The following is a 72,089-nucleotide window of genomic DNA, read 5'->3' as shown; positions in this document are numbered from 1 at the left end:
TTTTCCAGTCCAGAATTCCAGCTGCCTGAATTCTCCCTCTTCAAACAATCCTTGCAAAATAAGAGAGAAAAGGCATAAATATGGTACCACAAGTAATATAACAGGCCAAAAAGCAATAAATATCAACATGAAAGCATGATGCAAAATGGACGTATCAACTCCCCCAAGCTTAGACCTCGCTTGTCCTCAAGCGAAAACCAAGTTCCAGAAACATATCCACATGTTGAGGGATGAAGGTGTCGATAAAACATAATACGGACATGAGGGCATCATGATCACACATATAACATCAATATATCATAAATATTCTTATGGGAAAGTAACAATTCCTTCACAAAGCAAAGCATGAAGCAAAAACCTTACCAAGAAGGAACCAACAATAGTCCATAGTCATTGAAGCAATTGCAATTTATCACAACATCAGAAAGAGTCAAATAAGAGCTTGTAAGGCAAACTCACATACTCAATCATCTCTTTCGTTTTCCACAATTGTTACAACTCACGTGGTACTCATGGTGTCAAAGTTTCAGCTGGACACAGAGGAAGATAGGGGCTTATAGTTTTGCCTCCCAACGGTTTACCTCAAAGATAAAGTCAACAACAATAAAGCATGAGTACTCAACTCCAAGTTGATATATGAATATAGATCTTTCCCAAGCATGTGACGGTAGCCAAGACAAAGGCAAAAAGGGAATTGGTGAAGATCACCATGACTCTTACAAGGGTAAAAAGTAAAGGTACAAGATAGGCCCTTCGCAGAGGGAAGTAGAGGTTGCCATGTGCTTTTGAGGTTTGAATGTGTGTCCTCTTAGTGCGGAGGAACGTCACTTTATATTGCCTCCTGTGATAAAGAACTTTATTATGCAGTGTGTCACTTTTATGTCTTCTCATCACAGGTTCGTACAACGCTTATTTTCCACACACTAATAGATCATACATATTAGAGAGCAATTTTTATTCCTTGCACCGATGACAACTTACTTGAAGGATCTTATTCAATCCATAGGTAGGTATGGTGGACTCTCATGGCAAAACTGGGTTGGAGGTTTATGGATGCACAAGTAGTATCTCTACTTGGTGCAGGAGTTTTGGCTAATATGAGGTGGAAGCAATCGTCACATGCTAAGGGATCTCTAATCATATAACATTGTTTGGAACCAAGCAAACACAATTCATTATGTTGTCTTCCTTGTCCAACATCTACTCCTAGGCATGTAATAGTTTGGTGAGTGCTCACAGTTGTAAAAAGTGTCTAAGATGATATATTTACATGTGAACCTCTCTTTCCTTATTACTTCTTATTAATAGCAACAATGACTGAGGTCTATGTTGATCTATTCTCAACAAGTTTCAATCATCATACTTGTCATAAGTGAAGTTAACACTTTCCATAAGATCATCTCATGATCTTTCATGCTATCGTTCTTTTCATACTTTTTGATCATGGCACAAAGCAAAGCCCTTGACTAAGACACTCTTTATTATATAGCTCGTAAGCTCGAATACAACGGGGGAGAAACAAAAGCAAAAGACTCAAACTAAAAAATAAAGACTTACTCCTCTAAAAGAAGAAAATAAAAACTAAAAAGGAAAGAACTAGAACAAAGGTAAAATCAAAAGATATAAAGGTGATACGATAACACGGCAACTCCCCCAAGCTTGGCAGAAGCCAAGGGGATTGCCCATACCAATGCTTAGTTGTCTTCCTTTGGTGGTGATGGTGGTGTTGTTGGAGCGGTCTGATCCTCCGTCTTCCAAGGCATAGGTGCTCCATCATGGCAGGATGAACGAGTCGCCGGAATCCTCAAATCTGCAGCCAACCTTATTGATTTAAATCTGCACTCATACTCACAGTTTTGATTCTGTAGGTCATAGATCTGGCCCTGAAGTTGGTCAACCCTATCGTAGAGCCTGGAGAGGTGTTTCCCAATATCAATTGCATCCATCTTGTGATTGCTAGTGAACTCCATGATCATCGTGTGGTTGGCGTTGAGTCCACGCTCCACCATCCCTTGGCACTTAAAGACTTGTTGCTCCATTGCTTCAAGCCTCGTCTCCACGCTTCCGGTCTTCTTAGGCCCCTAAACATCACGGATGTGCAACATCCCCTCGCTCATCTTGATAGATTGAGGGTGTTTCAGCACTTCCATGAGGTAGGGATTGATGACCTTCTCGAAGATCTTGTCCTTAGGAGCGTTTGGGGAAGTCATGATGATCTAGATCTGCGGCAGAAACAAGCTCGAAATGAAAACAGAGGAAAACTACGCGATACGGAGATCAAAACCTTCGGGCGACTATATATTGATTTTTTCTAGGCCAGAAGGAGTCCCCCGCAAGAAAACGGAGTCCGGGAGGCACACGAGGTGCCCACAAGCTTGCCCACCGCCACCAGGGGGTGGTGGCAGAGTGGGCCCTTGTGGCTGCCTCGTTCGCTCTCCGGACTGCTTTTTATTTTTCTAATTTTCCAAAAAATCCAAAATTGAGGAAATTTCCTATTGGAAAAGTATCGGAGTCCAATTTCTTGCCGAAACAGATACATCTTCGTTTTCAAGGTCTGAAACAGGCTGATAAACATCCCTTATGTACTCCTCTAGAGTTATGACATTGATGATATTGGTCTCAACATTTATGGGAGTACGAGAGATGTAATGCTCGATTCTTTGCCCATTTACCACTCTAGGAAAATTTCCTTCCGTGTTATTGATTTTGATGGCACCGGAACGATATACTTCCTCGACAACATAGGGACCTTCCCATTTAGAGAGAAGCTTGCCTGCAAACAATCTCAAACGAGAATTGTATAGCAAGACATAATCACCTACATTGAACTCTCGTTTCTGTATTCGTTTGTCGTGCCATCTCTTAACCTTTTCCTTGAACAACCTGGCATTCTCATATGCCTGGGCTCTCCATTCATCTAACGAGCTGATATCAAACAACCGCTTCTCACCGGCAAGTTTGAAATCAAAGTTGAGATCTTTGATTGCCCAATAAGCTTTGTGTTCAAGCTCAAGAGGTAAATGACAGGCCTTACCGTAAACCATTTTATACGGTGACATGCCCATGGGATTCTTATAAGCAGTCCTATAAGCACATAGTGCATCGTCAAGTTTGCTAGACCAGTTCTTTCGAGATCTATTGACGGTCTTTTGTAGGATCAACTTGATCTCCCTATTACTCAACTCCACTTGACCACTAGAATGAGGATGATAAGGAGATGCAACTCTATGGTTGACATCATACTTAGCTAGCATCTTACGGAAAACACCATGAATGAAGTGTGAACCGCCATTAGTCATCAACTATCTAGGGATTCCAAATCTTGGGAATATGACTTCTTTAAGCATCTTAATAGAGGTGTGGTGATCAGCATTTTTAGTGGGGATAGCTTCTACCCACTTAGTAACGTAATCCACAGCAACTAAGATGTGAGTGTACCCATTGGAACTCGGGAAGGGTCCCATATAATCAAAGCCCCAGACATCAAATGGTTCAATGACAAGTGAATAGTTCATAGACATCTCTTGACGCTTACTGATGTTCCCGATCCTTTTGCATTCGTCACAAGACAAGACAAACTTACGGGCATCCTTGAAGAGAGTGGGCCAATAGAAACCTGATTGCAATACCTTATGGGAAGTTCTATCTCCAGCATGGTGTCCTTCGTAGGCTTCGGAATGACACTTCTGCAGGATATGTCCCTATTCATGTTCAGGCACACAACGTCTAATAACACCATCTACTCCTTCCTTATAAAGGTGAGGATCATCCCAAAAGTAGTGTCTCAAATCAAAGAAGAATTTCTTCTTTTGTTGATAGGTGAAACTGGGTGGCATGTATTTGGCTACGATATAGTTTGCATAATCGGCATACCACGGTGCACTAAGTGAAGTGCGGATGACATTTAACTCCTCATCAGGAAAGCTATCATCAATAGGTAGTGGGTCATCAAGGACATTCTCTAGCCTAGACAAGTTATCTGCTACAGGGTTATCAGCACCCTTTCGATCAACGACGTGCAAATCAAATTCCTGTAGCAGGAGAACCCATCTGATCAGCCTAGGCTTAGCGTACTTCTTCTCCATGAGGTACTTAATAGCAGCATGATCAGAGTGAATAGTGACTTTGGAGTCAACTATGTAACATCTGAAATTTTCACATGCAAACACGACTGCTAAAAATTCCTTCTCCATAGTGGCATATTTTCTTTAAGCACTGTCTAGAGTTTTACTAGCGTAGTGAATGACATTCAACTTCTTGTCAACTCTTTGTCCCAGAACAGCACCAATAGCGTAATCACTAGCGTCACACATGATTTCAAAGGGCAAGTTCCAGTCAGGTGGTTGAACAATAGGTGCGGTTATCAAAGCCTTCGTAAGTATTTCGAAGGCTTCCTCACAATCCTCATCAAAAACAAAAGGAACATCCTTCTGCAAGAGGTTGGTAAGAGGCCTAGAAATCTTAGAGAAGTCTTTAATGAACCTTCTATAGAAACCAACATGACCTAGGAAACTTCGTATACCTCTGATATCTGTAGGGCAAGGCATTTTCTCAATTGCATCAACCTTAGCCTTATCAACTTTAATGCCTCTTTCAGAGATTCTGTGTCCTAAGATGATACCTTCATTAACCATAAAGTGGCACTTCTCCCAATTCAAGACGTGGTTGGTTTCTTCGCATCTTTGTAAGACTCGATCAAGGTTGCTGAGGCAATCATCAAAGGAAGACCCGTAAATGGAGAAGTCATCCATGAAAACCTCGACAATCGTTTCACAAAAGTCAAAGAATATAGCCATCATACATCTTTGGAAGGTGGCAAGTGCATTACATAAGCCAAAAGGCATACGTCTATAGGCAAAGGTACCGAAAGGGCAGGTGAAAGTGGTTTTCTCTTGATCCGATTGGGCAATAGGTATTTGCGAGAAACCTGAATAACCGTCTAGAAAGCAAAAGTGTGTGTGTTTTGATAGCCTTTCTAGCATTTGGTCGATGAACGGCAAAGGATAATGATCTTTCCGGGTTGCCATGTTCAGTTTCCAGAAGTCTATCACCATTCTATAGCCGGTAATAATCCTTTGTGGGATTAGTTCATCCTGATCATTAGAAACGACGGTGATACCTCCCTTCTTAGGTACGCAATGTACTAGGCTTACCCAATCACTATGAGCAACAGGATAAATGATTCATGCTTCCAGAAGCTTTAATATTTCTTTTCTAATGACTTCTTTCATCTTAGGATTTAATCTCCTTTGATGATCAGCAACTGGTTTAAAGTCAGGATCGGTTTTAATCTTGTGCTGACATAGAGTAGGACTAATACCCTTAAGATCATCAAGAGTATATCCAATAGCAGCGCGGTGCTTCCTCAGAGTTTTTAGTAACTTCTTCTCTTCGCGCTCTAAGTGGAGAGTACTAATAATGATAGGGTATATCTCCTTCTCATCAAGATAGGCATACTTAATAGTATGAGGCAACTGTTTAAGCTCGAACACAGGATCACCCTTTGGTGGGGGAGGATCCCCAAGCAGTTCAACGGGCAGATTATTCTTGAGAATAGGATATTGTTCTAAGACAATTTTATCTATCTCATCTCTCTCCTCCATATGCATATCATTTTCATGCTCAAGCAGATATTGCTCTAAAGGATCCATAGGAGGTACGACAATAGAGGCAAGAGCAATGATTTCATCCCTACCAGACGACTCTCTTTCATGGGTTTGTCTTCCAAACTTGGAGAAGTTAAATTCATGAGACAAACCCTCGAAACTTACTGTGACAGTCTGCTTAATGCAAACAATGTGAGCATTGACAGTGTTGAGAAAGGGTCTACAAAATATGATGGGACAAAAGCTATCTTGTGCAGTACCAAGGACGAGGAAATCAGTAGGATACTTCGTCTTACCACACAGAACTTCTACGTCTCTCACAATTCCCAGAGGGCAGATAGTGTCTCTATTAGCTAGCGTAATAGTGACATCAATGGGTTCTAACTCAGCAGGTGCAATCTCATCTTTGATTTCATCATAGAGAGAACAGGGTATTGCACTAACACTAGCTCCCATATCACATAAACCATGGTAATAGTGATGTCCTATCTTAACAGAAACAACGGGCAGGCCAACTACAGGTCCGTGTTTGTCTTTCACGTGAGGTTTAGCAATTCTAGCGGAGTCCTCACAGAATTTAATAACATGCCCGTCTATGTCTTCGGCTAAGAGATCTTTGATAATAGAAACACTAGGTTCAACTCTAATCTCCTCAGGGGGTAGAAGTGGTCTAATGTAACCCCTACGTATCATAGTTGGAGCTTTAGAATAATCTTTCATCCTAGCAGGGTATGGTGGTTTCTTAGCGTAAGCACAAGGACCAATAGGATCACTAAAAGCTATGATTTTCTCCTCAACTAGATTGGTTTTAGCTATGTTGCTTTCTACAGGAGGATGATATTTAAACCACTTCTCTTTGGGAAGATCAACATGAGCAGCAAAAGATTCACAAAGAGGAGCTACTATCTCAGAGTCAAGTCCATACTTAGCGCTAAAATTTCTAGAAGTGTTTGTCTCAACAAAAGATTTAACGCAATCAAACTGGAAATTCATACCTGACTACTTACCTTCCTCCAGCTCCCAATCTTCAGAGTCGCGTTTGATTCTCTCCAATAAATTCCACTTGTGATCAATATCCTTCTTCATAAAAGAACCGGCACAAGAAGTGTCAAGCATGGTACGATCTTCATGAGAAAGCCGAGCATAAAAGTTTTGAGTGATGATTTCTCTCGAGAGCTCGTGATTGGGGCATGAATATAGCATTGATTTAAGCCTCCCCCAAGCTTGAGCTATGCTTTCCCTATCACGAGGCCAAAAGTTATAGATAAAGTTCCGATCACGATGTATTAAATGCATAGGATAGAACTTTTGATAAAATTCCAATTTCAACCGATTGTAGCCCCATGATCCAGCATCATCACATAGCCTATACCATGTCAACGCCTTATCCTTCAAAGATAAAGGAAATACTTTCTTCTTTACCTCATCCTCGGGCAAACCTGCAAGCTTAAATAAACCACAAACTTCATCTACATAGATTAGATGAAAGTCTCGATGTGAAGATCCATCTCCTGTAAAAGGATTAGCCAGCAGCTTCTCAAGCATACCCAAAGGAATTTCATAAAAGATATTTTCAGTAGGTACCTCAGGTTCAGGAGTAACTCCTCGTGCTTCCGTTCGTGGTGAAGATACCCCGAACAAAACCCTCAAAGAAAGAGTTGTTGGGGAACGTCGCATGGGAAACAAAAATTTTCCTACGCGCACGAAGACCTATCATGGTGATGTCCATCTACGAGAGGGGATGAGTGATCTACGTACCCTTGTAGACCGTACAGCATAAGTGTTAGAGAACGCGGTTGATGTAGTGGAACGTCCTCACGTCCCTCGATCCGCCCCGCGAACAATCCCGCAATCAGTCCCACGATCTAGTACCGAACGGACGGCACCTCCGCGTTCAGCACACGTATAGCTCGACGATGATCTCGGCCTTCTTGATCCAGCAAGAGAGACGGAGAGGTAGAATAGTTCTCCGGCAGCGTGATGGCGCTCCGGAGGTTGGTGATGACCTTGTCTCAGCAGGGCTCCGCCCGAGCTCCGCGGAAACGCGATCTAGAGGAAAAACCGTGGAGGTATGTGGTCGGGCTGCCGTGGAAAAGTCGTCTCAAATCAGCCCTAAAACCTCCGTATATATAGGTGGGAGGGAGGGGCCTTGCCTTGGGGTCCAAGGACCCTCAAGGGGGTCGGCCGAGCCAAGGGGGAGGACTCTCCCCCCCCCCCCCAAACCGAGTTGGACTAGGTTTGGTGGGAGGGAGTCCTCCTCCCTTCCCACCTCCTCCTTTTTTTCTTTTCCTCTTCATTTTTCTTCTCTTGGCGCATAGACCACTTGTGGGCTGTCCCACCAGCCCACTAAGGGCTGGTGTGTCTCCCCCAAGGCCTATGGGCTTCCCCGGGGTGGGTTGCCCCCCCGGTGAACTCCCGGAACCCATTCGTCATTCCCGGTACATTCCCGGTAACTCCGAAATCCTTCCGGTAATCAAATGAGGTCATCCTATATATCAATCTTCGTTTCCGGACCATTCCAGAAACCCTCGTGACGTCCGTGATCTCATCCGGGACTCCGAACAACATTCGGTAACCAACCATATAACTCAAATACGCATAAAACAACGTCGAACCTTAAGTGTGCAGACCCTGCGGGTTCGAGAACTATGTAGACATGACCCGAGAGACTCCTCGGTCAATATCCAATAGCGGGACCTGGATGCCCATATTGGATCCTACATATTCTACGAAGATTTCATCGTTTGAACCTCAGTGCCAAGGATTCGTATAATCCCGTATGTCATTCCCTTTGTCCTTCGGTATGTTACTTGCCCGAGATTCGATCGTCAGTATCCGCATACCTATTTCAATCTCGTTTACCGGCAAGTCTCTTTACTCGTTCCGTAATACAAGATCCCGCAACTTACACTAAGTTACATTGCATGCAAGGCTTCTGTGTGATGTTGTATTACCGAGTGGGCCCCGAGATACCTCTCCGTCACACGGAGTGACAAATCCCAGTCTTGATCCATACTAACTCAACTAACACCTTCGGAGATACCTGTAGAGCACCTTTATAGTCACCCAGTTACGTTGCGACGTTTGATACACACAAAGCATTCCTCCGGTGCCAGTGAGTTATATGATCTCATGGTCATAGGAATAAATACTTGACACGCAGAAAACAGTAGCAACAAAATGACACGATCAACATGCTACGTCTATTAGTTTGGGTCTAGTCCATCACGTGATTCTCCCAATGACGTGATCCAGTTATCAAGCAACAACACCTTGTTCATAATCAGAAGACACTGACTATCATTGACCAACTGGCTAGCCAACTAGAGGCATGCTAGGGATGGTGTTTTGTCTATGTATCCACACATGTAAATGAGTCTTGATTCAATACAATTATAGCATGGATAATAAACTATTATCTTGATACAGGAATTATAATAATAACAATATTTATTATTGCCTCTAGGGAATAATTCCAACAGTCTCCCACTTGCACTAGAGTCAATAATCCAGCCCTCACATCACCATGTGAATTACATTGTAATAAATCTAACACCCATACAATTCTGGTGTCGATCATGTTTTGGCCGTGGAAGAGGTTTAGTCAGCGGGTCTGCTACATTCAGATCCGTGTGCATTTTTCATATATTTACGTCCTCTTCCTCGACGTAGTCGCGGATGAGGTTGAAGCGTCGTTTGATGTGTCTGGTCTTCTTGTGAAACCGTGGTTCCTTTGCTAAGGCAATGGCACCAGTGTTGTCACAGAACAAGGTTATTGGATTCAGTGCGCTTGGCACCACTCCAAGATCCGTCATGAACTGCTTCATCCAGACACCCTCCTTAGCCGCCTCCGAGGTAGCCATGTACTCCGCTTCACATGTAGAATCTGCTACGACGCTTTGCTTGGAACTGCACCAGCTTACTGCACCCCCATTAAGAATAAATACGTATCCGGTTTGCGACTTAGAGTCGTCCGGATCTGTGTCAAAGCTTGCATCGACGTAACCTTTTACGGCGAGCTCTTCGTCACCTCCATACACGAGAAACATCTCCTTAGTCCTTTTCAGGTACTTCAGGATATTCTTGACCGCTGTCCAGTGATCCACTCCTGGATTACTCTGGAACCTACCTCCCATACTTATGGCCAGGCTAACATCCGGTCTAGTGCACAGCATCGCATACATGATAGAACCTATGGCTGAAGCACAGGGGACGGAGCGCATATGCTCTCTATCTTCATCAGTTGCTGGGCACTGAGTCTTACTCAATCTCGTACCTTGTAAAACTGGCAAGAACCCTTTCTTGGACTGTTCCATTTTGAACCTCTTCAAAACTTTATCAAGGTATGTGCTTTGTGAAAGTCCTATCAGGCGTTTTGATCTATCCCTATAGATCTTAATGCCTAGAATGTAAGCAGCTTCTCCTAGGTCCTTCATATAGAAACTTTTATTCAAGTAACCTTTTATGCTCTCCAAAAGCTCTACGTTGTTTCCAATCAGTAATATGTCATCCACATATAATATTAGAAACGCCACAGAGCTCCCACTCACTTTCTTGTAAATACAAGATTCTCCAACCACTTGTATAAACCCAAATGCTTTGATCACCTCATCAAAGCGTTTGTTCCAACTCCGAGATGCTTGCACCAGTCCATAAATGGATCGCTGGAGCTTGCACACCTTGTCAGCATTTTTAGGATCGACAAAACCTTCCTTAAGGAAACCGTTAAGGAACGCCGTTTTGACATCCATCTGCCAGATTTCATAATCGAAAAATGCAGCTATTGCTAACATGATTCTGACGGACTTAAGCATCGCTACGGGTGAGAAAGTCTCATCGTAGTCAACTCCTGGAACTTGTGAAAAACCCTTTGCCACAAGTCGAGCTTTATAAACGGTCAAATTACCGTCAGCGTCCGTCTTCCTTTTAAAGATCCATTTGTTCTGAATAGCCTTGCGGCCCTCAGGTAGTATCTCCAAAGTCCACACTTTGTTCTCATACATGGATCCTATCTCGGATTTCACGGCTTCTAGCCATTTGTTGGAATCTGGGCCCACCATTGCTTCTTCATAATTTGCAGGTTCATTGTTGTCTAACAACATGATTGATAAGACGGGATTACCGTACCACTCTGGAGCAGCACGTGATCTCGTCGATCTGCGTGGTTCAACAGAAACTTCAATTGGAGTTTCATGATCATCATCATTAACTTCCTCCTCAACCGGCGTCGCAATGACAGAGGTTTCCCCTTGCCCTGCGCCACCATCCAGAGGGATGAGAGGTTCGACAACCTCGTTAAGTTCTATCTTCCTCCCACTCAATTCTCTCGAGAGAAACTCCTTCTCGAGAAAAGCTCCGTTTTTAGCAACAAACACTTTGCCCTCGGATTTGAGATAGAAGGTGTACCCAACTTTCTCTTTTGGGTAACCTATGAAGACGCATTTTTCCGCTTTGGGTTCCAGCTTTTCAGGCTGAAGCTTTTTGACATAAGCATCACATCCCCAAACTTTAAGAAACGACAACTTTGGCCTTTTGCCATACCACAGTTCGTATGGTGTCGTCTCAACGGATTTTGATGGTGCCCTATTTAAAGTGAATGCAGCTGTTTCTAATGCATAACCCCAAAATGATAACGGCAAATCAGTAAGAGACATCATAGATCGCACCATCTCTAACAAAGTACGATTACGACGTTCGGACACACCATTACGCTGTGGTGTTCCAGGCGGTGTTAACTGCGAAACAGTTCCACATTGTCTTAAGTGAGCACCAAACTCGAAACTCAGATATTCACCCCCACGATCAGACCGTAGGAACTTGATCTTCTTGTTACGATGATTTTCCACTTCACTCTGAAATTGCTTGAACTTTTCAAATGTTTCAGACTTGTGCTTCATCAAGTAGACATAACCATATCTGCTTAAATCGTCAGTGAAGGTGAGAAAATAACGATATCCGCCGCGTGCCTCTACGCTCATTGGACCACACACATCGGGATGTATGATTTCCAACAAGTCACTTGCACGCTCCATTGTTCCGGAGAACGGAGTCTTAGTCATCTTGCCCATGAGGCATGGTTCGCACGTGTCAAGTGAATCAAAGTCAAGTGACTCCAAAAGTCCATCAGCATGGAGTTTCTTCATGCGCTTTACACCAATATGACCCAAGCGGCAGTGCCACAAAAATATGGCGCTATCATTGTTTACTCTAACTATTTTGGTCTCAATGTTATGTATATGTGTATCGCTATCAAGATTCAATATGAACAATCCTCTCACATTCGGTGCATGACCATAAAAGATGTTACTCATAGAAATAGAACAACCATTATTCTCAGACGTAAAAGAGTAACCGTCTTGCAACAAACAAGATCCAGAGATAATGTTCATGCTCAACGCAGGCACTAAATAACAACGATTTAAGTTCATCACTAATCCCGATGGTAGCTGAAGTGACACTGTGCCGACGGCGATTGCATCAACCTTGGAACCATTTCCTACGCGCTTCGTCACTTCGTCTTTCGCCAGCCTTCGTCTATTCCGCAGTTCCTGCTTCGAGTTGCAAATGTGAGCAACAGAACCGGTATCGAATACCCAGGCACTACTACGAGAGCCGGTTAAGTACACATCAATAACATCTATATCAAATATACCTGATTTTTCTTTGCCCGCCTTCTTATCTGCCAGATACTTGGGGCAATTGCGCTTCCAGTGACCCATACCCTTGCAATAGAAGCACTCTGTTTCAGGCTTAGGTCCAGCCTTGGGTTTCTTCGGCGGATTGGCAACAGGCTTGACGCTCTTCTTCGAATTGCCCTTCTTGCCTTTGCCGTTTCTCTTGAAACTAGTGGTCTTGCTCACCATCAACACTTGATGTTCTTTACGGAGTTCAGACTCTGCGACTTTCAGCATCGCAAACAACTCGCCGGGAGACTTGTTCATCCCTTGCATGTTGTAGTTCAACACAAAGCCTTTATAGCTTGGCGGCAGTGATTGAAGGATTCAGTCAGTGATAGCTTCTTACGGGAGTTTAATCCCCAGCTCAGCTAGACGGTTTGAGTACCCAGACATTTTGAGTACATGTTCACTGACAGACGAGTTTTCCTCCATCTTGCAAGCATAGAATTTATCGGAGGTCTCATACCTCTCGATCCGGGCGTTCTTCTGAAAGATAAACTCCAACTCCTGGAACATCTCAAATGCTCCATGACGCTCAAAGCAACGTTGAAGTCCCGGTTCTAAGCCATACAAGACTGCACATTGAACTATTGAGTAGTCCTCCTTACGTGCTAGCCAAGCGTTCTTAACATCCTGATCAGCCGTAGCGGGTGGTTCATCTCCTAGCGCAGCATTAAGGACATAATCCTTCTTCCCAACTTGTAAGATTAGCTTAAGATTACGAGCCCAGTCTACAAAGTTGCTTCCATCATCTTTCAACTTAGCTTTCTCTAGGAACGTATTAAACTTCAGGATGACTGTCGCGTGAGCCATGATCTACAACACAAATATATTCAAAGTGGACTTAGACTATGTTCAAGATAATTAGAGTTCAACTTAATCGAATTATATGCTAGACTCCCACTCAAAAAGTACATCTCTCTAGTCATTTGAGTGGTTCATGATCCACTTACACTATCCCAAGTCCGATCATCACGTGAGTCGAGTATAGTTTCAGTGGTAAGCATCCCTATGCTAATCATATCAACTATATGATTCATGATCGACCTTTCGGTCTCATGTGTTCCGAGGCCATGTCTGCACATGCTAGGCTCGTCAAGCTTAACCCGAGTGTTCCACGTGCACAACTGTTTTGCACCCGTTGTATGTGAACGTTGAGTCTATCACACCCGATCATCACGTGGTGTCTCGAAACGACGAACTGTAGCAACGGTGCACAGTCGGGGAGAACACAATTTCGTCTTGAAATTTTAGTGAGAGATCACCTCATAATGCTACCGTCGTTCTAAGCAAAATAAGGTGCATAAAAGGATTAACATCACATGCAATTCATAAGTGACATGATATGGCCATCATCACGTGCTTCTTGATCTCCATCACCAAAGCACCGGCACGATCTTCTTGTCACCGGCGCCACACCATGATCATCCATCAACGCGTTGCCATCGGGGTTGTCGTGCTACTTATGCTATTACTACTAAAGCTACATCCTAGCAAAATAGTAAACGCATCTGCAAGCACAAACGTTAGTATAAAGACAACCCTATGGCTCCTGCCGGTTGCCGTACCATCGACGTGCAAGTCGATATTTCTATTACAACATGATCATCTCATACATCCAATATATCACATCACATCGTTGGCCATATCACATCACAATCATACCCTGCAAAAACAAGTTAGACGTCCTCTAATTTTGTTGTTGCATGTTTTACGTGGTGACCAAGGGTATCTAGTAGGATCGCATCTTACTTACGCAAACACCACAACGGAGATATATGAGTTGCTATTTAACCTCATCCAAGGACCTCCTCAGTCAAATCCGATTCAACTAAAGTTGGAGAAACCGACACTTGCCAGTCATCTTTGAGCAAAGGGGGTTACTCGTAACGATGAAACCAGTCTCTCGTAAGCGTACGAGTAATGTCGGTCCAAGCCGCTTCAATCCAACAATACCGCAGAATCAAGAAAAGACTAAGGAGGGCAGCAAAACGCACATCACCGCCCACAAAAACTTTTGTGTTCTACTCGAGAAGACATCTACGCATGAACCTAGCTCATGATGCCACTGTTGGGGAACGTCGCATGGGAAACAAAAAATTTCCTACGCGCACGAAGACCTATCATGGTGATGTCCATCTACGAGAGGGGATGAGTGATCTACGTACCCTTGTAGACCGTACAGCAGAAGCGTTAGAGAACGCGGTTGATGTAGTGGAACGTCCTCACGTCCCTTGATCCGCCCCGCGAACAATCCCGCGATCAGTCCCACGATCTAGTACCGAACGGACGGCACCTCCGCGTTCAGCACACGTACAGCTCGACGATGATCTCGGCCTTCTTGATCCAGCAAGAGAGACGGAGAGGTAGAAGAGTTCTCCGGTAGCGTGACGGCGCTCCGGAGGTTGGTGATGACCTTGTCTCAGCAGGGCTCCGCCCGAGCTCCGCAGAAACGCGATCTAGAGGAAAAACCGTGGAGGTATGTGGTCGGGCTGCCGTGGAAAAGTTGTCTCAAATCAGCCCTAAAACCTTCGTATATATAGGTGGGAGGGAGGGGGCCTTGCCTTGGGGTCCAAGGACCCTCAAGGGGGTCGGTCGAGCCAAGGGGGAGGACTCTCCCCCCCCCCAAACCGAGTTGGACTAGGTTTGGTGGGACGGAGTCCTCCTCCCTTCCCACCTCCTCCTTTTTTTTTCCTGTTGATTTTTCTTCTCTTGGCGCATAGACCACTTGTGGGCTGTCCCACCAGCCCACTAAGGGCTGGTGTGTCTCCCCCAAGGCCTATGGGCTTCCCCGGGGTGGGTTGCCCCCCCCCCCCCGGTGAACTCCTGGAACCCATTCGTCATTCCCGGTACATTCCCGGTAACTCCGAAATCCTTTCGGTAATCAAATGAGGTCATCCTATATATCAATCTTCGTTTCCGGACCATTCCGGAAACCCTCGTGACGTCTGTGATCTCATCCGGGACTCCGAACAACATTCGGTAACCAACCATATAACTCAAATACACATAAAACAACGTCGAACCTTAAGTGTGCAGACCATGCGGGTTCAAGAACTATGTAGACATGACCCGAGAGACTCCTCGGTCAATATCCAATAGCGGGACCTGGATGCCCATATTGGATCCTACATATTCTACGAAGATCTCATCCTTTCCTCAGTGCCAAGGATTCGTATAATCCCGTATGTCATTCCCTTTGTCCTTCGGTATGTTACTTGCCCGAGATTCGATCGTCAGTATCCGCATACCTATTTCAATCTCGTTTACCGGCAAGTCTCTTTACTCGTTCCGTAATACAAGATCCCGCAACTTACACTAAGTTACATTGCTTGCAAGGCTTGTGTGTGATGTTGTATTACCGAGTGGGCCCCGAGATACCTCTCCGTCACACGGAGTGACAAATCACAGTCTTGATCCATACTAACTCAACTAACACCTTCGGAGATACCTGTAGAGCACCTTTATAGTCACCCAGTTACGTTGCAACGTTTGATACACACAAAGCATTCCTCCGGTGTCAGTGAGTTATAAGATCTCATGGTCATAGGAATAAATACTTGACACGCAGAAAACAGTAGCAACAAAATGACACGATCAACATGCTACGTCTATTAGTTTGGGTCTAGTCCATCACGTGATTCTCCCAATGACGTAATCCATTTATCAAGCAACAACACCTTGTTCATAATCAGAAGACACTGACTATCATTGACCAACTGGCTAGCCAACTAGAGGCATGCTAGGGATGGTGTTTTGTCTATGTATCCACACATGTAAATGAGTCTTGATTCAATACAATTATAGCATGGATAATAAACTATTATCTTGATACACGAATTATAATAATAACTATATTTATTATTGCCTCTAGGGCATAATCATCTCGTGGATCGACAAGCCCTACTGCCTTATCTAAAATTTTCCCGAACAACGATCCAACGACCCTGATAGTGCGGGGTTTTGAGAGGGGTTTGAGGATTTTTGAGATCTAGGGTTGAGCACAACTAAATTGGAAAAATTCAAAAATATGAAACTTGCGCACACCGTTGTTGTATGATACTAAGTTGCTGGAAAAATAAGAAACCACAACTAAGGATATTTTCATGAAATTCCCTACACATAACTTAGCTACCACGAACAAGGTTGGATGGTTTTCAAGGGGAATGAGCTAGGGTTTAGGCTTGACCATGGAATAGTTTGTCCAAACGACCCCATGTTGAGAATGAACCCCATATTTGCACACTAAACGATCATGGCCAAGAAAAGAATGTCATGCTCACAATGTAGATTTTTCAACAGAAAATTGTGTAACATTTTCTGCTCATCTTTGACCACGTGTTGTACCACTACACGAAGCTCGAACCTATGACATAAATGTAGGGCAGACTCAACTTTAGTGATATTAATTTTTTGATATGGGAAGCCATTTTATGTGCTGCACCTAACTACTAGTGTGTTGATCATTGATGGTGTTCTTTTGTGTGTTAATTTTTAAGAGTAGGTTGCCTATAGACAATCAGTAATGCTTGTTTCCCACTGCCTGCATACAATTAACAATATTTGTTTCCCAAAAACAGATGATCAACGATCCTTATTTTGCCAACCATGCCATGCAAGCGCGCCCCTTCGGTGTTCGCCCCGGCCCGACATGTCTATCAGCCAACTACCAATGCGGCTGAAATCAACGTGGACATGTACCACAGACCCATGCGTTAGAACTCGAAGCGGCGAGGGGTCGTCCTTTTTAATCCATGCGTGCGGGGGTGTGGGGCATCATATACTTCAACTGCCCATCCACATCTTGCCCCTCACTCCCACCCCGCGTGCTCCCTCGTCGACGACCGCCAAACCCTAGCCATGGGTTTCCACAACGACTCCGGGAAGGGCAAGGGGAAGTTCACGCCCGGTGCATCCTCCTCCTCCGCCACCGGCGCTTGCCACCCCCATGCTGCAGCACTTGCACATTGTGGTGTACCATATGCACTAGAACTGGGTGTACATGTAGCTGCTGCCGTACCCGGATGACATACTACCACACGATTGACATCTCGAACCGCAGCAGATTCTGGTGCCGATTGTGCCGTGGTCGTGGTGGTCGCACGACGAAGAGGTGCGTAGGCAACATGAGCTCCTTACGCCGGAGCAATGTCAGATGGAGGCATATGCTCCTGACTTTCCCAACTAGGGGAGGTAGTTTTCCCTTGAGAACGAAGAGCAACGCCGCCTCGACGTCCAAGAGCACCACACCAACCCTTCGTCGCCCCCATCGTCAAGCCGAGGGAGGAGGAGGAGGAGGTATACCAGGCGGCTTTGCTGGCTGTTGTCGAAACCTCCATCGAGGAGGAGCGGCGCAAGGCTGAGGCGGAGAAGGCGAACTACCAGGCGAGGCCGATGGAGGCCCTCACCCTATCCGCTACCGACAATTGGGTTGTCCCACCTCGTTGCCGAGGCTCCTCATGTCGAAGGCCGAGCTGTTCCTGTCGTCACCGCCGCCCCAACAGATGGAGGAGATGTATGGGTGGGAGTGTCGCGTGCGCCAATGGGTCAACACGCACCCCGTGTGGCTTAGGGCTACGCCGACACAAGAGGCCGCATACCTCGAGCACTAGAGGCAACGCCACCTGGCGGCGGAGTGCGAGGAGGTCGAGCGCCTCACGTAGATGGAGCGCGAGGATGAGAAGCGTCGAGCACGGGAGAACGAGGAGGAGCGCTTGGAGGAGGAGGCACATAGTGGTGCCCTCAGCGAAGGAGGCCAGACAACGGCAGAGCCGGTGCATGACACAATCCTTGCATGGGAGATAACCTTTCCATGGGCAGGCCCGGCGCCGAAGCTGGTGGACGGACCTGACCGGTCGTGGCTCGGACGGCGAGGACCCCTAGGGCATCACGGAGCGGTGATCCCTTAATTAAGTTTTAAAATTTTAATTATGTAAATGTGGACTTAAGGCGAGTGAGTGCCCGCCATTTCAATGTATAATTAGTATTATGTCTGAGTTTTCTCTTTTTATTTATTTATTTATGTTTTAGTGTATAATTAGTATTATGTATAATTAGTGTATTAGATGCACGTTCGGCCCACCCAAAAACGCCGACCCGCCTATCCTGTCCGTAGGGATATTAGGCCGGCTCACTAGTCGGGATGTAACAATCAACGTTTTGCCTTTTATGAGCAAGTGACGGAGGGAACGGTAAAAGTGAGCATAATTTATTGGTCTGGACAAAACTGAGTAGAATTAAGAAAGGAAGGGCACGAAAATAGAAAACCCTCGATTTATAGGACGGAAATAACATAGGAATAGAAAATACATGGAAAATAAGATGGCTCAGTTTCTATAGAATGAAAGATGACATTTGATTCATAAAATATGTATTTTGTTATTAGGTCTGAGCTACTACCTCCGACACAGTTTAAAGGCATGCACGTATACCTAGATCGTCAATTTAATTTTTATAAAATCTATTATTTAATATAAAAATTATATCATTAAAAATAAAACATCTAAATTTTTTAATGATATATTTTTTGTAATATATGTTTATCATTAAGTTGGTCAAATTAATGACTTAGGTACACGTGTCGGATTTATAAACTGAGATGGAGAAAGTAATGTTTTTCACCTTTAAACGTGAAGGATACGAATCACTCCTACATAAGAATGTGAATCTATTGGTACAAATCAAGGCTCAAAGGAAATTTGTCTATAGGAATCTTATCATATAGAATTTCCAAAGGAGTTAACTACTTCGGTGTTATGCACGTACTACGAGCACTGCAACAGGATAGACCTTTGATAACACCGTCTTGTGTTACTACAGGTCCAAAAGTGTGTTACTAGGTGAGAGAGTAACACAATTTGAAATGTGTTTCATTAGGCCGTGTTACTGAGTGATGTTGACTGTTACACATAGTAATTGTTACCATATGTTAAAAATAGTGTTACAATTATAGTATAGTAACATGCATATTATGTGTTACCAAACACACTGGTAACACATTTTTGTAGTTATAGTAACACCCAGAGTAACATATTTTCACAAACGAACAACATTGGTGGTAACATGTTTTTCTAACTCTAGTAACACAAGCAGTACACATCAACTAGTAACATAATATCGGACTATCGTAACACTATAATTTATAGTAGTTAAGTACTGTAGTAACAAAATTTTGTAACTATAGTAACACTACTATATCAATATGGTAACATAATTGGTGTATTTTTTTATTATTAATCACAAAATTCAGTACCTCTTTTATGGAATATAAATTTATTTAATAAAATTGATGCAATTGCATAAGTGGTTGATCAGTTTATCATTATGCCAGCAACATCAAAATGGTATAGAAACAGAAGCACAACACATATAGAAATCCTCAATATGAAGATACTGATTAAGAATATACAAGTGTATGATACATATGCATTATAATAAATATATCATTCATATCATTTTGGGCATAGAAAACACAACTATGAAGAATATTACACATTGAATTTGCATCAACTGGACGAAAGAAAAAGAACTTGTGGATGATATTACATTTTTCAATATATAAATCTAAACTACGACTATTGATAGATAAAATTGTTGGGGAACGTCGCATGGGAAACAAAAATTTTCCTACGCGCACGAAGACCTATCATGGTGATGTCCATCTACGAGAGGGGATGAGTGATCTACGTACCCTTGTAGATCGTACAGCAGAAGCATTAGTGAACGCGGTTGATGTAGTGGAACGTCCTCACGTCCCTCGATCCGCCCCGCGAACAATCCCGCGATCAGTCCCACGATCTAGTACCGAACGGACGGCACCTCCGCGTTCAGCACACGTACAGCTCGACAATGATATCGGCCTTCTTGATCCAACAAGAGAGACGGAGAGGTAGAAGAGTTCTCCGGCAGCGTGACGGCGCTCCGGAGGTTGGTGATGACCTTGTCTCAGCACGGCTCCGCCCGAGCTCCGCAGAAACGCGATCTAGAGGAAAAACCGTGGAGGTATGTGGTCGGGCTGCCGTGGAAAAGTCGTCTCAAATCAGCCCTAAAACCTCCGTATATATAGGTGGGAGGGAGGGGACCTTGCCTTGGGGCTCAAGGAGCCCCAAGGGGGTCGGCCGAGTCCAAGGGGGAAGGTTCCCCCCCCTCCAAACCGAGTTGGACTTGGTTTGGTGGGTGGGAGTCCTTCCTTCCCTTCCCACCTCCTCCTTTTTTTTCTCTTTGATTTTCTTTCCTAGGCGCATAGGGCCCTTTTGGGCTGTCCCACCAGCCCACTAAGGGCTGGTGTGCCACCCTCAAGGCCTATGGGCTTCCCCAGGGTGGGTTGCCCCCCCCCCCCCCGGTGAACTCCCGGAACCCATTCGTCATTCCCGGTACATTCCCGGTAACTCCGAAAACCTTCCGGTAATCAAATGAGGTCATCCTATATATCAATCTTCTTTTCCGGACCATTCCGGAAACCCTCGTGACGTCCGTGATCTCATCCGGGACTCCGAACAACATTCGGTAACCAACCATATAACTCAAATACGCATAAAACAACGTCGAACCTTAAGTATGCAGACCTTGCGGGTTCGAGAACTATGTAGACATGACCTGAGAGACTCCTCGGTCAATATCCAATAGCGGGACCTGGATGCCCATATTGGATCCTACATATTCTACGAAGATCTTATCGTTTGAACCTCAGTGCCAAGGATTCATATAATCCCGTATGTCATTCCCTTTGTCCTTCGGTATGTTACTTGCCCGAGATTCGATCGTCAGTATCCGCATACCTATTTCAATCTCGTTTATCGGCAAGTCTCTTTACTCGTTCCGTAATACAAGATCCCGCAACTTACACTAAGTTACATTGCTTGCAAGGCTTGTGTGTGATGTTGTATTACCAAGTGGGCCCCGAGATACCTCTCCGTCACACGGAGTGACAAATCCCAGTCTTGATCCATACTAACTCAACTAACACCTTCGGAGATACCTGTAGAGCATCTTTATAGTCACCCAGTTACGTTGCGACGTTTGATACACACAAAGCATTCCTCCGGTGTCAGTGAGTTATATGATCTCATGGTCATAGGAATAAATACTTGACACGCAGAAAATAGTAGCAACAAAATGACACGATCAACATGCTACATCTATTAGTTTGGGTCTAGTCCATCACGTGATTCTCCTAATGACGTGATCCAGTTATCAAGCAACAACACTTTGTTCATAATCAGAAGACACTGACTATCTTTGATCAACTGGCTAGCCAACTAGAGGCTTGCTAGGGACAGTGTTTTGTCTATGTATCCACACATGTAAATGAGTCTTCATTCAATACAATTATAGCATGGATAATAAAGGATTATCTTGATACAGGAATTATAATAATAACTATATTTATTATTGCCTCTAGGGCATAATTCCAACAAAAATCTTCAGATTTTATTTGCTTTCGCATCCGAGAATTCAACCGTAACTCAATTATTCTTCTCTCCAATCTATAAAAGAAAATTGCACGTTAGATATATGTGATTAAATGCACACAAATATGATTTCAAAATGTTGAAGAGAAGCTTTAACTTACAAAAGCTGAAGGCCATGCAATTAAGTATCCTGAAGAGAACGCTTCACCAATTGTCTTGCAATCACAAACTTCCCTTACCAACTCCTCATTATCAAGCAAAGGTTGATCTATGCGCACCAGGGCAAATACAGCACCTAACTCAATACCACACGCCTTAGTTCTTGGATCAGTACTACGAATAGTACCTTACGCAACATTCCTCTTGTTGGGATATGTTGAAGTCTTCAAAACTACTTTGACACCAGCCTATATTATGATCAATATTAGCATTCAATGACAATGATAATACAATTTACATGAACAATGTGAACCGGCGGAGCTAGCACTTTTGTAAAGCCTGGGCGCGTCGCAAACGCAAGGGTCTGAATGCATTATTTGAAAATGATAGTCACTATTTTTTTGTGGAAGCACGGTAAAAAAAGCATGCTATACCACCGCTAATAGTGCGCTATAGACTATAAAGAATTGTGTTGCTAAACTGATCAATGTACAATGTCTTGTTAATAGCACGCTATAACACGATATAACATGTTAATAAGATATTTTTAGGGATGACACTATTTTGTATAGCATATTATTTTCTTTCTTTGAAAACACACACACACACACATACAGACCTTGAACGAAAGCACGCCACACTCTCAAATTCGCCTTAGTGAATCTTTTAAATACAGGTAGAATGGCATTAACCATGGTTAAATATGTAAATTATTTAAATTCTTATTGACTAATCTGGTATCTGTAATATCTGCAATAATATTCAAAACACAAACATGTGTTATATTTGAACTAGAAGAAATATTGCTACGATGCATCACCATGTGAACATTTGTTGATGTAAATGAAAGTAAGGAATGGGGTTCTGATTTTTCTTCTTCTAATTTAATATAACAGCATTTGGATTTCAAATTGAGGAGCACAGAAAAGAACTAATTGAGGAGCCCAGCCAACACAGTTATGATCGGTACATTGATTTTTCCATCTACTGTTTTGGGTACACCTGCATATTGGTCGCAACTCCCACATCCCAAGCCACAACGTTTTTTAAGCATCCCAGCCACTACGTGAGCCCTTGCAAGGCAGATCATGTGGGCGCTCCTGGGGAGATATATGACAAGTTGCTAAGCGAGCAGATCGTGTGCATTTAAAAGTCAGAGCTTTAGTTCGCTCGTCATGGAGCCTGGGCACATTCTCACCACGTTCCTACGTTTTATTCCACTCCTCTATTTTCTATTCCAGTGTTCCGAACAGGGTGAGCTGGTTGTGCATTCAAATCTATGGGGTGAATAGTAGCATCCTATTTACCCATAAATAAATTGGTAGTTGGAGCACACATCTACACAGGACTACAGGAAACTGACTTTGTGCATGACCATGTAACTGTAGGTGATTAATCTGGTGTTACACTACCATACTTGCATATAGCAGATCAAACAAATACATTGGTTTTTTAAAAACTGTGTTCCAAACTAAGCCTTACTTGCATATAGAAGATCAATCAAAACTTGTAACAAAATTAAGTTCTCAAGCAGGCATGATAATGTGGTTTGGGTTGGGAATTTGGCTGCAGTAAACCATGGCCCCTAGCGGATCTTTACCTTGATGGTAGATGTATGCCTTTTTCATGAGCGAGCCAAGTGCGGATGTTCAGTTCTAGTACCCTGTTGGTTCTGTCTTGAAAAAGATTCACCCGTAGGATCCCTCATTTCCCTCACCTACCAAGAGACAATATATTAGATGGAAGGGTATTGATATCTTGAAGCTACAGAAACTTGCAACTTCAAACTCAAAAGCCCATAGAAATAACCTCTGGCACGGAATCAATAACAAGGTCGTGTGGCGATGATGAATTTTCTTGAATTTGTAATTGGTTAACGTCATGGTCGCCAGCCTAGTTCCATGATACAACAACGGTAAGCAAGTAACTATCTTATATTCTATCTTTACGATATTAGTGGGAGTAAGTGTAGGTATAACCTTTTCATGCAAACGACGTAAATTATTATCCTCAGAAATGTCGTGTTGCATAGACGAGCGCGCCTCAACAGGTCCATTGCATTGTATTCTCTACAAATTGAAATATTAATACAAAACTGTTGCAGTAGATCAGCTGCATCCAGAATCTACGAGCAGAGTACATACTACAGAATCAACGAGGAGAGTACATCCAGAATCGACCTAATTATTTATCTATGTATGGGTTGATCACACAATTAGCTATGGCAATTAGGCATCTACAGTACACTGCCACCCCTGCATCGATTCAACAAATGAAAAAACAGATCATGGGATAGGGTATGACTGCCGCCCCTGCATCTACAGTACACACTGGTGCCGTCAAATCCAATGAGGAAGGAGGGGGTGGTGCTTCGGCTATCAGATGGCGGACATGTGCGACGACCATGGGCGGCAGCCAGCCTGGGAAGGTGAGGGCGCGGGGTGGAACCTCCTGAAGGAATAGATGAGGAGGATGGCAGAGAGGATCTCACTTGCGTCGCCGAGAGCTCCCACGCCTCTGTTCGCCTCCTCTGCTGCGCCTCTGTTCGCCTCCTCTGCCACGCCTCTGACGCAGATCGAGGAAGCGGCCCCGATGCGTGGGTTGAGGCGGGGGTGGGAGGGGCGTTTCGCAGGTGGGGGTCGCCCTGAGCGCTGATTATGGATGGATTTGAGACACAGTTTATATGGCGTTTTTTAGTTAATTGGAGGGAAAATAGGCGCGAAAGGTAGAATTTTTGTGCAATGGGACATGGGAAACTGGAGGGAGAATTAGAGGGTTTTTTCCCGTAAAGTGTTGTTGACATTGAAAAATAAAGTATATTTTATATTTTATTTATTATTGATTGAAAGATAAATTAGATATATTAAATAGTAATGAATTTACAAAAGCATCGAGCTTGTCATGTACGGACATTGATTGAAAGAGAAATTAGATAACATGTGCTAAATAACCTATAACGTGATTTTTCTTGGATAACTAGTTGATACAAAAAGCATCGAGCTTGTCGCGTACGAACATTGGATGATGAACGCAGCGCAATGGTGTTGTCATGAACAACGACGACCGGCTGACAAATCTCGCTCATGATCAGTCATCTCGACCAATATCACGTCATTCGTAGACACCTTTCCATTGAAAATATGACCGGCATGCAACACCCACGGTTTAAAAAACCGATCATATCACAAAAAGAAAACTTGCGTTCTCGTACGTTGGTTCAAAAAACTCGATTGACCGATCTGAGAGTGGCATGGAAGAAAGGTGTGACCACAAGGCCGACATGGAAGAAAGTTACGACCACGAGGTCGACTACTTTTGATGGATGCTAAGAGCACATGAGGTGGTGCTAGAAAGTGGCGACGAGGATATCTGTCGGGTACGACTGGCTACCGTTGGTGTTATCATGATATATATGAGAGTTTGGCACATCGAACCAGTCCCCTTCCACAGCGGCGGAGAATGAATGAATAGGAGACCAAGTACACCCATGGTCTAAAAACTGATCATGCTTACAACAAGACCAAAAAAATGAGAACATCCTACCTAGATGGTTGGTTAAAGAAAAACATTAAAATTTGGCCGATTGATCTCACTTCAGATCGGTCACCTCGAACAAGACCGCTTCATTCCCATAAGACTACCAACGTAAGCTACGACAGGCATGGGAGAAAGCCGAGACCACAAGGCCAACGACTTTCGATGGGTGGTAAGAGCAAATGCAGTGGTGCTACAAAGTGGCGATGAGGTGTGGCTGAGCGTCGATGGTGCTACAACGACATATATGGGAGGTTGGCACATTAAACCGGTCCCCTCCTTCCTTCCACCTACATGGCGACAGTGAATAAGGAAAGAGGGTAATAACTACACCCATAGATTAAAACAATAATCATATTTGCAGTTGACCAAAGAAACATGCAACCTTGATGGTTCGTTAAAGAAAAAACATTCTAATTGAGTCGAGGAGGTAAGTCGGTTGACTTTGCATCCGTCAACCGAGTTCATGGACGGAAGCTAGGCAGTTGTCACGATTATGGGTCATGGCAACCATCTCTCCGTGGACCTTAGTTCAGAAAAAGGACCCTGACTGACCACATGGTTGGAAAAACCAGAACCAATAACCTACAGCTAGACTAAGCTCCATGCACCGTGTGCACAATCCATGTGAATAATTTACGCATTTATGCCGAATCGGTGCATGTTCATCTACTTTCGTCCCTTCCGTCGCCGCCTTTGCTTCCACTATCACACACAATTTCCCTTTCCGCGATGGTCATCGCTATGTCTCGTGTTCAATAAGTCGAGCCTTTCGACTCGCAGAACGAGCGGGCATATGGGCCAGTCCAAGCGCGCGGGAAACACCTGCCTGTTTCCTGGGTTTCTTCATGGTTTTTTCGCTTTCTTTTTTTTTACCATTTATATACTTTAAAAAATACTTCAAAAACACATTTTAAGGTCCGGAGCAAGGAGCCTCACGTCAGTTAGTTTCGATTTAGATTAATTGTGATTTACCATTTCGTCCGCTCGCGTCCGTTTAAATCGGGGTTGACAGAAAAATCAACCCAACACGCCGACCTAAACGGATGCATGTCCGCTTTTCATCCGCCGGTCGACTAAAATCATTAACAGAGCGAACGGCCAACCGAAACGGACAAAAAATGGACAAAAGTGTCGCCCCTTCGGGTCGGCTGGTTGGAGTTGCTCTATAAACTCCCTTAAATTATGGCTAATTAACACAAGATCTAATCCATCGTTAGTTTCCATGTTAAGCCATGAGCTTCCAAAGTAAGATTTGTCCGCCATGCAAAAAAAAATGCACGGAAACGATGGTGTAGCTTCGACCAGACATGATAGGAATCTATCAAACGTATGACACGAGACACGCACATGACCAGACTGTCCCGATTGAATCGACCCCATTTCCCTAACCTAGCTGCTAGCTCCCTCCCCTGATTCAGCCTCCCTCGCCTCGTCCCTCGGTCTGGCTCAGGCGGCCAGGCCGGCCCTCTCCTGCCTCCCTCACCTCGCCCCTCGGTCCCCTCCCCTCTAGGCTTCGGCCTTTCCGCTGCCGCTTCCAAAATCGGTCGCCGCTGCCCCTCCACCCCTTCTGCCCGCCCTAGCCCGGTGCTGCGATGCCGCCCCGCGCCGCCGCTTCCAAAATCGGCCGCCGCCACCCCTTCGCCCCTTCTGCCCGCCCTAGCCTGGTGCTGCGACGCCGCCCCGCGCCACCAGGAGCCCAGGACCAACACGCCGGGGCGCCGCGCCACCAGGAGCTCAGGGCCAACACGTCACGTCTCCAGCATCCAGCTACTCCAGCCATCCCTTCGGCTGCCTCCCTCCGCTCCTGACCAGGACGTTGGTATATGAACTCTCTCTTCTCCACTCTGTTTACTAATTCTACTATTCTATAACTGCATCTTTATGTCATATGTCAACTTGTGAAGTTTGTCAACTACTAGAATTAGGGCATGTTCGGAGGCCCTCCGCTCTTCAACCCGGCTCTTGGAGTTGGTGGAGTGGCAGTTAAAAATTGCAGAGCTGGGAAAATGATGCTCCTCGGATCCTTGGATTTCACGGAGCCGTAGGATCACCGAACAGCTCCTTAGAGAGATCAGGGAAAGGAACTAGATATTATTAGTGTATATGATGAATGATGCTGCTGTTCACATTGTCTTGATGGTCCGATTGGAGCTGATGTTTGCTAATTGCTAGTATATGTGTAGTTGTTGGTTACTCTGTATTTAATTACAATTTTTTTTATCTATTGATTGGGGTTTTAATTAGTAATATGGCTTAATAAGTCTGTTTAAGGAATTATAGGAATACATGTTAGTTTTGTCCCTTGTCACTCAGAGCAGAAACTGAATATCTTTTTGTTACACACTATATCGATGGAATAAATAAAATCTATAAAGGAGCTATTGATTTCTCCTAGAGAAAGTGAGGAATACATGCGCCAGTTAGTGCAAGATGTTTTTTGTGAACCTCCAATGATAGAACTTGAAACCCCAAATCCATCTAAACGGGTTTACAGAACAATCTAGCTAAGTACTACGTATATGAATTGGAACAATCTAGCTAAGTTCCGGAAGGCATCAGTATTGTTGCTGCTACTATAGCGTCTACTGTTGATTCGAATCCCAACATTTTCAACCATTGGATGGACTATATCAACAGCTCGGGTTGATTCGTGGTCTTGAAGTTTAAAAGTTTCAAACTGGTACACTATATAATAGTATAGATATAGATATAGATAAACCCAATTTTCTGTTTTTTTATTGTTTTTCAATTTCTTCTGACCCATCTATTGATGATGATCCCCAGGATTTAACAAGAGCAGCGGATCATCATCATCATCCAGTGCTCTATGAGGTCATTGCTAAAACTTGAGCTGGGCGAGGAAGTGTTGTAAACTGTTTCTGTACCAACAGTTTGGCGTAATAGCTGGGCAGTGAATTATAGGAATCAGAAAAACTGCTCAGGCAGTAGTATTTTTATTTGGTAGTATGGCCCCAAATTGATGAACTGGTTGGAGGTTATGGCCCCAAATTGCTCCGTAAGCATCCTAGTTCATAATTTTTCATGTATGGAGAAAGGATTGCAACATTTGTTGATGCCAGGGACACAAAACAACTTGTCCTCAACACGGTGATTTACCTAAGTAACCGAGAAAAGAGGCAAGATGCAGCAATTGTGGTCTGACAAGCCATAGAAAAACACACTTGCACAAATCCTCTTGGTGAGAAAACAACTGCAGTTCAGGCATATCAATTGTTTTGTCCCAGTGGCTGATATAGAACAGAACTAGTTAGAGAAATTAGGAAATGAGTTGTGGAGATGTAAAATGAGATTATTTTTTTGTCATTGATGTAGACCATGATTAGTTTTAGTATTAAGTTAGAAATGGTGATGTGGATTATTGGAAAACTTATTTGATTAAACTGAACTCGTTAGTACTGGGAAGATGTAGAAGCTGATGATCAGTACTGGAAAGATGTAGAAGCTGAAGGTAGGTGTGTATCAATAAACTATGGTTTCTCATTGGATGGGTGCGCATGTAGTTGAAACAGCACACGGTAGTCTGGGCTCCGTCTGCGCCAAACGTTTAGCACGGCCATACCGAATTTAATGCTGCTTAGACGTGGGTCATATAATTGTTCCAAAAAAGGGAGATGTCCGTGAATACGTTTGAGAATACATGAAAAAACACACATCATGAGAAAAGTGAGCAGTCAAGATTTCAGGTGCATCTGAGAGCCAAAATGGATTTCCGGTGGCTTCTTTTCTTTTAAAGTATATGTATGTTTTGAAGTTGCTGGTCAGAGATTGTTCTGCTCATGCCTCTTGAGAGCGACGTTGGTCCGATCTATTATCTATGCTAATCTTTTAGTTATCTAATCACAGACTCGCCTGACATCCTTTAAAAAATGCATGGCCTGATCGATTAGCTGTACTAAGCGTGAAAGTAAATAAAAAAGACTCACGCAGAGAACCAGACACCGCGGCTCGCTGTCTCGTGAGGCGCGTGACCTTCCCATCCTTTTCTATCTTACCGCCGATCTCTCTGAACAACTTCCCATCGATCTGATGATCTCCTATCTGTCCGATCCTTTCTCTTGATCTATTTTTGTTTTCGAGGAAACCTTCTCTCGATCTCTTGTTCCATCCCGCCTGACGCCTAATGCGAGGAAAAGGAGAGCGAGGCCTTGCGCGACCTGCCAAATGTCGCCGCTGAGGTGCGTGATGGGCCGCGTGACAATTTTTTCTTTTGAATACTTTTTGAGGCAATTTTCTTTTGAAAAATTGCATGACTTTCTAGTTCACCCTCGACCGATCACAAAAATTGAACCCAGTTAGTATTGGGTCGTTGGCCATGCGGCGGTTCAAGGTCAATGGTCTGATTCCTAGTTTCACATGATTTTTTTAATTCATTGAAGAAAAACAATTTTTAATAACTTACCATTTTTTCGTTGAAAGACCGACACACCTTAAAATCCCGGACGAGGCCTTAGTTCCTTCTTTTTTCCGGTCAGACCGCCGGTCCAGTTATTAAAACGGTGACCAAATTTAAGCTCTCGTGTGTTGTTGGTATTCCACTCCTTTTTATGAGTATTGACATCGAATACTAAATTTCATATGATCATTTCAAAGTGTGCATTTCACATTTATGGTCACCGAGTCATCCTAAAGTTCACATAAAAATATGGTCAATACATTGCAACTGTACCAAAAATAGTGTGGTATTTACCAACCAAACTGTATTGTTTTTTCATACCATATTACCAAAGAATGCGAAACTATTTAGCAAGATAAGAACATATTTATAAAAAATCATATTGACACATGGGCCCTATGTGTCAAAGGTATTTGTGATCTATGTATGAAGTTGATTCTAGGTTTTCTAGTCCCTCCTATAAATAATAGAGCATGTAACACTATATATCAGCCATGCTTATGTCGTACTAACACGTAACACATTTGAGTAACACATATTTATATGTTACCATATCAAAATTTATGTAACACATTCGATCAACACATAATTATATGTTACAGTTGTAATATTGATGTAACACATTTTGAGGTATTATATAGTCTGTGTTACTGCCTGTCGTTGGACACAAAATGATGTGTTACAACAATTTCACTTGTAACACATTTTTCAATATGTTACATGATTGTGTTACTTAAAGTATGTTTTCTTGTAGTGGAGACTTTGATGAATGTGGTATTTATAGTTATAGTAATAGTGCACGTGCAACGCACGTGTAATCAAATGAATTTCCTCATTCATCAGGTTGCCAAACGGTTTATATGGGATGAAAACAATGAATATCTAGAACCACATTATATGACACATGCAAGTGCTCATTCTTGGTCGAGGTAATCATCTTCCTTTCAGCAAATGTACAAGTAATATTTCAACACATAACACATTTATACTTGAACATTATTGGCATTACATACTTAGAAGCAGCATAGCACATAAACCTTACATCTACACTATCAACAACATCTACATATGAAACCTCATGAACTACCCAACGTAGTATATCCACACAAAAGAATATGCTAAGCCTAGAAATGAGATCGAGAAAGATGAAAAACATGGAACCCATGATAGGGTTAGAGAATAGAAAAGCCAAGATGAACCAGACGTGGTAGAAGAGCAACATGAAGACGGATTGTTGGATGATGTAGAACCTGATTTAATACTCTCTCCACATCGTGCAAATCAATAGTTCCAGTAGTGAGAAGTATTGTGTGCAATTGCTCTATATCACCCCATATAGGACATATATAAGAGAAACATCTTAAACGTATAGGTGTGAGGTTAATTTAGAGCAGGCAAAACTGAATGGTAGTATCACTACAATAACCACCTCTCATTTTAGCAAAAGAGCCCATGCGTTGCAACGGAAGAGAAAATAACACATGCTCTAGTCGAGTGGCCGTGCGTTGCCACGGAAATAAATGTTTATGCTGCTATTTCACCGTGATGTTGGTTGTGTCATAATGATAACCAAAGTTATTTCACGTAGTGTCATGTATCGTGCTTGCTCGAAAGAAAATGTTCCTTTAACGCATACTTCTAGTACCCAAATTAATAGTAAACTGGACTATCTTGTGCATTCCAATAAGTATTAGCTCTAGTCATGTGCCTTCAAAATCTTTATATCGGGTACTGATTCTTCTTGGTGCTAGCAAATCAAACATCAATGAAGCATTCACCCATTAATCGAATAGGTATTATGTTTGAAACATATATTTTTTTATTAATAGAAACTAAAAGAATGTGGTATACATGTCACTTATAGGATCCAAAAGATAAAGATAAATATTCCAGAAGCTAGTAAAATGTCAAAACAAAAACCAAATGTTTGCATTCATTCTTGACCATGTACATTAGGCCCACTCAACCCACTCGTTCATCGAATATTATCTTCTACTACTGTATTCAGTCTTGATTCATCTGAAGATCACATATACACTTGCATCTGAAGACCAGCCAGACATTTGTGTTTTAAAGGTGCCCAATATGCTTCCACAATTGTTTTGCACATGGGAAACTCTGCATCTTGTCAAAGAAGGAGCTTCATTAATTCATACACATGCAAATCAGAGTATCATCTCCCCTCAGCAACAAGTCGCATTAGTGGATGTTTGTTATATCCTATAATAACATTTTTGCAACAAGGTGTCCTGGATTGTGTGTGCTTCTGATGATGGCAAAGAGGTCAGGAGCCAGAGTGTTCATAGTATTCCTAATCTAGTAACAGTCCAAAAACAAGCGTGATTGCCATCCCACAAGACCGTCGTGACGAAAGCCTGGTGATTCCCTACACAGCTACATCACAGGGAAACATGATCTGTTTAGGCTGGGCATGAAAATAAATATATAGTTTAAGTATGTCGACATGGCAAACCAACATATTCATATGAGAAACACAAAACCATTCATATAAACAAAATCATGCACCCACACATTGATCACTTGTTTCTTCCTGTCAAAGTCTAGCATAATAATCGCCCGTGGAATATCGTTCAGGCTAACCCAAGTCGCATGGTTGTTTCCTAGAAAAATGATGCACCCACACACCCACGTCTTTTTTAGATATAGACATGTTAAGAAGGTACAAAGCTTCAATGCAAAAAATATTGCCGTGTGCTATTTCTAGCGTTGAACTTCCATTCAAAGTTCAGAAAACAAATATTCAAAGTTCCGTATGTCTTATGATTGCGTGCAGGTTAGTATTTTACTATTTAGATCCTTAAGGCCCTTCTTATCCTATTCTAGAATAGCTAATGTAAATATTTCTATTCATGGTTCGATAGTTGCTCATCTAACTTGTAGGAAAACCAAGCTAATCTTTCAACCATAGAGCTAAGAGGAATACACCTGGTATGAAATTCATTGATAACATGAACAATAAAAATGAAAAATGGCACGAGAGAAGCAAAAAATAAATGTAGCCAAGTAACTCTGGCAAGGTAAACATAAAAACGCTTTATTGATTTATCATTTTCAAATAAGTTCACAAAGACATCATAATAAGAATTTCTAATCATGTGATATTAGTTAACAAAAAATGTGTACCCGATACAGAAAATGGTAAGTGCTGCACCTACATTGTCGCATGGCACCTCCCCGCAAATCCCAGACCTCTACAAACCTATGCTTCTAGCAATTCCTCCTTATTTTGTAGCACCTGCCGCCCCTGGTCAATGCCACCATCTAGATCAAAATAAGTGCTGAAAGCCATGAATAAATATGTCTACTCTCTTCTGCTGACCCCAATCATGTGACCTTTCCCACATCCGCATTCGGCGAACATATCAGAATCACATATCAACATAAACTTCCTAACATATGGTAGCATTTGACTATGGATGTTGGATGCAGCTACGACAATAAGCAACGTGGAGCAAAGTAAGTTGTACCTGTACAAACAGACCACATGGAAATGACACAAAATTCCTTTTCTACGATCAAATATACTCATCTTATTTCCTCTATCTCACCGAACAAACAAATAATTAAGAAAGCATTACAAATTAAAGAAAAATATATAGAAGAGGAAAGGGAATAAGGAATTTTACCTGAACAAAACAAGAGGCTCGCTGGGGTTAGGTTACCTTTGGTCGGACCAATCTGTGATCGCCTACATTCCATGCCAGCGACAAGATGTTCGCCTTGTCTCCTGGCCAAAGAATCGCAGCTTTAGACCATGCCCTCCGATCAGTATCTTGGCGGCGTCCCTGAAATTAGTCATCACAAAAAAGAGTTGTCTCTGTCGGTGCCCCTGAACTGAATGAAATCACATATTCAAGCTACAATGGAGATGATTTAGTGCATGCTTACATCAGCTGCGCTTCAGTGAAGCTAGTGTGGTGCCTCGGGGTGTCGGTCCACAACGGGGTCATCTCGAGGGTGAGCCTAGCGACGTAGACAACCCGTACTATAGTAGCGCCAGCTCCGCGAAGAAGAAGAAGACGGTGTTCTCCATCTACACACACATCCAGGGGAAGACGAGGGAGAAACATCAATCAGCACACAGACTTGCTGCTTTGGCAAAATGGCAAATACATCTGAAGAATTTGCATGTAAAATTCTGAAGTTCTTTTTACCTCCTTGTCGTTCTTGTGGTTTGAGGAGGAAGACGCGACCTTGGCGAAGCGCACGAGGAAGACGTAGAGCGTGGGCACCGTCAGGTTCCACTCGAGCCTATTGAGGATTGCCTTCTCCATCTTCAGAATCTGCTCCCTCGTGTAGACACTTTCAGAGATCAGTATGAAATCATTCACCTGCAAGAGTATGTATGTAGCCACCAGTCAGAACATGGATTCGATGAAGGAACGAACACTGGTCAGTGGAGAAAAGCAGAGGGATGCAATCCTATCAAGCCTACCTGAAGAGCCCAGATCTCCTCGTACTTGCAGGCAATTAGGAGGGCGGAGACGCCCACCAACTGCAGCTCCCGCCGAAGCAAGGGCTGCAGCAACAGATACATATCTATGATGTAGACTGTCAGATAGAGTGACTCCGACATGAGATCAAATTTCTGGTGGACCTCCAGGATCTAGTCCACCAGGATGCCCCCTCATCTTGGCATTGATCTCCACCTACAAGCCCTTGTAGTCTCCGGCTCGGCAGTTGTCGTGGGTATAAGCCTGACAGTAGATGTGTAGGGTACGAAAAGGATGGGCAGAGCCTTAGCTACGGCGAGGTTGTATGAGTTCAGGCCCCTCTGCGGTGGAGGTAATAGCCCTACGTCTCAGTGCTCTGGGAGCTTGTTGTCGAGTGGAATATAGAATACAATGAGTTGCTAACCCCCGCACCAGTGGGGGAGGGTGGACTATATAGAGTGCGCTGCCCTCCACAACGGTTCGGTGCACAGGGGTGGAGTAGTGGCGAATAAATGCCTACGTTACAGGTAACGTGTGTCTTAAATGCTAATAAAGGCGTATGGAAACGTACGACCGTTTCCCTCCCGGGGGGTTACGATGTACAGAGTGGAATCGAGTCGGTCAGTTCGATACGCTCCGAATGCTCGCCTTCGACTGGATGGTCGAAGGTCTGTTACCGACTAGATGATGGGAACTTCTTAGTTCAGTCGGAACTGACTAAGGGCCTTGTCCCTTATGAAGGGTAGTCCTTGGGTAGGACCTATAAGGCAGGCCTATGACCCTACCCTAGGACTATAACCCCATCATTAGTCCCTGAATGGATTGAGGTTGGAACGACGAAGTGATGCTTGAAATTTGGATCCGACTGGTACGGATGTGACTTTGGCGTTGCTTGCCTCGATCCATTTTATCTTTTCTGACCTACGATCCGAGTGGAAGTATTTGTGAAACAAACTGTCGAAAACCGAGTGCTTCCGCGGTATCTTCTGACGTGACCGGTCAACTCACAGCGGCGGATTTTCCGGGATCCTCAAATTTCGGTTACCGCGCGCTCAGCGGGGATGACGCCATCGCGCTCGAGTAGCGCCTGACGCCTCGATTCTCGCGCCTTCAACCTCTCCACTAATATCGCTGCGGTTGGTCGGGGGATAAGGTTTCGGGGCCACCTGCCAGCGACCCAGTCGTAACCTTACTTAAATCTCAGTGGCGAGGGTTTTTCGTTACGCTCGCCGAATCTCTTGCCTTTGCTTGCTTCGTCCTTCTCGCCACCTCCAGCGCACCTACACTCCTTCCTCCTCCTTCCTCCCCGTGGATCTGCAGCTTCCGCCATGACCAAGGGTCAGACCAGCAAGATGGAGGCTAGGAAGAAGAAGGGGAAGGCGGCGGCTCCTGCTCAGCGGCCGCAGCGACCGCTGCCGGCGGGGTGGATTCAAGGCGACTTCCTCCCCTCCACGGTGACGGAGGGGGATCTGCTGCAGCTGGTGGAGCACGGGATGATCGTGCACAAGTCTTGGAGGCTGCCGGCGGAGAATGAGGTCGAGCCGGCGCCCCGGGAGGGGGAGCGCGTCCTGCTGCTCAGCCATGTCTGTCGAGGTTTCTCCTTGCCCCCGCATCCTTTCTTCAAGGGCATTATGAATCACTTCGGGGCACAGCTTCACCACTTTCTCCCGAACGCTATTGCCCATCTCTCTGCTTTCATAGTTCCGTGCGAGTGCTTCATTGGCTGTCCTCCCCATTGGGGGTTGTTCAAGCACATATTCTCTGCTAGATCTCAAACCATCAAACGACTCAGCCAGTCGGACGATAAAACACATCTTCTCCAGCTCTACGGGGGCTTAGGTTTCTAGAAAAAGAGTCGGAGTAGTTATCCTGCCCTTCAGCTGAGTGAGTCGGTCAGGAACTGGCAGTCGACGTGGTTCTACTGCCAGGACGTTGCCTGCCCGAATGCCACGACAGGGATGCCTCCCTTTAGCTTAGATCGGCCCGCTCCGCCTAAACAGCTTGCGCTCACGAATGCGGAGAAGAACGACATCCAGCCTCTGGTCGACGCACTCGTAGATGTCGTCAGAAGGGGGGTCACCGGCATAGACTTGCTGGAGGTCTTCCTCGATCGACGCATCCAACCCCTGCAGGCTCGCGACCACGCCATGTGGCATTATACGGGGCCCGAAGATTCCACTCGGACCATCGTTGTGGGCGTGACTGAGGAGAAGGTGACCTCGTGGGTGCTCCAGATCACAGGCGCCTGCGAGAACCCCAGAGGATCTCGGCGAGTGGGGCCTTTCTGCGCGGATAATCCTCCTCCGAATCAGGTGAGTACCATTCGTCGAGTGCACGTAACTGTCTTAGTCTTATTGCTTGCTTGAATCTTTGTGTGACGTCTGATGTCGCCGACTGAATTTTGTGCAGAAGTGGACCAACTAGTTTTCTCCCGTCTCGAACGGGAACCCGGCCGAGGAGGAGGAGGAAAGCAGCCAGGAAGGCAGCATGGAGAGTGCCGAGTATGTCTCCGACAGCGGGAAAACGGAGGAAGAGACTAGTGAGGAAGAGGAGGAAGACGAAGAGCAAGATTCGCCACCCCCGCAGCTAGAGCATCGGACCAAGCGCCGACATGAACCTGAAGTTCCTCGGTCCCTCCGGCATCCTCGAGTGCTCCGCCCACTGCTCCCGTGGTCCCGAGTGCTCGGAGCACCAAGAGGGCCAGGGATGTTGCTGCTGAGCCTGCGGGTCAGTCTTCCAAGGCGGCCAAACCGAGTGGGTCTAAACCTCGGAAGGCTTTGCCGCGGATGAGGGTTACCGTTCCCGTCACCTCCACGTAAGTGCACTGATCTTCCAATTTCTTCAGATATCCGATTGGACTCCTTTTTATTGGTCGAATGGATTTACTTGACAGAGTTGCTACCTCCACCACCTCTCCGGCACGCCAGGAGGATGACCCCATGGACACGGACAACATCATCTCGTCCCAGCTAGGTGCGTTGTAGTGACTCCGAGAGTTTTATATTATCGCGTCGCGAATTCTATCTTAGGTCTTGCCTCTTTCTTTTTCTGAGATCTCGTGTCGTTCGGTCTATCAGGGGCGATTTGCGTGGACGAGGGTGACCAGGGGAGGCCTGAGCAAGCTGCGGAGCCTGTTCTTGAGGCTGCTCCGCCAGTAAATGCTCTCGCCGCAGACGTGCTGCCGACTGAGGCGATGCTGCCGACTGAAACGGCGCTGGTGGCTGATGAACCGACTGGAGCGGGCCTTGGGATGCCCCAGGAACTTCCAACGATGCCAGGCTCGTCGAATGTCGAGTTCAACATCCAGCGTCTCCCGGAGGAGCGGGTGGGAGCGGCCAAGGGGGCCATGGTGCAGGCGGAGCTGATGGCGGGAGAGGCCAAGAAGGCATACGACTCCATCGCATCCCTGTACCAGCGGAGCTTGGAGCTACGGGATGATATCCGAGTAAGTGGGCTAGTAAGTATTTACTTTTCTCTTGTAACCCACTGGGTGTTCTCGGATACCGTATGATGTTTGCAATGGGTTCACTCTGAGTGAACCCAGTGGGTGTAGTCCCCGAGACTTCTGTCGAGTGCTTGCACCGGCAGTTGTCTTTATACATATTGTCTTTGCCTTGGTCAGATCTGTAAATAATATGGTCGACTGCGAACAGTTGTGGTAGTCGGGGTGCACTTACCGTAAGAGTCCCAGAGAGTAATTTTACTCAGGTCGGGTAGTATTAACCTCGTAGGCGTAGGTGGTAACATGTATCTCAATAGGACGGGCCTGCTTGAGTTGCATGCCAGTGGGGTCACTCTTAGTGAACCCATTGGGTGTAGTCCCCGAGACCGCTGTCGACTGCTTGCGTCGGCAGGGGTCTGAAGAACTTAGACTTTTATTGTTGAATTGTCTGATTGTCTCTTGGTGTTGGCTGGCAGAAAACTTGTGAAATGGGGACAGCATATGAGACTCTCGGGGCGGAGAAGAATCAGTTTGCTGGTGAGCTTGATGCGGCGCTGCTTGCAATGGCTGGTATGAAGGAGGTTCTGGCGGAACGAGAGAAGTCGTTGGAGCAGGCTCGTGAAGCGAACAAAGTGCTGACTGAGGAAGTTGAGAAGATGGGGAAACAAAGGACTGCTCTGATGGGACAAATGGACGTGCTGAACAAACGGTGTATAGCTCAGGAGAAATACGTCAGTGACTGGGCTCGGCAGATGATGACGCGTCTGGCTGGTAAGTCCTGCTTTTTCCGAGTGCTTGTGGTATGTGCGTCACACTCGGCGCTTATTGTTTGCTTGTTCTGTTGCTGCAGATTTTTTCATTGACGCTGAAGCTGAAGCGGCTGACGTGGAGCGGTCGATTCGCGAGAACGTTCCACTCGGCGAGGACGCCAATCGAGATCTGCTCCGAGCGCACATCAGCGTGGGCAAAGTTGGCCCTTTCATCGGTCGACTGAGAGAGGTCGTCGGCCGAATCAACAAGGAGCTTTGGCCTGAAGATGAGTCGCAGCAGGAGATGGAAAACTTGATGACTCGACTGGACGAGATCCCGAACCGAGTGCAGTCATGGAAGAAATATGTGGCTCGTTGTGGTGCAGATGTTGCTCTGTCCCTGGTCCGAGTTCATTGCAAGGAGGTGCGCGAGGAGAAGCTGAAAGCATTGAAGGTCGCCAACACGAAGACACTTCGATTCGAAGACTTCATGGAAACCTTCCTTGAGAGTGCCACCCGCATCGCCGACAGTATCGATCTGGACATGTTCGTAGAGCCCTCCAGTCCTGGCACTAATCCGGATGATGCGTAAGAAGACTTTATCCTCGGTATGCCGAGTGTTGATTTGTAAGGAACTTTGGCCACTGCTGTTGGCCGTCACATTCTTGGATCGGTGCGGGTAAGCTTGATCCGCACCGAGTGAACTATCTTTGTTTGAACTTTTGAATATGAATCAAATCGTTTGCTCTTGTGTTGCAATTTTGTCTCGAGTTTTCTGTTTGGCGTTTCTTGGTGAAGCCAATGGCAAACATGCGTAGCATGTAAGTGTCAGTTGTCTTGACATCTGCATGAGCCTCTGTGAGGGTCTTGCGGGGTCTCCGAGTGGATCTGTAGGGTACACTCGAGGACAACAGAGTACTTAGGCGATTCATGATCGCAGCTAAGTCGTCGAGTGCGTCGGACAGGCCTCACTCGAAGCGAGTTGGTACTTCATGTAATTGTCAGTAGTCTTGACATCCACATGAGCCTCAATGAGGGTCCGGCGAGTGTCCGAGTGGATCTGAAGGACACACTCGAAGGTCAAAAAAATACTTGGGCGATACGGGATCGCAGCTATGTTGTCGAGTGCGACTATGAGGTCGTACTCGGTGCAATGTGTTTGTCATGTAGTTGTCAGTTGTTTTGACATCCACATGAGCCTCAATGAGGTTCTGCTACTCATGTAGTTGTCAGTTGTTTTGACGTCCACATGAGCCTCAATGAGGGTCTATTACTCATGTATTTAGGCGATTCTGGATCGCAGCTAAGCCCCCGAGCGCACGCTCGAAGAAAGTTGATACTTAGGCGATTCTTGATCGCATCTAAGTCCCCGAGTGTGACGTGAAGTGCACACTCGAAGAAAGTTAATACTTAGGCGATTTCTTGATCGCAGCTAAGTTCCCGAGTGCGACGTTTAGTGCACACTCGAAGAAAGTTACTAGTTAGGCGATTCTTGATCGCAGCTAAGTCCCCGAGTGCGACGTTTAGTGCACAGTCGGAGAAGTTATTACTTAGGTGACTCTTGATCACAGCTAAGTCCCGGGGTGCGACGTTTAGTGCACACTCGGAGAAAGTTATTCCGTAGGTGATTCTTGATCACAGCTAAGTCCCCGAGTGCGACGTTTAGTGCACACTCGGAGAAAGTTATTACTTAGGTGATTCTTGATCACAGCTAAGTCTCTGAGTGCGACGTTTAGTGCACACTCGGAGAAAGTTATTACTTAGGTGATTCTTGATCACGGCTAAGTCTCCGAGTGCGAAGTTTAGTGCACACTCGGAGAAAGATATTCCTTAGGTGATTCTTGATCATAGCTAAGTCCCCGAGTGCGACGTTTAGTGCACACTCGGAGAAAGTTATTCCTTAGGTGATTCTTTATCACAGCTAAGTTCTCGAGTGCGACGTTTAGTGCACAGTCGGAGAAAGTTAGAACTTAGGCGATTCTGGATCGCAGCTAAGTTTTTTTTTTTTGAGATCGGAGTCTGCGACCGCGGAAGAATTCTGAATCTGCAAAAGCTCAATCTGCTTTATATTATTTCATCAATACTTGTTCTTTACATTGCTTCAGTCGACGGTAACGTGTAGAAGCACTTCAGGAGATCCCCGTTCCATGCTCGCAGCTCGTCTGTCTCCCTGTCGATGTTGTAGAGTCTGTATGCTCCGTTGTTCAGCACCTTGGAGATGATGAAGGGTCCTTCCCAGGCAGGAGCCAACTTGTGAGGTCCTTGTTGATCCACTCGGAGCACCAGGTCGCCTGCTTGGAACGTGCGACTCCTGACGTGGCGTGCATGAAAGCGCCGCAGATCTTGTTGATAAATGGTTGAGCGAGTCAGTGCCATCTCGCGCTCCTCCTCTAGAAGGTCCACTCCATCTTGCCTTGCTTGTTCTGCTTCAGCTTCGGAGAAGAGTTCGACTGGTGGAGCATTGTGAAGCAAGTCACTCGGAAGGACCGCTTATGCTCCATAAGCGAGGAAGAACGGTGATTGCCCTGTAGATCTGTTCGGGGTTGTGCGGAGACCCGAAAACACTGAAGGTAACTCGGTGACCCATGCGCCAGCGGCATGTCCCACCTCTCGCAGGAGTCGGGGCTTCAAACCTTGCAGAATAAGTCCATTCGCCCGCTCTGCTTGTCCATTGGATTAAGGATGTGCCACGAAAGCAAAATCCACTCGGATACCTTGGCTTGCACAGAAACCTTTGAATCTGTCCGAGTCGAAGTTTGTTCCATTGTCCGTGATTATGCTGTGAGGCACACCAAATCTGGAGATGATGTCCCTGACAAACTTGATGGTTGTTAGGGCGTCGAGCTTCTTGATAGGCTTGGCTTCAATCCATTTTGTGAACTTGTCGACTGCCACCAACAGATGTGTGTATCCACCTTGGCCTGTCTTGAATGGACCGACTGTATCTAATCCCCATACTGCAAACGGCCACACAAGAGGGATTGTCTTCAACGCAGATGTCGGCTTGTGGGACTTGTTAGAGTAGAACTGACAGCCCTCACATCGGTCGACCATATCTTTAGCCATCTCGTTTGCCTGCAGCCAGAAGAAACCAGCCCTGAATGCCTTGGCGACTATTGCTCTCGAAGAGGCGTGATGACCGCAGGTCCCCGAGTGAATATCCTCCAGGATTAGCTGCCCCTCCTCTGGGGAGATGCATCGTTGAAGAACGCCCGAAACGCTTTCCTTGTACAATTGGCCATCAATGATCGTGAATGACTTCGACCTGCGGACTATCTGCCTGGCATGGACTTCGTCTTCTGGTAGTTCCTGCCTCAGGATATATGCAATGATCGGCACAGTCCAATCGGGGATGACAGCAAGAATCTCCATGACCAGATCAACCACAGCAGGTACATCGACTTCAATCGGGTCTGTTGAACTCTTTGGTTGCACTAGTTCTTCTGTGAAATGATCTTCTTTGACTGAGGGCAGGTGAAGGTGCTCGAGGCAGACGTCACTCGGGACTGGTCTCCGAGTGGATCCGAGTTTTGCCAACTCATCAGCTGCTTGGTTCTTCAGTCTCGGAACATGGTGAAGTTCTAGACCTTCAAACTTCTTCTCAAGCTTCCTCACTGCATTGCAGTATGTGGTCATGGTGGGGTTCCTGACGTCCAACTCTTTCATCACTTGATTGACCACCAAATCTGAATCGCCGTAGACCATCAGGCGACGTACGCCGAATGAGACGGCCATGCGCAACCCGTAGAGGAGAGCTTCATACTCTGCCTCGTTGTTGGAGGAATCGAAGTGTATCTGTAGCACGTACTTGAGCTTGTCGCCCTTTGGTGATATGATCACAACGCCAGCGCCGGAGCCATTCAACATCTTGGACCCAGCGAAGAACATTGTCCAATGGGCCGAGTAGATGTGGGTCGGTTGCTGTTGTTCTACCCATTCCGCTATGAAGTCAGCCAGAGCCTGAGACTTAATAGCTTTCTTGGCCTCGAACTTGATATCGCAGTACAGCATCTCCATCGCCCACTTCGCCACTCGGCCTGACACGTCTCGATTGTGGAGAATTTCCGACAACGGAGCATCAGAAACGACAGACACCGAGTGATCTTGGAAATAATGGGCCACCTTCTTCGCAGTCATGTAAATCCCGTAGATAAGTTTTTGATAGTGGGGATACCTCTGCTTGAAAGGAGTCAGGACTTCAGAGACGTAGTACACTGGCCACTGAACTTTGTATGCTTTGCCTTCTTCTTCTCGTTCGACTGTAAGAACAGTACTGACGACTTGATTTGTAGCAGCGATATACAGAAGAAGGGGCTCTTTACTGAACGGAGCAGTAAGAACCGGCTGGGTGGAAAGTAGGACTTTGAGGTCGTCGAATGCGACTTGGGCTTCGTCTGTCCACTCGAAAGTATCGGATTTCTTCATGAGTCGGTACAGAGGAAGTGCTTTCTCGCCGAGTCGACTAATGAACCTGCTCAAAGCCGCTAGGCAACCTGTGAGCCGTTGAACATCGTGTATTCTGATCGGCCTCTCCATTCGGACGATGGTCCCGATCTTTTCGGGGTTGACATTGATCCCTCGTTCGGAAACGAAGAAACCGAGTAACTTTCCGCTGGGAACACCGAATGAACATTTGGCGGGGTTGAGCTTGATATCGTACCTACGAAGGTTGGCGAATGTTTCTGCCAAGTCAGTCAGCAGGTCGGAACCTTTGCGTGACTTGACTACGATATCATCCATATATGCATCCACATTCCGACCGATTTGGTCGAGGAGGCATTTTTGGATCATGCGCATAAAGGTAGCTCCTGCATTCTTCAAACCAAATGGCATAATGATGTAACAGAAGCACCCGAATGGGGTCATGAAGGCTGTTTTTAATTCATCAGGGCCATACAGACGGATCTGATGATAGCCCGAGTAGGCGTCAAGAAATGACAAACGCTCGCAACCTGCAGTCGAATCGACAATTTGATCTATGCGGGGGAGTGGAAAATGGTCTTTCGGGCAGACCTTATTGAGATGTTTGAAGTCGATGCACATTCGGAGCGACTTGTCCTTCTTGGGCACCATGACAACATTGGCGAGCCACTCGGAGTGGTGAACCTCGCGAATGAAGTTGGCTGCCAACAGCTTGGCCACCTCTTCTCCGATTGCCTTCCTCTTGTGTGCGGCGGACCGGCGCAGGCGCTCTCGGACGGGCCGAGCGGCGGGATCCACATGAAGTCGATGCTCAGCCAACTCCCTGGGAACACCTGGCATGTCAGAGGGTTTCCATGCGAAGATGTCCCAGTTCTCACGGAGGAATTGGGTGAGCTCGGCTTCCTATTTAGGATCGAGGGTGGTGGAGATATTCGTCGAGGCAGTAGTGTCGTCCGTCGGGTGGATGCTGACCTTCTTCGTCTCTCCCGCCGACTGGAATGCAGACTCGGAAGCTGGCTTCTTCGAGCGCATCAGGTCGGCGGGGTCGACTGTTTTCTTGTACTCATCGAGCTCGAGGACGGCCATCTGCTGGTCGGCGATTCTTAATCCCTGCTGCAGACACTCTTCGGCCCGTTGTCGATCGCCTGTGATGGTGATCACGCCTTTTGGGCCTGGCATCTTCAGCTTCAGGTATACGTAACACGGACGGGCCATGAAACTCACATACGCTGGGCGGCCCAGAATTGCGTGGTAAGCGCTCTGGAAATCCACCACCTCAAACGTGAGCTTTTCCTTGCGAAAGTTCTTGTCGGAGCCGAAAACGACGTCCAACGCGATCTGGCCGAGTGACTTGGCCTTCCGTCCAGGGACGACTCCATGGAACTGCATGCTGCTCTCGCTGAGTTTGGATATCGAAATGCCCATCCCCTTGAGAGTGTCGGCGTACATGATGTTCAAGCCGCTGCCGTCATTCATGAGGACTTTGCGCAGTCGGACTCCTTCCACCACCGGGTCGACGACCAGAGCTTGTCTCCTTGGGGTGGGTACGTGTGCTGGATGATCCGACTGGTCAAAGGTGATCGCAGTCTGAGACCATTTGAGGAACTTGGAGCTAGTAGGGGTGGCCATGTTCACCTCCCTGTTCACCAGCTTCAGTCGACTCTTGCTCTCAACATCAGCAAAAATCATGAGTGTCGCATGGACTTGGGGGAACGGATCCTCCTTATCCTCCTCATCCTGTTCGTTGACCTTTTCACTGGGTTGCCCTTCGTCGAACCCCTGAATCAGGAGGCGACACTGTCGAGTGGTATGCTTTGGATATATGGGGTTGCCCTCTTCGTCCATCTTCGTATGAACCGGACATGGTTGGTCCAGGATGGGATTATTGAACTACTTCTTCTTGGGGGTAAACTGCGCCTTCCCTTTGCCCTTGAACTTGGCATTGGTCACGACTGCAGCTTCTGCCTGCGGAGTGGACGGAGCTTTTTGCTTTTGCTTCCGAGTGTTGCTTCCATCTCCATCGCTGACTGTCTTGTGCTTGCCGCTTCGGATGCGGTCCTCTTCTTCGCCATTTGCATAGTGTGCTGCTATCTTCATCATCTTGCTCATGGAGATGTCACCTGTTCGGCCGAACTTTAGGTACAGATCTCTGTACCGCACGCCTGCCTTGAAGGCACAGACTGCTTGATGCTCGGTGACGTTCTCCACCGTGTGGTAGAGTGTTGTCAAACGCTGAATGAAGTCACGCAGGGACTCATTCTGCTTCTGGACGCAATGCTGGAGCTCCACGAGGCCCGCAGGACGCTTGCACGTCCCTTCGAAGGTCTTGATGAACACTCGGGCCAGATCTGCCCAACTGTAGATGCTTGAGGGGGCCAACTGATTCAGCCACGCTCGCGCCGAGCCGTCGAGCATCAGAGGGAGGTGCTTCATGGCGACATGGTCGTCCCCTCCTCCGATCTGGACTGCCACTCGGTAGTCATCTAGCCATGTTTCTGGCTTGGACTCTCCCGTAAACTTGCTGATTCCCGTCGCCAATCGGAAGTTGGGCGGGATGTCAGCCGAACAGATGGCTCGACTGAAACACTCGGGACCAGACACGATGGTCCTGCTTCCACTCGGACGGTCCATATCGTGACCATCGCGGTGGGCTCGGCCCCTGTCGACCATTTGCTGGGCGATACGCCCTCTTGCGTCGGGCCTTGGGTCGTAAGTGTTGCCGACTGAACGCCGATCATCATGATGTCGGGGCCCATAGGGCCCACCCCGCGGAGGGGTGCGTGAACAACAGCGATCTTCGTGATTTATGGAACGGCTGCCTCCCCTGTGCCACTGATGGGAACCAAGGCTGTGAACCGACCGATGCGTATTCGCATGAACAGAACTATTATGGATCCTGTTGTGCGACTGGGAGACTGCCGAATTCTACTGCTGCGCCGTGTGCAACAGGGCTCGGATCTGCTCGATCCCTCTATCAGCCTCTGAATCAGTCGGTTGGAGGGAATCGTCTATCTTGGCAGCCGCAGCCAAGTTGAGGAGGGATGTGCGGAACAACTCCATGTTGCTCCGCCGAGTGCGCCGACTGGTAGAACGGCGAGGTGGACGGCGCGCGCCGGACGTTTCGCCGACCTCGTGCTCGTTCCGGCCTGCTTGACGGGGATCTTCATGGAAGTTAGTCATGTGTACTTCTGCTGCGGACCCGCGACCCGCATACTCAGAAGGAAACTCAGTTGGAACCGAGTTCGAGTGCTGGGACAGCGGGGCAACCACAACGGACTCTAGAACCGCCACTTGTGAAGACGCGTTCTGGCGCGCCTGGGCGTGTTGCACCCAATGCTGGAGCCGCGGACGGCGAGACCACTTGCTGCGACGCGTGACGGCGGTGCAGGTCGACACCGGAGCCGACTGCTGGAGAAGAAGAATGTCGCGGGCGCCGGCACGGAAGTGTGTAGCCCCACGACGAGGAAGCGCCTCGACGTCGAGAGGAGCATCCCGAAGCCACGCCGAATCGTCGACGATGAAGGAGAGAGCGCCGAAGAAGATCTGGTGACCCATGCTCGAATCTCCACCGGATGACATGACGAAAGGAAGTAGTCGCAAACTCGCCGAAAGTCGCTTAGACGCCTGCCCCACGGTGGGCGCCAACTGTCGTGGGTATAAGCCTGACAGTAGATGTGTAGGGTACGAAAAAGATGGACAGAGTCTTAGCTACGGCGAGGTTGTATGAGTTCAGGCCCCTCTACGGTGAAGGTAATAGCCCTACGTCTCAGTGCTCTGGGAGCTTGTTGTCGAGTGGAATATAGAATACAATGAGTTGCTAACCCCCGCACCAGTGGGGAAGGGTGGCTTATATAGAATGCGCTACCCTCCACAACAGTTCGGTGCGCAGGGTGGAGTAATGGCGAATAAATGCCTACGTTACATGTAGCATGCATCTTAAATGCTAATAAAGGCGTGTGGAAACGTACGACCGTTTCCCTCCCGGAGAGTTACGATGTACAGAGTGGAATCCAGTCGGTCAGTTCGATACGCTCCGAATGCTCGCCTTCGACTGGATGGTCGAAGGTCTGTTACCGACTGGATGATGGAAACTTCTTAGTTCAGTCGAAACTGACTAAGGGCCTTGTCCCTTATGAAGGGTAGTCCTTGGGTATGACCTATAAGGCAGGCCTATGACCCTATCCTAGGACTATAACCCCATTAGCAATCATTCTGTCAACAGAGCATGGATGGAAACAGCACCGTCAGATTCAGAAGTTATGTGGCAGAGCAGGGACATCCCACTACTTGCTATCAAGGGGGAGTCGATGGTCTTACCTCGGCAACCTTGTAAAACTTGTAGATATCTTCGATGTAATCAACGACGACGAGCTGGCTGCCGCCGTCAAGCTTGTCGATGTCCTGGACTCCTGGATTGCTGGTTCAGTGGTTCTTCCTTGATTCCAAGTGGAAACTGGCATTGTAATGGTGGATCGGAATCAACTCAGACTCTTTGCACGCACATGTTTAGGAAGCTAGTGTTTGGCTGTCGACGGGTGACGCGCACCTTGGAGCGTACCGAGAGCACGTGCCTGAGGGTGGTGACCACCTTCTTCCTCAGTACTTGCGGACAGAGCTGACGCTGTCGGCCTCCGACTTGGTCACGTCGGTATCGGAGCTGATCTCGATCACGTGCTCTGGTGGAGGAGGGACGGGCTTGACATGAGCCCTCTGTAGCCCAGGTCTCGCCGCCGGGTTCTTGGCCTTCTCCTAGGCGTTCTTGAGGAGCTGGGCGCCGAAGTTCCTCGTGATGGGGCGGTTCGCGGGCTCATGTAGCTGCGGCTTCCTGTTTCAGCATCCTTATCACCTCCGACATCCGGGGGCGGTGGGACGGGTAGTATTGCGTGCACAACAGAGCCACCTACACGATCTCCTCCAGCTCCACCCTGTCGTAGTTGCTACCGAGGTCCTTGTCCACCATCATGTTCAGCTGCTTTTCCTCATGGAGCTTCTTTACCTAGAACCACCACATGCAAGAATGAGAAACAATGATCGTGCCAATACAAAGACCATATACTGAACTCTGAACAGAAGATGGTAACTGATGGTCAATTAGTTAATATGCCCAAACTATGATAATAAAGGATTAACAGAAATGAATATCACCTGCACCATCTACAAACTATTGTAAGGCGTCTTTGCAGTTCAATGTCTTGTATTAGTGTACAAAGGTAGCAAATTAATAGGGATAGCATGATTTCCAATGCCTTCTTCTGGTCATAAAATGATTTTCAAGGAGGACATCGCAATGGTGAACAGTTTAAGTTGTCTTTGGTATCATAGAGCATATTTTTCCAACTTACCTGTTTTTAACTATGAAATATGCTCCAGTATCTCAATCTTACCATTGAGTGTACTCAATGTAAAAGGTGAGACGGGACCTAAAAGTGGCAAACAGAGTTGTCAAAAAGCTCTGAAGACACTAAACTAAAGGCGAGAACCGAACAAAGTCCAAAAGGAGAAAGCGATCTTTTCACATAAAGTAATAAGGTGAACTTGATACCATTGCGCGAAAAGAGCATGACATAACATGCTTACCAGATCAAGCACTCCGCCCTTCTGATTTGCTAGTCTTCCAAAATCCAATGCTTTCTGGCCAGTGATCAACTCAACCAACAGGACTCCAAACCCAAACACATCTGTCTTCTCCGATGACTGGCCAGTTAACAAATACTCTGGAGCTATGTGTCCCACGGTGCCATGCACTGCCGTGGTAACATGGGTCTCCTAGTGATCCAAAAGTTTCGCCAATCTGAAATCTCCGACCATTGCTTCAAAATATCAATGTTTAAGAAATCGGTAACCGGTAACTGCTCGGTCGGCTTGGGAATAGCGTTTAATCGGTGAATCGACCTATTAACTGGATTAGTCGGTCAACCATTAATCGGTAGATTAAATAGAAACTTGCCAACTTATATCAAATATTTTTAATGTATTATACCATAATTCCACGCACCTAGCTACGTAATATACCAGAATATTCTATAGTAGGCATATATAAAATAGACAAGAGGTAAAACTAATAATCATTATACATCCAAATATATAAAATCTCAAAACTCAAATTTATCAATTAAACATTTAAAATTTCCCATATACTTGCTAACATACATCACACCATAAACTACAGATAACAACCAAAATCAACAGTTCCATCCACCCATCTACAAAATGTGTAATTCATAATCTACTAATATATGAATGTGGATTCTCCACTAAGATAGGGGGAAAGATGGTAGTGCGTTGCCTACGGGTGATGCTATTGAGGAAGAGATTCGGGAGCATCCCATGGGAGAGGATGGGGAGTGGACAAGGGGGTGGGGTCCAGGCACGCGACCAGAATGACGAAGAAACTAGATCTTGCAGGTGTAGTGTGGTGACTGGCACTAGTGAGGACACGACTAGCCACCAGACAGGTTAGGAGGGGATGAAAGGAGCATGAGGAAGCGAGAGGAGCCCTAGGTATTTAGTAGCAAGAGGGGGTGGTAGGGATTACGTGCTAAAATTTTGGGATTTTTTTGCCCACCAGTTAATGGGCTAGTAGTGATTAATCGGTTTGGCAAGTGATTAATCAGTATGACAACTGATTAATCGGTCTAACTGGTTAATTAATCGGCATGACAAGTTAACACAATGAATAGGTGTTATTCGACTCGGTTACCCTAAGAGTAGCAGTTAACTGGTTAATCGGACGAATTCTTGAACAATGCAAAATATTCATCAAGAAGCACATTGGAGGCTTTTACATCACGATGGATTATTTTTGGATCACACTGTTCGTGCAAATAAAGCAGCCCTCGTGTTGTACCCAGTGCTATCATCTTTCTCCTCGACCAATCTAGAGCTGGCTTGCCATTTATATTATCCGGAAAAAAATCCAGGAAAGCTTAGGTGGACTGAAGGAGGTCACAGTTTGCTTGCAAACCGAATAATATACTTGGAAAGCTGTCATAAGATGCCTCTTTTTTTTATTAATTCATTTCATCAGTAGTAAACCTAGAAATGTGATGTTGATACCTCAGTTCATATTTCAAAATTTGGTGTACTGTGAAATGTCAATGGACACTTAAGTAAATACATGGAGTCAAGGAGCATGAGTATTATTAAAATTAATAGATCGGCACAAGCAGTGTACTTCCAATAGAAGCAATCACCATAGTCAAGCTTTCTTTCATGGCATGACAGAAGGATGAAGCTACCCAGGATGATATGTGGCAAGGGTAGGTCTGTAGGTCTTTATGAGCCTAATTAATACTTCCATGATTGTAGTATAACTTTCACTAAAAGAAGACAAGGCAACTATATGACATGCTATAAGTGAACATGTTGAGGATCTCTTATCATGAACGCTAACAGGTGTCAGTTTATTTTTTAAGCTGAGCATTTGGTGGCAGTCTGAGCTAACTGGGCGGTAATCTAAAGAAAAATTTACGGGTAAATAACTACTCGCTCTGTTATTATATATGTTGTATTTACATCTTATATTGTGGGACTGAGGGAGTACCTCAAAGAAGACATAAATTTTTTGATGTAGAAAATCTGTAGGCTGATTATGATTTGATGCATAGTTTGCAGTAGCACTTCACTTAGGTAAAATATAAGTTCTTAGCATATTCAACAGTACTTCTATTGAACATAAACCACAAAAGGAATTACCTGCTGCAAATCGAAGCTGATATGGCCAGATCTCCTGCAGTCTCCGACAGCACGAACCCACTGACCTTGGTGGTGATAAACAACCTGCATCCGAACAGAAAATAATACCAGAATAAGAATCTGGAACGAAACTGGAAAAAGAACATCTAAAAGATTTGAGTCATAATCACGATTGACCCAAACCCTGGCACACTTCAGAAAATGTCAAAATAATTTGCTACAGGTAGGTTGTCATTGGATTTAAGTCATAGTCACGATTGACCCAGGTTCAGGTTGACTGGTATTCGTTTCAGTGCTGAATCCTTATTTGTTATCCGACAAAACAAAAGAATCCTAATTTCTTAACAAAATTACGTTCTTAATTATGCCGCGCTTACTGCAAAACCAAAAAGAATCCTGATCATATGATTTGTGTCCTATTTTGTGGATCTCATTCAGATTTTGTACTGCATTTTTCTTATCCTACTGATCACTGACTGTTCCTACTTCTTACAGTATAATTTATTTCAAATGAGAACTGATCAAACTATGTGGACATTCATTGCAGGTCAAGAGCATACCGGATACCTTCACGTCAAAAATCAGTTATTTGAACTCATTCACATGCCCTCTAATTGAAGAAGTACATGCTGATGTATTTTTAGCGTTGGATGATTATGCTCAGTCGAACTTTATAAAAATAATCTGGGTGGAGAAGCTTGATGATGAGAAATCAATATTCTGTTTTGAGGTTGCGGAGCCAGCAAAGGATCCTAAGTCAAGGGAGACATACGATCCCAAAGGAGGGGACATAATAGTTGTTTCCTTAGTTCAGTTGACCATATATCAGCATAACTATACTACATGTACAAAGACAGCGTGTTGGCCATATGTCTATAATTAAACCTGCATAACATTTGGATAATAGATCAGAATTATGTGAGAACATGGATTAGCAGCAGAACCCTAGTTCAGTTGACCATGCTCTGAAGACTGCTCAATTTATATGTAACAGCATGGAAGGGAACCCCAAAAGGAAGAAATATCTCAAGGAGACGGTACTTCTACACATATTCCCCATGAACACAATCTTATGCCCTGACAAGAACCAACAGATTAAGGCGAAGGCGTATTTTCTGAACAAGTGAATGACAAGGAGCATAACACTTCCTGTTTTCAGATGTATTTTTGTACTCATCAATGTTCACTTAATGTGTTGCTTTTCCATTGCCTATCGTCATAAAGATATACTACACGAAGTCATTATTGAGATTTACAAGACAGAGTGACTGCATATGTTATTGGTGGTGGCAACTTAAGTTAACCCTGCAGGAGCTAGTAAACCCTGTAACTGCTCTGAAGACTAATTAATTTACCTGTAACATGGACGGAAGCCCTGAAAGGGAGAAAGAAGCTTACCCTAACACGGCTACTCGCCCCAACTTTCTCAGCTTTGCGCACAAACTGTTCGAAGGAGTAGTAAGGGATCAAGCGAGAGTGCCAGTCCGCGTAAAGCTTGACCAGATTTCCAAGGTCTTCCACCTGACAGGAAGATAATAACTCATGTAGGAGGCCATTGGGGATCAGAATAAGGACAAGTGTGCAGTGAGCAACATCATGCTATATTCTTTGTTCATGTGCAACACACATAGTTTACAATTATCTATTCCGATGTGTTGACTTTTGATGGCACATATGCAGTAAGTAGATTACTAAAAGTGCATAACAAGAAATGAAAACATCCGCATATAACAAATGTCACTTTGCATCTACATTTTCTACACGGGTTGATCATCTAATTTAACAGGAACTGCAGAGAAAGGAGGTATTCATTGTCCACTGGATGGAGTTGATCGGCGGCAGGCATACCTCGGATCCGGGCCGGGCGCGGGGCTTGAACGCCTTGGGGAAGTAGCGGAGTGGACAACTTAAAGGATTGCTAGCTGCCACCTTCCATAAATTGTTGGTGGCGTCGTCCTCCTCCTCAATCGCCAGCTGCCGCAGCCGCAGCGTCTCCGACGGCGGATCCGCGGCACCCTGTTTGTTCCCCAGCGAGTTCTGCGACGCGCCGCGAGCGGAGCGGCGACGGCCGAGCGGGGCGCGCGCGGCGCGGGGCGAGCGGCGCGGCGCGGCCGCGGCGAGCGTGTTGGGGGAGCTGGGGCGAGGGCGAGCGGCGCGGCGCGGCCGAGGCGAGCGGGGGAGGGGCGGCGAGCGGACCGAGCGGGGGGAGCGGGTGCGAGCGAGGGATCGAGGCTTAACGGCGTTTTTAGACGTGGTTGGGCAATGATTATATGATTAGACGGCTGAGATGACGAGTTAGATCTGCCCTCTTGTGTGTTTTTATTAGTGGAGATGTTGGGATGCTTGAATCTAGGTGTTTTTTATGCATTTTGTTTGATTGAAATTGGACGCACGTCCAGACATTTGGTACATCCGGTTTGGTACCACCAAACATTCGTACAAGCAGGGTTGGATAGTAAATTGAATAAGGGATGCTAGATTTGACCCAGACCCTTGGAGAGCTGCATATACAAATCTTGTATCACCGGATGACACGTTTAAGAAGCCACTTGGAGTGCACCACCAACTACGGCTGCATTTCCGATCTCCTTTACTAGAGAAACAAAGCTAGCGCAATACGAGTACAAAATTGTTCGCATGCCATACCGCTTTGCGCATGTCTCCATAGGACATCACCTTGTCCTTCTCCGTCTTGACTCTTGAGAATGACCGAAAGGGGGAGAGAGACATCCGGACAGGATAAGCATTGCGTCAATCACTTCGCTTCTGCTTTCCAACTCCTTATCCTTCCATGGGCTGGGCGGGGTAGTAACAATCTCCCGCTCCATTTTGCGCTCACACATTAAGGACGTGTTTGGTTGCCTGGGTGGCTCTAGCCTGCATCGCATGAGGGATCCTGGGTGAGTGTGGCCTGGTTGAGTTGATGCAGAGATTGGTTGAGATGTGTGTTTGGTGGATTGTGTGATATTACTGCATGAGAGATGCTATATACAAGAGATGATGTTTGGTAGACTGCAGGGAGCGGATCAACTCAACCGACCAGAGGCGAGGCGAGGCGAGGCGATCTCCCTCGGGATCCAGATCGGGCAGGGAGCCGAGGTGCTCGGCGGCGGGGCTGGCGGCCGGAGGGCATGGCGGCGCGGCAACCGGTGGCGAGGCGGTCTCCCTCGGGATCCAGATCGGGGCGACGGGAGGGAGGCGCTCGGCGGCGGGGCTGGCGGCCGGAGGGCATGGCGGCGCGGCAACCGGTGGCGAGGCGGTCTCCCTCGGGATCCAGATCGGGGCGACGGGAGGAAGGCGCTCGGCGGCGGGGCTGGCGGCCGGAGGCATGGCGGCAACCGGTGGCGAGGCGATCTCCCTCGGGATCTAGATCGGGGCGACGGGAGGGAGGCGCTCGGCGGCGGGGCTGGCGGCCGGAGGCATGGCGGCGCGGGTGGCGAGGCGATCTCCCTCGGGATCCAGATCGGGGCGACGGGAGGGAGGCGCTCGGCGGCGGGGCTGGCGGCCGGAGGCATGGCGGCGCGGGTGGCGAGGCGATCTCCCTCGGGATCCAGATCGGGGCGACGGGAGGGAGGCGCTCGGCGGCGGGGCAGGCGGCCGGAGGCATGGCAGCGCGGGTGGCGAGGCGATCTCCCTCCCTAATCCAGATCGGGGCGACGGGAGAGGAGAAGGACGTTTTGCACGACTCGTGCATGCATTCAAGGAACAGCCGAATCCGGCGTAGCTCTCAGCCTGGCTGAGAGGGTACTTTTTGCATCAGTTGGGCCAGGCCCAGATGGCCATACGGTTTACCAAACAAGCTGAAAATTGCATCTCGGATGCCATGCAGGTGCAGCGCGGGCAACCAAACACGCCCTAACTAACCGGAACAAACGTGCAACGGCAGTAGCAAACGATTTCAGGTACCGCGTGCAGTCCGCCGCACAAACTCCCTCAGGCTCCGGTCCGAGCCCCCGCCGTCGGCCACGGCCACCCTCGCCTCCTCCTTCCACGACGCGGCGCGCGACGCCACCGCCTCCGACGTAGCGATCTCCATGCACCTCCTCAGCTCCCCAGCCTCCAGGACGCCGTCCTCCGCACGCGCCGCGGCACGGACACCCACGCCCAGCGCCCGCTCCACGAGCCAGGCGTTCGTCCCCTGGTCCGAATACTGCGGCGCGGCAACTATTGGCACGCCGCAGGCCACGCTCTCCAGCGTCGAGTTCCACCCACAGTGCGTCACGAAACATCCCACGGACGGATGCGAAAGCACGCGCGCCTGGTCGCACCACTCCACCACCATGCCGGCGTCGTCGTCGTACGTGGCCGTTGCGAGGAGTCCCTTGATAGCGTCGCCTTCTTCCGTGTCCTTGCAGTTGTCTTTCCGTAGCACCCACAAGAACGGCCTGTTGGATTGGCTCATGGCGTCCGCTATCTCGGTGACCTGCCTCTTGCTCATCACCGACGTGCTCCCGAAGGAGATGTACACCACCGACTTGGCCGACTTCGTATCCAGCCACTGGAGGTAGCCTTGGCCGTTGTGGTCGAACAGGTCGTTTGGACTGTTGTCGTCGTGGCCGCCGTCGTGCAGGAACGAGAGCACGGGACCGACGGTTACGACTTGGACGTGAGGCCTCAGCGAAGCCAGCGCATCAGGCTCCATGGCGTCGAACGTGTTGGCGAGGACATACGTCGGGGGCTTCTCGCGGTCGCCGTCGAGTGCGTCGATGAGCTCGCGGAACTCCGGGATCAGGCAGGCAAATGAGTCGTCCTCTGAGGTGACGGCGAGGAAGGACGGCAGGTCGCGGAACCGGAGCGGCGGGAGGCCCGGGATACACACCTCGGCATTCGGGTCGCGCGACGCGGCGGCCGCCATGACGGCCTCCCGGCTCCCTCGAAAGTAGTGGTAGTAGGCGGCGAGCGCGGTGGCCGGCTGGATCCAGAACACGGCGACGACCGCCACGCCGTACTCCCGCGCGACGCCGGCCACCCACGGCATAAGCAGCGTGTACACTGCGCAGGTGACGGGGTGCCCGCGATCGCCGAGGCGCCGGAGCAGCCCGGACAGCGTGCGCGCGCCCTCCAGCCTGACCTGCGACATGTAGTGCGCGTAGTCGCCCGCGGCGCGGTCGAACCCATCGTCGTAGCCGTCGGAGTAAGCGGCGTATGCGACCCCGCCCTCTTCCCTTATCTCGTCGCCGCCGCCCACCGCGGTTGTTGCGTCAGCGAACATCTTCCGAAAGGCCGAGACAGGGGTGCATATGGTGACGCGCGCACCGCTGGCGCCGGCGGCCGCGCGCACGAGACGGCGCGCGAGGTGACGCGCCGGGGTGATGTGGCCCTGCGCCGGGTACGTCACGATCAGGAAGTGAGGCTGGCTCTCCTCATCCGCGGCACGCACGTCTTCCGGCAGCTCCATTGGTGGTAACAACTCGAGCGAGCTTGGGGAGACACGACGAATAGGAGTGCAAGTGGCAGCGAGCAAAAATGATTTTTGTACCGGTACGGCCGTACCTGGCCATGAAGCGTATCAAGTGTTGGCCTAGACCAGAGCTAGAGCATACCCGCGGTCGCCAAATCCAGCACACCGAGTGCGCCCGAGCGCATCCGTGATGACTGGGCAATCCTAAAATTCCTGTGTTCATCCCTCGTCTATCTTAAACTTGATAACCATGCGGAAAAAATACGTAAATCATCAAACGAACATAGAAATGCACATTTCAATGACCAAAAGGTATTTAAAAAATCAACACAATTCACATAAACGATTAACAAATTTAAACTAAATCACTGAATACTTAAAATTAAAGATGGAGATGGTGGACCTTCACCACTTCAGCCATTTGCCCATCGCGCTGCCGGCGCTGCTGTAGACATCCGGTAGGTGTCCCGCGGCAGGAGGTGGGTCATCGAAGTCGTCATCGTAGGTGTCGGAGGAAGTTGGGAGACAATGTAGCGTCAATATAGCCCTTTATTCTTTCGACGATACGGTCCTGCTTTCGCTTGTACGTGGCCATCCAGAACACCTCCGTCGCTACCTACCAGTCTTGCGCACGACTGCTCCTTGTCCAGCCGGGGCGCCGTCGCGTTTTCTTTCTGGAGTCGACGGGCGTTCATCTCCACCCTAGTGAGAGATCGACGGTTAATCCAAGCGAGGAGCCTCCTTCTCATCATGCATTGCCGTCAATCTGCCCCGCTCATGGGATGAGAGCACGTCCGCCTTCAATGCGCTACCATCTCCCTTGCCCTTTGTCTGTCGTGGCATGTCGTGCGCGCCTTCAATTCTGGCTTGCACGTATACGGTGCTCGCGGCGCGGGAACTAATACCAACCACCGTCCTTGCGGAGCAGCGATCAATGGGGAAGGAGGTCGACGAAGGGGCGACACCGATTGAGCTGTCTGCACGGAGTTGCGCGGGGGAGGGGGTGGAGGCGGAAAGGACCAACTCTGACGTCGACGATGTGGCCGCGGGTGACAAGCGATGCGGCAGGTCACCGGAGCTGATAGAGTGGTTGCCTGTGTTGAACATGCTCGCCCGAGCACGCCCGACCTTCCTCATATCCTATGATGCCTAAGTTAACATGCCCACCGTCATGGCTACTGGTCCACCATCGTGTTTGGTGACATGTTGCAATAGAAATTTCCTTTTTATTGAGTAAGAAGGTATATAGTGAATATAATGCATAAAATGGATAATTAGAAGCTAAACAATGGCTATCCATTCCAGGGATGCTGCAAAAGTTAAAAATTGTAATTTCCATCCAATTTTCGGTATGCTGCAAAAGTACAAAAAAAAAAAAATTTGCCTAGCCCAATTTACTATCCATTCTGTTCATAATTGATATGGATAGTTAAAATACGGTTGTATTGGAGTGAATAGTATAAAACCAATGTTTAAAAAATCGATAACCGATAACCGCTCGATCGGTTTGGAAGTAGAGATTAATCGATGAATCGATCTATTAACTGGATTAATCGGTAGATTAAATAAAAATTTGCCAACTTATATCTAGATTTTAATGTATTATACCATAATTCCATGCACCTAGCTATGTAATATACCAAAATATTATATTGTAGGCATATACAAAAGACAAGAGGTAAAATTAATAATCGTTATACATCCAAATATATAAAATCTAAAAATTCAAAATTATCAATTAAACATTTAAACTTATCCATATACTTGGTAACATACATCACGCGATATACTAGAGATAACAACCAAAACAAATAGTTCCATCCACCCATCCACAAAATTATAATTCATAATCTACTAATATATATGGATTCTCAACTAAGATAGGGGAAAGATATTAGTGCCTTGCGTACTGATGACGTCATTGAGGAAGAGGTTGGGGAGCATCCCATGGGAGAGGATGGGGAGTGGCCAAGGGAGCAGGGGTCCAGTCAAGCGACCAAAATGACGGAGCAACTAGATTTTGGAGGTGTAGTGTGGTGACTCGCACTGATGAGGACACGACTAGCCACCAGCCAGGTTAGGAGGGGAAGAAAGGAGCATGAGGAAGTGGGAGGAGGGCGAAACCATAGGTATTTAGTAGCAAGAGGGGGTGGCAGGGCTTATGTGTCAAAATTTTGGGATTCGTTTGCCCATTAATTAATGCTAGTAGTGATTAATCGGTCTCGCAAGTGATTAATCAATATGACAACTAATTAATCAGTCTAACTGGCCAATGAATCGGCATGGCAAGTTAACACTATGAATATGTGTTATTCGATTCGGTCATCCTAAGAGTAGCGATTAACTCGCAAGTTAACTGGTTAATCGGACGAATTCTTGAACAATATATAAAACCATCACAATTTGGGTTAGGGTTCTAAAAAGCTATCTTTTTTTATGATTAATACGTACCACTTTTCTCGTCGGTTGTCTCAAAAAACCCAAAATGTCTAGTGCTTTGCAACTAATCACAGTTATGACAGTTGGGGCCCACACATAAATAGCTGTTTGTTTGTCCGTTAACTTACATGTGTGACCTACATGTCTATGTCTCTTCCTGATGAGTTTTCAAGTAGGTCCTTGCAATTTTTTCGCAAAAGCAATCGGGTCCTTGCTCTCGATCGAGGTTGGTTATGCACTACCTCCTACCACTCCTTCACGCGGTGACGACGGCTTCTCAGCTCCCTTCATCCGGCCAAGGCAATGACGATGGCCTCCACGCACGCGGCAAGCGGCGTCGGGAGTTTCGCGTCACGCGAGACGCTTAGGGTGCATGCATCGGTCCTCTTTGGGCTATCTTGGCCTCGGCCCCTCCCGGTTCGTGCTTCGCACAGCCGCCCTTGCGAGGCGCGCCACCCCCTTGTTCTCGGGCAACAGGTCCCCGCTACTTCGATGCGCCGCGGCCTCCTCACCCCGGCAGCGGCGGCGACGCGGCCCGCCTCGGCGTCGCACTTCATCCATCACAAGAAGGAGGCCTTTCGGTTCCACCTCTTCCTCTCCATCGTCTATGACCAAGTCATCAACCCGGGCCGCTGGACCGAGGACATGCGTGATGATGCGCTCGACCCCGCCGACCTCCACATTTGCAAGCTCAAGGTCGTCGACATCGGCGGCGGCACGGGCTTCACCACGCTCGGCATCGCGAGACACATCGACCCCGCCAACGTCACGTTGCTCGACTGGTCCTATAAAACACACCGTAGCGTCCCCGCATCTCCACTCGATCGAGGGCAGGGGCCCGATTGCTTTTTGCAAAAAAATGCAAAGACGTGATTGAAAACTCATCAGGAAGAGAATTTGACATGCAAGTCCTACATGTAAGTTAACAGTCAAACTAAACAGTCAAACAAACGATTATCTTACATGTGGGCCCCAACTGTCATAATCGTGATTAGTTGCAAAGCACTCCGCGTTTTGGGTTTTTCGAAACAACCGACGAGAAAAATGGTAGGTATTAATCACAAACAAATTTTTGATAGTTTTATAAAACTCTAATGCGAATTGTGATAGTTTATGCTATTCACCCGTTGTATTGTTGGGATGCTCCTATGTAATTAATCATAGAAGAAGGCTGAAGTTATTGAAAGGGTTGTTGCATCCAGTTTAGCCACCAGGGCTGTTAGAGTAACTCTAGCAGACTCCGCATCCGTTCGGCCCGCAAAACGTGTTTGCAGTTCGCGGAAAAACGCCTTTGCCGGCCGGCGCGCACGGCCGCGGATGCAGACCCCGCATAACGAACCTGTAAAAAGCATATTCGTGGAATATGCTTTTTTACGGGTCGGCTTCGCGGGGTCTGATCTGGCGCGGCTCCCCCCGGTCCGGAAAACCTAAATTTGCACCTTAAGTTGATCCAACATAATGCATTTCTTTGCTTTTTCAACAACATTGGATACATAAGACATCACCACATCGCATTTGAAGAACACCCATCCGGGGTGCGTCGGCGTGACCGAAGTAAGCCGCAGCACTGTATGAGAGGCAATGGCGAGCCACAGAGCCGTTGCGCGAGCGCCGAGCCCGGTGGACGGACGGACGAATCCATGCATGCATATCGTCGGCGGCGCCGGGAGGACGAACCCGTCCCTGCATGCGGTGATGCGTCCTTGCCGGGGCTGCGGAAGATGCTCCCCGACCACTCCATCGCTTGGCGCAGCTACCGACGGCCGGCAAAAGCCAAATCTGGCGGCCCCGCGTTAAAGGTCCGAAGATCCGCAAATCCGGCAACCCGCCGGCGCAGGGGGGAGGGGAGGCCTCGTGCGTGTGGCGGCCTTTCGACGAGCTCCTGCCGGCTGCTTTCGCCGGAATCTTGGGCGGCGGGGTGGCGGCGGCGTGAGGGGGAGAGGGGAGGTGGTTGGTGGGGGAAGCGCGGGCTGAAATGTCCACCCACCAACCGCTTCCGCTTATATGCAGGGCACCGCAGTGGCGAGGGGGAAATCCGCGATTACGCGGGTTGAGGCCGAGATTTTGCTGCGCCCCCTAAATTTTTTTGCGCGCCAGGACGAAATGTGTGGTCTCATCAGGCAGGTTTTTTCGTCCCGACCCGCATTTTGACAGTTATTTTCCGGATTGGGGGCGGGATGCGGATCTGCTAGAGTTGCTCTTAATGGATTAGTAATGTGTCGAAAGACTTTGGAGTCAAGTGGCTACCTAGTCATGCTTGATAGCTACGCGTACTATGCATAGTTATGATAATATAAGAAGTAACATAGATATCATCTATAAAAAACATAATGTGACAGTTAATTAATAGAAAAATAAGAAACTAAGTAACATAACAAGTTAATCATATTATAAGTCACATCACATATACCAAGACAACATGAGTTTATAAACTAAGAAATGAAAAGTTTAATGTTACCTTTCCTATGTAACTATGAAGATAATAATTTATAGTAGTAACAAATTTAAAAAAATTAAACTAATACTGTAACATATACTGTACATGTTACTGCTCTACCTTACTTTTTTTTTTTGAGCTTGCTGCTCTACCTTACTTTTGAGCGTGGATAGTCATAACGAACCAAGAGAAATCTATCTAGTCTTGGGGCCCGCAGCGAAGTTTCGACGCACCCCATCTCTGTCAGTATATGGTCCCCGTCAGGCCGTTCGCCCGACAACGTCGCTGCCCCGAGCTGGGAACACGTACGCGCCGGGTCCAGTCCATCCCACGTTCCGTGTTCAACATTTGGCGCAAGTTTCTCACAGGGCCCTTCCCTTGCACGGGCAACCCCAAGCAATTCAAAGACCTGCAGAGACGTGCTCCTGTGCTCGGTGCTTGCCGCACTGTCGGTGTGCCTGCATGGGACCGAAGCATCTTCCTACAAAAGGAGGGCCTACACGACATGTGCGTGGCCGTAATGTATATGAAGTTCTGGAGTGCCGACTCGTAACCCGTTTGCATCCGTTCAGATCACAAAAGTCATTCAACGCGATTCTGTATCGGTCTATGATGAATGTAATTTTTCTCGCAAACCAAAGCCCAACTAGTGACGATGTCGAAGTCCTGGTTCTGAGCACCGGCATGCGGCACCGGTGGGAGCTCGTCGTGTCGTCGATCCTGGTGACGCCCCCCTCGCTCATCGGGGCCATCGGCATCCATGGCGGTGGGCTCCTTCGACAAGGATGAGCAGCCGCAGCAGCGGCCACATCTGCTAGCGGGGGCGGATGTGATGGACGAGGAATTCGTCTGTCAGATGGAGATCATGACGGAGCATTCGCTCCGTTAGATGGGACCGGCATCACCATGTCCGTCGCGGGTCCGCGTCAAGCATGAGCTGGCATCCCTGTTCCGACAGGTCAAGGACAAGCAGACGTCCGTGCCATGGAACCCCGACCTCCACATCAGCTGTCGCATGAAGAAGGAGCCCGTGTCCCCCTAGTGCCTCGTTGCATGAGGCCGAGCCGTCGTCGCCACCGCCGCACAGCAGCTGCACGCGGATCGGCAAGCCATCGCCGCCACCACCCCCACAAGGTGCCGCCCCCGATCACCAAGGCGTGTGGCCGCATCCTCCAGTACCTGGGAGGCGGAAGTTTTGGGGATGCCTCCGACCATGGTGCCTCAGGCCGAGCGCGCGACATGGTAGCACGCGAGGTACGGCCGACACAATGCGGTTGCCGCTCCGCGTTCGCCAAGACGGATGTGGCATCGCAACGACCAGAAGCTCGCTGCAGCATGGGCGCTCAACCGCTCCATGACCCAAAGCTCGCGACATTGGTGCTCAACCGCTCCATGACCCGAAGCTCGCTGCGGCATGGGCTCTCAATCGCTCCATGACCATCATGGATACAACCGATCGGCGTCGCCGCCTCTTTGACGGTGAGCTTGCCAAATCGGCGAGCTCGACAAGATCGGCCAGGAGTGGTCGCTTAGCGACTCCTCCACCAACGCCGGTCGCGGCAAGACCGTCGCCAGGGCTCCGAAGGCCACGTCGACAGTTGCCACAGTGGCACTCCGCACGATGCAATAGGAGGTGGAGCGGTTCCTTTGCAAGCGGCAGACACCTTGCATACAAGGCTGCCGTGACCCTCCGGTGTTGTTCCTCCTGTGCAGGGAACACGGCGATGAAGACGGAGGTGCGACACGGCAGGCGCCCACACCTGGGAGGTGATCGTCTGATACATGGTTTAGTTTTATTTTTTATTTTTTAAATAGACGGTTGAAATAGCGACATTTTTATGTAAACTATATCCGAGCTTGAAATGAGATCCATCGTGTTTGCACGAATTTTGTCCGGTTAATTCAAATTGTTGGATGGATGTATGTGGCTAGCGTTGGATGTCGTCCTCCCGCATCCTTGTTTGCGGACTAGCCCACCCTATCCACACATGGATGCATGAAGGAATTTGCGAGTTGCCATTGAAGATACCTTTAGAAATATTGGATGGCGAGCTCTTCTACTCGAAAATCTGCTTTTGGATCCTCTATTCTCAAAATATTGCCTAAGCTTAAACCTCAAATCTTAAAAGGGTGTGCACGCTTGTTAGAGAGAACGAGCGACCGCCATGCCACTCACATGCATGTGTATTTTTTTTGTTAGTGCATGTGGTTGTTTGGCATTACGTGTGGTTAGAATTGACATATCGGAAGGAAAACAACAGATTCTTGTGCATTTATTTCGGGTTTTAATCTTTTTAAAAAGCATATCTTTCAAACGACACGTAGAAACTCATATGCCTCTTCACTATTGGATTCCTCGCGACGAGATGTTTGAAACTAGATCCTGCATGAGTATGTTTTGACGGAAAAAATTTGATACCAACTTTGATGCTATATGGTGCAACTTTAGTGCTGCATTGTGCAACTTTAATAGTGCATGGTGCAACTTTTTCTCAAAACGTATTTCTGGAGGTGTATGATCCAACTTTCTATGAGTTTGCAACCTAGCAGCCATGACAACCTCATGTGCAACTAGTCTACTGCCCTAGCCAACTACTACTAGTCGATGTGCAACCCTCATTTCTACTTGTGGATGTGTGTAGTTTTCACTGTTGGCACACCTTGCCCCACCTCCAGTACCAAAAATATGTGTTACTTAGTCTGTTGTTCAAGCTAACTGTTTATTAGTCGATGGGCAACTCCTACCCCTCCCTACTAATGTAGTTTCAGTTGGCGGGGCAACATACGTAGTTGCACATAGTCTATTAGGTAGTTGGCCGGGGTAACATAGGAAGTTGCACATCACACAAGCAAGGATAGTTGGATTGTGAAATTCCACATTCATGAGAGGGAGTGAAAAGTTGCATATAGACAGGCCGCTAAAGTTACACATCTCACTAGCAGGGATGGTTTGGACCGGGTGCTATTAGGGAAACCACACATTTACGGGGGTACAAGGAAAAGTTGCACATAACTGTTAGATAGTTGGCTGTGGTAGTATCCAAAGTTGCACATTCAAAGTTAAACATTTGGTCGATGCAGCGAATAGTGAAAGCACATCCATAGACACGAATAAAGTTGCACGTCAACTACTAGGCAGCTGACCTGGGCAAAAAATGAAGTTGCACAACTTAGTGGAATGAGGTAGTTTTGGGGTGGAGGTGTCATCAGTGAAAACTACACGTCTACGGGTTAGACAAAAAGTTGCACGTCGACTACTAGCCAGCTACACAAAACAAAGATTAAATTGCACACAAAAAATTTCTTCAAAACATGCCCATGCGGGATCTAGTTTCGAAGAGCACGACACAATTGTTCCAACGGTGAAAACGGATCTTAATTTCGATGAGCAGTTTGAAAGTTATGGCTTTTCAAAATTTTGAAAACTTGAATTAAGTGTGTTCACACAAGTTCAACATGAATGGTTTTCACTTGTTATTACCTTTTTTGTTCACACTTGTTCACTTTTTTAACATGGATTAGAGGGGGCAAAACATTTCCATTTATAGATTAGGGGGACAATACATTTTCTTTTCCGGTCAGCCACTCCGGAACGCTAGCGGGCCAACGACCACCCGCTAGTCGTGTCCAAGCTTTAAAGCCATTGTTTTTACCAACTCACTAAAGGAAATATTTATATTTGGATCATCCTTTGGCGCTCTACTTGGTCTGAATTTTATAATCACTTGATTATTGAAGATTTCGAGTTTGTTTACCCTATCTTAGTTAAAGATTTATGGTTCCCCAATCACAAAATCTAGAATCATGCCCTTGTTATCCAGTTCTTTTTTTAGCCTACTACTTCTATCATATTGAATAATCCAATCATTCAGGATGCATGTTCGGACATTCTGTGATGTGATTTAACTCATATGGGAAATGTAACACGAAGAGCTCCTACAAATTGTGCCTCGAGGAACTTCAAACCATTCGAAATAATAGGCCATCACCTCCTCCTATGGAGGTTTCCAACATTCTTAAATAGGTTCGGAAACTCAAGTCGTGGGCTCCCAGAATTCAAACATTTGCATGGAGACTAATAGAAAACACTCCCTACTAGTTTGAGAGGAGGTAATTACTTAATACAAATCACTAATAACCATTGCAATGTGACCTTCTAGATTATGAGCTTCATTTATTCTTTTTATGTCCTTTTGTTAAAGTTGCCTCATTCTCTCACCCATGGTATTTAAATTTAGAGATTATTACTAGTATCTTTCACACCATGCACCATATTATTCTCCATATTAATTCTATGGGCCAGACTTATGCTTTTCTGCCTAATCTACTCACTTTTTTTGTGAGCATTTGGAAAAATCAGAATGACATTATTTTTCAAAGAAGGAAATCTCTTACTCATGAGGTACATGAGATGGATCTTGGTGTTACTTCTGCTAATTCTCTTCAGGAAGATGGTTTGGTTCCAGCTTCTCATACAAAACACACAAACCACCTTGTTTTGGATGCTGACCATCTTGTTCAAGGAACTACTCTTTATTCAAATCTAATTATTGCTCATAATTAAATCCTTTTAGATGCCTCTTGGAAGAACTCTAAGATCCCAGGAAGATTTGTGTTCCCGACCACAAGGATTAGTATTTTCATTCAAATTACAACTGATCAAGGTAGCGTTGAGATTATAAATTCAAGCTTTTATGGAATGTGTATCATGTCATTTAGTTGCTGAAGCTGGTGCGCTGCATTTTACAACGGACGTAGCAGCAAAGCTTAACGTTTGACATGTATCTTCTCTCACTGATATTCTTTACTTGTACAAACTTGCAGCTCTAAATGAAATCAATGGCCCGTGTTCTCGTTGGGATATCATGCATCATTCAATCTCGAAAAGCATGACCCTAAACATATACCATATATCTTGGAGTTTGGATGGAATTGCGCATGGTTGTTCTCACCAGGTTTTGAACTCTTCCTCGTAAGCTGACTTTGACTGTGCCAAATGAGGTCACAGGAAACCTACTTGTCTTAACATTCACAAACTTATTAGTTTGGGTTGTCCTGGTTTTTCATTCATGTTGTTATATGTATTTGAGCCTTGTCTTGTAATGATTTTTAGGCTGCAGGGGCAGACTCATTACTTCTTTTCACGTTGATGCGGAAGATTTGCTTATTGCTGCAAAGTTGGCGATCATTCTCTCAAAGTACTAGTGCTCTTTCCTCACTAAAAGCTTTAGTCTTCTAGAGATTGCAGAAAGAAGGAACACCTACATGGCACTTCTTGTCAAGCAATCTGAATTAGTAGGATAAGATGTCAGACATAGTTGAGTGAAACTCCTCTCTGGTTGCTTTCTGGCCATCAAGGATCTCGAGGCTTGTATTTCTCATTTCAATACAGATCTCTTGGGTGTTCCTCTTGGTTTGTGCACATCAGGTTCAAATGCTTCTTCTTGAACCTATCTTTAGATGCGTTTGCTCACATCTTCTGAGGAAGCATTGCTGTAGGACCGAAAGTATGTCTAGAGGGGGGGGGGTGATTAGACTACTTGATAAGATTTTTTTTCCTTTTCCCAATTTTACTTGAGAGGCAACTATGGCCGTTATAACAAGTCAAGTACACCCTACACATGCAGTTCAAATAGTATAGAAGCGGAAAGTAAACATGCAAGTGTAAAGTAGAGGAGTAAGGTAGGGAGATCAAACGCATGAGGTTGACACGACGATTTTTGGCATGGTTCCGATAGGTGGCACTATCGTACATCCATGTTAGTGGAGACTTCAACCCACTAAAGGTAACGGCTGCGAGAGTCCATGGAGGGCTCCACCCACGGAGGGTCCACAAAGAAGCAGCCTTGTCTATCCCACCACGGCTTATGTACACGGAGGACTAGCCTTACTCACGGTAGATCTTCACGAAGTAGGCGATCTCCTTGCCCTTACAAATATCTTGGTTCAACTCCACAACACGAAGTAGGAGACTCCCAAGCAACACCTAACCAATCTAGGAGGCACCACGCTCCAAAAGGTAATAGATGGGGTAGATTAATGAACTCCTTGCTCTTGTGCTTCTAAAGATAGTCTCCTCAACACAAATCACTCTCTCATAGAATATGCATGGGTAGGAGAGGTTGATTTGGTGGAAAGCAATTTGGGGATGCTAGAGATCAAGTTTCAGATGATTGGATTGGAATATCTTGGTCTCAACACATGAGTAGGCGGTTCTCTCTCAGAAAATGGATCTGGAAATGAAGTGTGTGTTCTGAGTGCTTCTTCCACGAATGAGAGGTGGGCGAAGGGGTATATATAGGCAGCAACCAAAATCCAACCGTTACACACAAAAAGTGCAAACTCGGTGACAACGAAGTGGACAACTCGGTGGTACCGACTAGTACTAAAGGTGTGAACTTTTGAATCTTGGTGAGACCGATATATAGAACTCGGTGGCACCGAAAAGGTGACTAACGGTTAGATGGACAAACTCGGTGGCACCGATACTCAAACTCGGAAATTCCGATTTTGTGTATCTTGGCAACAGAATGTTAGTCACACTGAACTCGGTAGCACGGATGCAGTTTCGGTTGCACCGATTTGGTGGAAATAGCTAGGGTTCTGTCTGAGGTTCAAACTCGGTGGGTCCAATGTGGAAATGTTGATGACACCTAATTGTGAATGTGGAACTTGAGAGAGTGGATATGTGGGAAAAATGACCGAGTGTTTTGGTGGCTAACTTTGAGCATTTGAGAAATGAGTTCATTTTAGTACATCACCCCCTTTTAATAGTATTGGCTTTCCTATGGACTCAAAAGTGATTTCTCACAAACATAAAATGAAGATTCTTCTAGCTTGAAGCTTGAGCCAATATTATTCCTTTCTTGCATCCAGGGGTATCTCCACATAAACATTAAGCCATAGCATCTTTTGAATTTTTTTGAAATATACTTTGAAAATACATTAGTCCAATGATGGATATGTTGTGATCAATTATCAAAACCACCATAGGGAGCAATTGTGCTTTCAATCTCCCCCTTTTTGGTAATTGATGAAAACATATAGATCAAAGCCTCGACAAAAGATATAATCAAAGATTAGCATCGACGCTTTGAGAAGTATGTGAAAAGCAAGAGCTCCCCCTAAATTTGTGCATTATTTAAAATTTGCATTTGAATCCAAATGCACAATTTATTAGGATCATGGGTTACTCTCCCATGTCACATACATCTTGGTGGTGCGAAAAATAATAGCAATGCACGTGACACCAACAAGATAATTAGTGATCATCACAAGGATAGTTAAAAGATGATATTATAGCATCACACAGGATAAAGCATCTGATCAATCACACACACAAGATAAAGTCATCCAAAAACCAAAGTTTGTAAAACCAAGCAAGAGGAAATAAAGTTAAAAGCTCTCTCTCACACGAAGTATATGAGCTATACATCCCCCCTTTGGCAACAAGTTACCAAAAATTTCAAAAGTATAGAACTACTTGTCTCTCTAGGCAACTGATGATGCAGTAGATAGAACAACGTTGGCGAAGGCTTCTTATGAATGTCCTGGAGCTGGAGGAGTTGATACAGAAGGAGCTTGAGCTGGAGCTGGTGCTGAAGGTGCTGAAGCTTGTGCTGAAGATGTCTGTCTTGTCTCCTGAACAGGAATAAAAACTCATCGAGGCTGGGTGCTGAACCTAGTGGTAGTGGGAGGATGAGACTCATCCTCGTCATCATCATCATCTTCATCTTCATCTTCATCCTCTGAGCGTGGAATCTCCACAGAGTCAACTTCATGTTGAAGCTGTCTGACAATGGTGGTCAACTCAGTTACCTTCATATCCATGTTGTGGAATTTTGTCTCCACGACTGTCACACCCTGTTTTCACTACCACTTTTTCTATAATTAAAAAATTTGAGTTTATTAAAACTTTTTCAAAACTAATGTTGTGAGTGTCATGATTGTCATTGTATGCTTGTATGCTTGATCATGTGATGATAAAAACCACATTTCTCAAGATCAAATTATTTTCAAAACCCTTTTGTTATTTTTGGTTAAAGTAAAACCCTGATTTGAGTTGCACTACATGCCCTTGATGGCAAGGAGTGTTGTCACCCAAAGTTGGTGATCTGATTCTAGCACCATTTTAGTGCACCAAAACCAAAAAATAATTATTTTCTGAATTATTTTTCTGATTTATTTGCATGTCCATTTCTGAGGCCAGAAATGGTATTCCTATATGGAAAAATACTTTTCTGCCTTAGAAAAATCTGATTAAATTTGGAGATGATCAGAAGGACATATATTTTCCATACATCAGATTTTTAACCCTATTTATATTATTATTATTTGAGCAACATCCTGAAAACCATTTTTGTCTGTTTTGACCTTTTGAAATATTTCCAAAGGAAATTTTCTCAATAAAATCCTAGAAAATTCCAGTGAGATCCCTAATCCATATTCGGTGTCCATATAAAGTTTCATCTTGATCCAAGGTGATTAAGGACACCAAATAACTGCAAAAGCCCTTCTGTCCAGATTGAAGTTAGAACAACTCTACATAGCAAAGTTTGTCCAATGAAGTTGAAACTGTGCAGGAGTGCCTAATACCTCAAATGAGGGTTCCATACCAAAACTGGGATTTGTGGGACTTAATTTTCTCACACTCTATTTGAAAGGAACATATCTGGTCATTTGGTGAAGTTTTCAAGTGTACAAAGCTAAACTTGTCCCATGGAGCTCAAACTTGGTGAAACCCCATGTTTTAGCACCAAACCCAACCCTGTTAAGTTGCAGAACCAGTGGTGGGGTGCAACCACCCCAAACTAATGTCGAGCACCTTCTGACAGTTGGGTAAAAGCCCCCCTAACCTTAGCTAAACCCCAACCCTATTCCCAAACTCTCAGATTAGGTGGCCAGCATCAATGCCCAGCCCCAGTCAACTAGCCCCTCTCTGGTTCAAAGTAGAAATGCCAAATCCCCATTCTAAGCTTCAGGTCAAGGCTGACAGCACCTGTTTTTCTTGTCTCCCTTGACCAGCCGAAGCTCCCACGGGTATTCAACGGCTAGCCACATCCCAGCCAGTGCCCAGGACATGCTAGACACGTCCAAGGCACCCTAGGGCGCGCCAGCATGCCGTGGCATGCCAAAGCTGCGCTCTGGGTGCGCTACAGGAAGCCACCGAGGTGGGGGCGACGCTCTCGGCCAGTTCCAGCCTCCCCCGAGGTGTCTAACCTCTTCCCCGACAACCTCTCTGCATCAGGCGACTAATACGTTTCCAACGTATCTATAATTTTTGATGGTTTCTGCTATTATCTTGTCAAACTTTTGATGTTTTGCATGCCTTTTATGGGACTAACTTATTAATTCAGTGCCAAGTGCCAGTTCCTGTTTTTTCCATGTTTTTGACCCCTTTGAGAGGAGATTTTGAAACGGAGTCCAAACGGAAGAAAATCCCCGAAAAGATTTTTTCTGGAACGGGAGAAGATCGCGGGACTTGGGAGCCAAGCCAGAAGAGCCCCAGGGGCCCCACAAGCCCCCACCCCGCGGCCAGGGGGCGCGCCATGCAGGATTGTGGGCCCCCTGGAGGTCCCCTGACCTAGATCTTGTGCCTATATATTCCCAAAAAATCAGGGGAGCATCGTAATCACTTGTCCGCCGGCGCAAGCTTCTGTCTCCGCAAGATCCCATCTGGGGCACGTCCTGGTGCCCTGTCGGAGGGGGGATTCGGACACAGAAGGCTTCTTCATCAACACCATGACCTCTCCGATGATGCGTGAGTAGTTCACCATAGACCTACGGGTCCATAGCTAGTAACTAGATGGCTTCTTCTCTCTCTTGGATCTTCAATACAAAGTTCTCCATGATCTTCATGGAGATCTATCCGATGTAATCTTCTTTTGCAGTGTGTTTGTCGAGATCCTATGAATTGTGGATTTATGATCAGATTATCTATGAATCTTATTTGAGTTTCTTCTGATCTCTCTTATGCATGATTTCATATCCTTGTAATTCTCTTCGAGTTGTGGGTTTTGTCTGGCCAACTAGATCTATGATTCTTGCAATGGGAGAAGTGCTTGGTTTTGGGTTCATACCGTGCGGTGACCTCACCCAGTGATAGAAGGGGTAGCAAGGCACGTATCGTGTTGTTGCCATCTAGGGTAAAAAGATGGGGTTTTCATCATTGGTTTGAGATTATCCCTCTACATCATGTCATCTTGCTTAAAGCGTTACTCTGTTCGTCATGAACTCAATACACTAGATGCATGCTGGATAGCGGTCGATGTGTGGAGTAATAGTAGTAGATGCAGAAAGTATCAATCTACTTGTCTCGGACGTGATGCCTATATGTATGATCATTGCCTTAGATATCGTCATGACTTTGCGCGGTTCTATCAATTGCTCGACAGTAATTTGTTCACCCACCGTAATACTTGCTATTTTGAGAGAAGCCTCTAGTGAACACTATGGCCCCCAGGGTCTACTCCACACTATATTTTCAGCCTTACACTTTTTACTTGGTTGCACTTTCTGCCTTGAGATCTCACTTTGCAGACAATCTTAAAGGGATTGACAACCCCTTTGAAGCGTTGGGTGCAAGCTTGTTTGTGTTTGCGCAGGTACTGTGGACTTGACGAGACCCTCCTTCTGGATCGATACCTTGGTTCTCAAACTGAGGGAAATACTTACTGCTCCTGTGCTGCATCATCCTTTCCTCTTCAAGGGAAAAACCAACGCAAGCCCAATCTTCGTCAACGTGTCAAATTCTGGCGCTGTTGTTTGAGAAGTAGCAGAAGGATTTCTAGCGCCATTGTCGGGGAGGAAGATCAAGTCAAGAACTCATCCAAGTAAGTGTCGCAAAATCATCTCTTGCATTTACTTTGTTTGCTAGTTGCCTCTCGTTTTCCTCTCCCCCACTTCACCAATTTGCCTTTTTCGTTCGCCCTTTTCGTTCGCCCTTTTCCTCGCGTGCTTTTTGTTTAATTGTGTGCTTGCTTGATTGCTAAAGTCACCATGAACGAAAACACCAAACTTTGTGACTTCTCGAATAATAATAATAATGATTTTATTAGTACTCTGATTGCTCCCGCCACTAGTGCAGAGTAATACGAAATCAATGCCGCTTTGCTGAATCTTGTTATGAAAGAGCAATTCTCTGGCCTTCCTAGTGAAGATGCCGCATCCCATATCAATACCTTCATTGATCTTTGCGATATGCAAAAGAAAAAAGATGTGGATAATGACGTGATTAAATTGAAGCTT

General features: G+C 46.4%; 2 protein-coding genes and 1 long non-coding RNA gene across 3 annotated transcripts; all 3 read right to left on the bottom strand.

Annotated features, from left to right (window-relative positions):
• Window positions 1-32,842: 32,842 nt before the first annotated feature.
• LOC123397519 (nascent polypeptide-associated complex subunit alpha, muscle-specific form-like) lies at window positions 32,843-53,895 on the bottom strand. Its single transcript, XM_045092050.1, has 8 exons — window positions 53,558-53,895; window positions 53,325-53,442; window positions 52,414-52,797; window positions 51,964-52,086; window positions 50,566-50,649; window positions 33,979-34,155; window positions 33,713-33,857; window positions 32,843-33,609 (listed from the first exon to the last, which is right to left on the bottom strand). Exons 1-7 carry the CDS (start codon window positions 53,893-53,895, stop codon window positions 33,810-33,812), a joined length of 1,272 nt encoding a protein of 423 aa, XP_044947985.1. The 3' UTR covers window positions 32,843-33,609; window positions 33,713-33,809.
• On the bottom strand, window positions 47,047-47,766 carry LOC123426960. Its single transcript, XR_006622346.1, has 3 exons — window positions 47,417-47,766; window positions 47,188-47,323; window positions 47,047-47,082 (listed from the first exon to the last, which is right to left on the bottom strand). It is a non-coding gene; the product is annotated as an uncharacterized LOC123426960 (long non-coding RNA).
• Window positions 53,896-54,240: 345 nt separating the features above from the next.
• Window positions 54,241-56,157, bottom strand: LOC123426950 (UDP-glycosyltransferase 75C1-like). The gene has a single exon (XM_045110875.1). It carries the CDS (start codon window positions 55,961-55,963, stop codon window positions 54,464-54,466), a length of 1,500 nt encoding a protein of 499 aa, XP_044966810.1. The 5' UTR covers window positions 55,964-56,157; the 3' UTR covers window positions 54,241-54,463.
• Between the last annotated feature and the right edge of the window lie 15,932 nt (window positions 56,158-72,089).

Source organism: Hordeum vulgare, chromosome 1H (assembly GCF_904849725.1).
Source record: "Hordeum vulgare subsp. vulgare chromosome 1H, MorexV3_pseudomolecules_assembly, whole genome shotgun sequence".
Lineage (NCBI taxonomy): Eukaryota > Viridiplantae > Streptophyta > Magnoliopsida > Poales > Poaceae > Hordeum > Hordeum vulgare.
The sequence above is the reverse complement of the archived record's forward strand: the minus strand, read 5'-3'. Positions and strand labels throughout refer to the sequence as shown.

What these genes read in the sequence shown, in the direction of transcription:
- LOC123426950 (XM_045110875.1), bottom strand. Translation starts at nt 55,963, where the DNA reads ATGGAGCTGCCGGAAGACGTGCGTGCCGCGGATGAGGAGAGCCAGCCT.
- LOC123397519 (XM_045092050.1), bottom strand. Translation starts at nt 53,895, where the DNA reads ATGCCTCCGGCCGCCAGCCCCGCCGCCGAGCGCCTTCCTCCCGTCGCC. An exon ending in GGGCGAGTAGCCGTGTTAGG is followed by an intron (nt 50,650 to 51,963) that starts GTAAGCTTCTTT and finishes GTTCGGATGCAG; the next exon opens with GTTGTTTATCACCACCAAGG. An exon ending in TCAGCTTCGATTTGCAGCAG is followed by an intron (nt 34,156 to 50,565) that starts GTAATTCCTTTT and finishes ATACTCTTGCAG; the next exon opens with GTGAATGATTTCATACTGAT.